This window comes from Triticum urartu, chromosome 5A, assembly GCF_056163025.1.
Source record: "Triticum urartu cultivar PI428250 chromosome 5A, HENAU_Tu73, whole genome shotgun sequence".
Taxonomy (NCBI): Eukaryota; Viridiplantae; Streptophyta; class Magnoliopsida; order Poales; family Poaceae; genus Triticum; species Triticum urartu.
Window position 1 is genome coordinate 319,607,818 of NC_141877.1, and position 72,089 is coordinate 319,679,906.

Consider the following 72,089-nt stretch of genomic DNA (forward strand, 5'->3'; position numbering starts at 1 on the left):
AGGCTTAGGAGGTGCACCTAAGAAACGGACCCATATCTGATATAAAGGTGTTCCCTGTGGCTCCTTTTGTTTCCACTCATCGAACTCCATGATGATGCTAGTACTCGACACTCTACACATACCGAATTTTAGAATATGGTGCCGATCCTCTCTAGTGGGAAACTCCACCATGTAAGTCTGCTCCTCGAGCCTCATAAGGTTCCACTGAAATCTGCCTAGTGCAAGCTCTCTCTGATGTTGCACAATCTGTGCCTCAGACAGGACTCCTTTGTCACCCTCACAATACCGGGAAAAGAACTGTCCGGGGGCTACGTGGTCTGGCCTACATCTGGAGATTCGAAAAACATCAACTCTTGACAACATACTCCATAGATATTAACCACCAGCTTTGGTCCCAGAAGAAGCGGACACTCTCCAGATGTATGCTTTGGCTTAAGACAATTATCACACAGGTCCGAGGTACACTCAGCAGAAAAATGTCCAGGTTCACCACACCGGTAACAAGGCACTTTTTCTTTCTTACGCGCCAATTTGGACGCTCATTCACCCTCGGACTTCTCAGACCCCTTGTCTTCATTAGCATCCCGAGGTTTAGACACCACATGTTTAACCTCGGGAGCAGTCACATTCGCCAAAGCTCGGACCGTGTCCAGCGCAGCCCCTGACAAAGCCGACACCTAAGGAGCAGCCGCTCGCTCAATCACCATCTCGGGCGCCACCATAAGTGGTGCGGCCACCGTGGGTGTGGCATCGGACGGCGTCGCCGGACGCCCCCTCGACGAAGTTACCGGACGGTCCTTGGAAAGCTCGACCGTTCCCACCGTAACCGACCCAAGCATAGCCGCGGCCACTGCTGGTAGACGACGATCCCCGATGATGGTCGGTTCCATAAGCATCATATCCGTCATCCTCCCACTACCGGCGAGGAGGATTCTGGTATCCATCATTTTTGCCGTACTGAGGTCTTCCGAAACCATCATCTTGGCCCTACCCGCCTCCCTGCCATCGCGGTTCCTTGACGGGCCGACCCCCTGCCCTGCAGCCGTGCTTGGGTGTGTGGAAACACTTAAGAAAGCCTTAACTGCTGCACCTATTGTTCACCGACCTGATTGGAACTTGCCTTTTGAAATTATGTGTGATGCTAGTGATTATGATGTTGGTGTTGTCCTAGGACAAAGAGTTGATAAGAAATTAAATGTTATACATTATGCTAGCAAAACTCTAGACAGTGCACAAAGAAATTATGCCACTACTAAAAAATAATTTTTAGCAGTTGTGTTTGCTTGTGATAAATTCATCTCTTCCATTGTTGATTCCAAAGTAATTGTTCACACTGATCATGTTGCTATTAAATATCTTATGGTAAAAAAGATTCTAAACCTAGACTCATTAGGTGGGTTCTCTTGCTACAAGTATTTGACTTACATATCACTGATAGGAAAGAAGTTGATAACCCTGTAGCTGATAACTTGTCTAGGTTAGAAAATATTCTTGATGATCCACTACCTATTGATGATAGTTTTCCTGATGAACAACTAGCTGTGATAAATGCTTCTCATAACACTCCTTGGTATGCTGACTATGCTAATTATATCGTTGCTAAATTTATACCACCTAGTTTCACATACCAACAAAAGAAAAAAAATCTTCTATGACTTAAGGCATTACTTTTGGGATGACCCACATCTTTATAAAGAGGGAGTAGATGGAATTATTAGATGCCGAAGCCTACAGAGGACATCATGTAGGAGATAGAACTGCTCATTAGGTATTACAATCTGATTTTTATTGGCCTACTCTTTTCAAGGATGCCCCTAAGTTTGTCTTGTCCTGTGATGAATGCCAAAGAATAGGTAATATCGGTAAGCGTCAGGAATTGTCACTTGTTGTTGAACCTTTTGATGTTTGGGGCCTTGATTATATGGGACCTTTTCCTTCCTCTAACGGGTATGCACATATTTTGGTTGCTCTTGATTATGTCACGATTTCTAAATCACTGTATATGTTTCTCTTTGTGGGCGCGTACAAATATGTTCATACATGCAGTAGCCACGTATCACATACACCATTACCATTCAGCCCCACTCCGGTTATTGAATGGTAATTAAGGATCTCCACCGTGGAAGCGGCTAACGCGGTCACCATTTATCCCCTATTGCAACAATTCAGAATGAAGGGAGACATGCCCTTTCACTAACCTACCTCTGCAACGATCTTTACGCAAACAACAATAACCTTCCATCCAAAAGAGGCACATGTTCGATGGTTGAATTCACCAATCATGAAGAAGATTATTAAAATAAACATATAAGTATGATGTCAGATGGTAATATCAAACGATCATAAATATGCTAGGGTTCCTCCATATCCCCGAGAACTAGGGAAACTACTCGCACATCGAGGGTACAAACATCACTGGATGAATGAACATGGTGACAACGTAAAAGTAATAAAAAGGTGAATGCACGCCAGCTAATGTATTACAAATAGATGGAGATGGGTGATGATGATGCCCTCTTGATGTGTTGTAGCGGCGGTCGAGTCCTTGGGTTGATTCCCCACTCCCCTCAAAATCCTTCCGGAGGCTAGGGTTCTTTGTTCTGATGTGTTTCTCTATGCGTTCTTCCTCTCCTCCCTGTTCTGATTGCACGGGGGCGAAGTAGTCGAAGGAGGCAACGACGCTTCGTAAACCGGACCACTTTTGTATTTGGCTTTGGAGCCTCCTGCATGAGCTGCTTCTTCTCCCTCGTGTTTAACCTTTTTATGGTAGAGTTCTATCACATTCATTAACATGATATATCACCATAAATTGGCCTTCTTTCCTTAAACTCCAAACAATTCTCGTGCATGGCATTATGGTGAAAGCACATAGAAAGATGTGTGTGAACGCGGTAAAAACAAAGAATCCTAAACTACATAACAAAATAAAAGGTGAAAATTATCACGAAAATTAGACTCATCGTGTTTTCACCCCTGAAAGATTGAGCTTGGCCAGGTAAGGATTACTGGGGTGAATGGGTGTGAGGTGAAGCTCTAATATTTTTTTGATGATTTTACAAACAAAAGAAATGGCCAAATTATCAAACCCTAGAAATGACAATATGGTGTTTGATCTGATTTTGAGCAAGATGGTATACATGTCAATGGAGTGAAATTCACATGAAGCTGTTCAAAATGATCAAAATTAGACTTGGGTAATGTTAGACCAATACGACATTTTTTCCTATTTAAATGTCATTTCTGGCCTTTTCAAAAAGATAACAAATAAAATACTTAAATAGCTTACCACCTAACATTTTGAAGGGAATAGTGGTCTTATATATAATATACCTCATAAATGATTTCTAATAATTTTTTGTTTTTTGGAAAAGCAAATACTTCTAGCTCAAACCTTTATTCTGTGGTTTTGAAAGATAAAATGATTTTAATTTGCTTGTGGTCAAAATATTTTTTTATAAAAAAGTTTCAAGGTTTAATTACATGGTATGATCATTGGGAGGAGTTTGGGGCACATGAATTGAATAGAATAACTATAGAGATTTATTTGAATTAAGAGTAGTCATAGTACAAGCAAAAACTGTGAAACCCAATAAGAGGCAAATCACCACAAAAGTTCTTGTTTGATCTAAATCTGATTTTATTAACTTAAGTGATGTGATGCAAAACACAATGTGTGACAATATGAAGGCAGGTGGACTAGTTTTGAAGCACCCTCGAAAAATACATGCCGATCGAGCGCGGGATAGCGACTCTGCTATTCTGGCTTTGATGACTACAATCACCGTAGCCTACGACGACTCCTCTTTTTCGATACACTTTTATTATCTCAAAATATAGTATCAAATGGATACAAATCATGATAAGTGATACCTAATCTCTGTATAACTAAGATGTACACAATAAAAAAACCTGTCTGACAAAGTATGTAAAAACGGCAATTCGGCAGCAATAAAGCCATATGAGACCAAACTATGTCTATGCCGACGAAGCAGCTGGACCGATCCGGAGATTATGCTGCCACCCATGTTGGATAAAAACCTCGTTGGCCACCTGCTCCAACCGCATACACACCACCTTGAACAACAATTGATACTCCGTTCGATGCAGTGTAGACCACATACGAAGCCAATGCGTACAATGGTAGGTAACATGCATTGGAGAGGAGATTTTGCCATTAAAAACACAATCATTTGTACATAGCCAAAGCGACCGTAGTAAAACAGATGCTTCCATCCAAATTAGCATACTAATTTTATTTGTTATTCTGTCAAGCCAGTAACTATATATATTGGTAGCACTTGTCCACAGCTACAATGAACACTATTTGAACGACGGATCATGTAGAACACGTAAACTTATATTACAAGAAGAGATGTTTGATTGTGTTGTTCTTGAGTACAAAAGTTACACTTATTGCTTCCTTCCAGTTGCGTCTAGCACTTAATCTTCTCACTGCACCAATGGCTAAGCTTAAGGCCTGTTTGGTTTCAATAAATCACTTGACTTATAAGTCAGGTGACTTAAAACCAGTGACTTACAAGTCATGCATGTTTGGTTGTCACCTGACTTATAAGTCAACTGAGCACATATTCCCACCTTGTTCTTTTATGTAAAGGTGGTGGGACCCATGCAAAAAGGGGTGACTTATAAGTTTTAAGTTGGGGTGAAGCAACTTATGCCTTATAAATTGGGGTGACTTATAAGTTAGGTCTGTTCAGCAAAATAAGTCATTTTTTGCACTTTTTGACTTATAAATTGATGACTTATTTGGAACCAAACAGGGCCTTAGGTTATCTTTTGTGACTATGACATAATTTAAGCGAAGTTTGATTTTCCAAAGTAAAGTTTGAATAATCTATCAGGTCCAATTGCCAGCCAACTACCTGTACAGTGACCTGACTGAAGATACCAGAATAAATCCAATCTACTTCTGCTGCGTGCACTGAACGTTGCAAAGCCAACCCACCGAACAGTGTTCCTCAACTGAACGCAGTGCCTTTGTACAGCTTCACGGTACTGTATGTCTTAAAGCCTAACAACCAGTTTCTCACGGCAATATGGTTGACGGAGAAATCCACACCGTTGGAGCATCGGGCGTTGCAAACCTGACTTGTACGCCCGGACGGACGGCCCGATCACTGGCCGGTCATGAATTTTTGCTTTAGTTGGACGTCTTAAATAGGTCTCAAACTCTCGGGTTAACCGATACTTTCATGTCCAGCCCAAATATGAGACGAGTATGGGACGCCCGGGTGTGCGCTGGCGCGTCCATCACGTCGTCTTCAACAGCTCGACCCCATCGCAAATTGCACGAAATCCATCAAATCGACCTACCAGATCCATTTGCTCTCTCCTCTCTTCTTCCTCTTCATCGACGTCCATCTTGCCGCTCCGCCGCCGCGCGTGCCCCGCAACCGTTCCTAGCCTCTGTGCCGCAACCTCCGGCAAAGCAGTCCTCTCTCCCGTCCTAGCCGTCGGCGACGTCGTCGCCGACCCGAATGCCATTACGGTACGTTCGGCAACTCTCTAGCTCCGCCTTGCACTCTATGTGTTTGATACATTGTCTGACCGGAATTTTTATGATTTTCTAGGGAAAACGATGAATTCCAATACTTCGTCGGACGAGGAGTATGGACTGACGGAGCTTGATCAAATGATCCAAAATGAGTTCTTTGATTCCTGAGATTCAAACAAAGAAGTGGACATGATCATGCTCATGAGCATGCAAGAGGAAATGGACCGGCAGGTGGAACATATTCTAAACTTCAAAGGCTCAATCATAGGGAGAAGAGTGATCAATTTGGATAGGGTGTTTGGAGCACGGCTATTGTAGAAGGAATACTTTTCTCCGAACCCAACTTTTCTGGATGATCCATGGCTTGGTCGCCGTTTCCGCATGCGGAAACCATTGTTCTTGCACATTATAGAGGGAGCGCATGCGGAAACAACATGGGATACTATCTTGCCGACGACATCTATCTTCAGTGGGCGGCGTTTGTGAAGATCATATGCGAACCACGGAACGACAAACAAAGCCACTTTGCAACAATGCAGGAAGCACCTAGGAAGAATGTGGAGAGGGCATTTGGAGTGCTTCAAGCTCGTTGAGGAATTATTCGTGGAGCTGCAATGATGTGGGAATCATAAACTTTGCCTTAGCTCATGACGTGTTGTGTTATTTTGCACAATATGATTGTCAAGGATGATGGTCATCGTGTAGCTCAAACCAATGATTTTGAAGCACCTCAAGAACAAGTTTAAATCCCAGAAGATCAAGATGCAGCTCAGCTTATGAACTTTTTGCAGATGCATCAAAATTTTCGAGATCATCAGGTGCACGTGCAACTACTCGATGATCTTATGAATAATACGTGGATCCACAATGAAAACCAAAAAGCTAATGTTTGAGTTGTGCACTTAAATAAATTTTATGTAACAAGATCTATATATTTTCAGTACCAATATCCGTTATTTACGTACAACATTGACGTTTATGATTGACGTGCATGGATTTGCATGGATTTAGGAGTCCGGATTGTGGAAATATGAGCAATTTACCAAATGATTTTATTAACAGAAATACTAGATAAAGCATGACTAATATAGAAGAGATAAAACAAGTCATGCGTTCTGACAGAGAGAAGGTAAATAGCTTCTGCATATATGAACCATAGCCTATCATATCTAAAACAGACAGTATAGAAAGTAGCATATATGAAGTAGAACCTAACAGGTGTAGGACAGGGACTAGAACAAGGAACTGCGGCAGAACTTTTAACAGGAAAGACAAGAACACGTACGGGACAGCAGCAGCAGAAGCGCTGGACTTGGGGTCGGTGTCCTCGCCTGCCATGTCGTCGAGGAGGTCGTGGACGTCGGGGAAGAAGTCGTCGTCGGGGAAGTAGTCGTCGGCGACCGGATCGTCCGTGATGAAGCAGCCAGTAGTCGCGCTGAGTGCTCCCCAAAAACCTTATCACCCTTCTCCCATACAGGACTCAAAAGGTGCGGTTTCGGAGGCCTACTGTCCCGACTTGCGGTGCACGCCGCAAACCGGGATGGGGAAGATCGTAGCAGCAGCGCAGTGCTCAGGAACTTTGTGGCGAGAGGAAGGGGATCTTCTGGTGTGTCTCTCTAGAGAGGAGCGACCTCTCTTATATAGGCACAGGAGAAGGACGCGAAGAGGCTGCGGCGGGAGGTGAAGCAACGAAGGGAGACGAAGCGAACAGGCAGCGGCCGAAGAGACGCGCCGTTCGAAACGTTTCAACTCCCACGTGACCTTTCGTACACCCATCGTGCGTGGCAAAAATTTAGACATCAGCTCGGCTCATTCCCGCAACCCGCAACCCGCGTCGCGTCGCGTCGCGGCGCGTCGTGACGAGGCGAGGCGAGGCGTGGCGAGGCGGGCGGCGGAGGAGGAGCGCGCGTGGATGTCCCTCTTATTCTTATGCTCATACATGTGGGGAAAGAACCTACCTTATAAAGAGGTCCAACTCCCTCTAAACTAGCAATGTGGGACTAAACTTTTGTTCCACCTCTTGCCTTGCACAAAAGGGCTGCGTGGGCCTCTAGAATTTATTAGGAATTTCTGAAACTGCTATTGGGCTAGGCCCAAAATAGACAAAATTCCAGCAATCCCCCACCAGATCCCAGAGGCACACAAAAATTTGCCTTTGATTTCAAAACACTGTTTTATATACCGGTACTGCAGTGGAGACTGTTAAGTTGAATTTCCACCTAGAACTCTATGCTACACTAGTAAGCAACTTGAACAGTGGACTGGGCCTTGAATTGCAAGTTTTCTGCGAATCTAGCTTCACATAAAGCCTTGACCGATACGTGGCTACCGTGGGTCTTCCCTGCGGGTGGAGCTTATGCGTCATACTCAGTGACCTTTCATGAGTTTACTAGAGAGAACCCTACTCTCATAGATTGCGACGTTTGACAAACAAACTCATATAGGTGTGTTCTTCAAAAGATGTTCTGCAGGATAACATCTCTGCTTAAATAAGCCACTTAGAACACATTAAGATATACATCAACCTGCCATGCAGATAAGGAGAGTATTGCATCTTCATGGAGTGGTATTGTGAATAGTAAGGATACTCTCCTCTCAGTTGACCAACGGCTTGTCTTTCACATCTAATTCACGGGATCTCCGATCACAAAGAATAGGTTACCACTGTGAACAACTCATATTGTGGGTCTCATACCCATCTCCCTCGATGCATTATCTATCACATTACGTGATAGACCCTTAGTAAAAGGATCTGCCAGATTTTTAGACGTTTGGATATAATCCAATGCAATAACTCCGGAGTTTTTCATTTTTCTGACAGACTTTAACCTTCTCTGAACGTGTCTTGATGACTCCATGTTATCCTTTGAGCTGCTCACTTTCGTGATCACAGTTTGATTGTCGCAGTTCATAAGGATACCCGATACAGGTTTCTCAACAACCGGTAAGTCATTCAAGAGCCGACGAAGCCAATCTGCTTCGACCGTAGCTGTATCTAGTGCTGTGAGTTCTGCTTCCATTGTTGACCTCGTTAAGATGGTCTGCTTGCAAGACTTCCAAGAAACAGCGCCACCTCCATGAGTGAATACATAACCGCTCGTGGCCTTTATCTCATCAGCATCTGAGATCCAGTTTGAGTCACTATACCCTTCAAGCACCTTTGGATGCCCGGTGTAGTGAATTCCATAATTTGCAGTGCCTTTCAAATAATGCAAAACTCTTTCTAGAGCTTTCCAATGCACATCTCCTGGTTTTGAAACAAACTGACTCAGTTTGCTAACAGCAAAAGAGATGTCAAGTCTTGTAGCACTGGCTAAGTACATAAGCGAGCCAATAATCTGAGAATACTTCAATTGGTCTCTAGCAATTCTTCGACTCTTTCGAAGCAACACACTAGCATCATATGGTGTTGGAGAGGGCTTGCAGTCACTATAGCCAAAGCGACTCAAGATCTTTTCCACATAGTGAGATTGAAGCAATGTAATCCCACCATCATCGTCTCTCAACAACTTGATGTTCAGAATGACATCAGCCACTCCTAAATCCTTCATCTCAAAACAACGAGATAGGAAATCCTTGACCTCCTTAATAACATTCAGATTGGTTCCGAAAATCAGTATGTCATCAACATACAAGCACAGGATAACTCCCTTGCCCCCATCATGGCGATAGTACACACATTTGTCAGCTTCGTTCACAATAAAGCCTCCAGCTGTTAAAGTTCTTTCAAACTTCTCATTCCACTGTTTGGGTGCTTGCTTAAGTCCGTACAAAGACTTCAGCAACTTGCACACTTTCCCTTTCTGACCATCTAGTACAAACCCATCTGATTGTTCCATATAAATTTCCTCGTCCAACTCTTCATTTAGGAAAGCAGTCTTAACATCCATTTGATGAACGAGAAGACCATGTGAGGCAGCTAGTGAAAGTAGAACTCGAATAGTGGTCAGTCGAGCCACAGGTGAGTAAGTATCAAAGAAGTCTTCACCTTCCTTTTGGGTATAACCCTTAGCCACGAGCCGAGCCTTGTACTTTTCAATAGTACCATCAAGCCTAAGCTTCTTCTTGAATACCCATTTGCATCTTATAGGTTTGCACCCATAAGGACGATCAGTTATCTCCCAGGTTTCATTCGCCAAGATGGAATCCATCTCGCTACGAACCGCTTCCTTCCAGTAGTCAGCATCTTCAGATGCATAGGCCTCTGAAATAGAGCTGGGAGTGTCATCTATGAGATACACAAGAAAATCATCACCAAAGGACTTTGCAGTCCTCTGTCTCTTGCTCCCGGTAGGAACTTCATTGTTCTCCTTCACAGGACATTCGAAGTGTTCCATCGAAATGGTAGGTTCGGTAATTGTAACTGGTTCCTAATTCGATGAACTAGGCATCTCCTGATTAGATGAGGTAGCCATATCCTTCATGGGAAAGATATCTTCAAAGAAAGTCGCATCATTCAACTCCATGATCGTACCGACATGCATGTCAGGTACCTCAGATTTTACAACCAAGAATCTATAGCCAATGCTATGAAAAGCATATCCCAGGAAAACACAATCCACAGTCTTTGGTCCAAGCTTCCGCTTCTTTGAAATTGGAGCATTGACTTTCGCCAAACAACCCCATGTTCGCAGATAAGAGAGTTCTAATCTTTTCTTCTCCCATTCCTCGAATGGAGTTATCTCTTTGTTCTTTGTGAGGACTCGGTTCAGGACATGACATGCTGTCAATATCGCCTCCCCCCACCATGCCTCGGAGAGACCCGATGTATCTAACATGGCGTTAACCAAATCAGTTAGAGTACGGTTCTTTGTTTCGGCCACCCCATTTGACTGAGGTGAGTAGGGAGGAGTCCTCTCATGGATTATACCATGTTCCGCACAAAAAGCATCAAACTCATTGGAAAAATACTCTCCACCACGGTCGGACCTAAGCCTCTTGATTTTTCGATCAAGTTGGTTTTCCACTTCAGCTTTGTAGATCTTGAAAAAGTTCAAAGCCTCATCCTTAGATTTCAGAAAATACACATGGCAGTATCTAGTGGAGTCATCAATTAACTTCATGAAATATTTCTTTCCATCTTTTGTCAAGACACCATTCATTTCACATAGATCTGAATGTATGAGCTCTAGTGTGCAAGATTTCTTATTTCCGCAGTCGTTTGAGACTTACGAGGTTGCTTAGCTTGCACACACACTTGACACTTAGATCCCTTGACGGTGGTGAAACTAGGGATTAAGTTCAACTTCGCTAGTCGCGACATGCAACCCAAGTTAACATGACAAAGACGTGAATGCCACACATTGGATTCACTATTGTTGCAAATATGATTAACAACTTTATTGCAAACGTCTGATAAGGATAAACGAAACAAGCCTCCTGACTCATAGCCTTTACCAACAAAGGTTCCATACTTGGATATTACAAATTTATTTGACTCAAAGACAAGCTTGTAGCCATCTCTACACAGAAGAGATCCGCTAACAAGATTTTTATTGACGGAGGGGACATAATGCACGTTCTTCAGCCGCACGATCTTCCCCGAAGTAAACTTCAGATCGACCGTGCCAACACCACGAACAGAAGCACTTGAACCGTTGCCCATCAGCACGGTTGAAGTCCCTGTGGTCTGATAAGACGAAAACATGAAAATATCACCGCATACATGCACATTAGCACCCGTGTCAATCAACCAGTCAGGAGAATGACATACTGAAAGAATAGTGGGAAATATACCATACCCAGCATCCTTCATGTCAGTGTCTCCAATGACAACATTAGCGGTCTTGCCGCCTTTCCCAGGATTACGCTTGTCATAGCGATTAGGGCAACTAGGAGCCTAATGATCAGGATCCCCACACACATGACAAGCACGTTTCTTCTTGCCATTCTTCTTCTTGAAGTTCGTGTGTTGCACAGCCTTATTCTTCCCATCAAACTTTGCTTTACCATCAAACTTGCCCTTGTTCTTGAACTTGTGGGGCTGAAAGTTCTGCTTCTGTACCACATTGGCACTAGATCCTCCCTCAATACCTCGAGCACGTGTGTCCTTTGCTCTCGCCTTTTCTTCCACATCAAGAGTGCCAATGAGATCCGGAACGGAAAACTCCTGCCTATTATGCTTCAGTAAGGTAGCAAAGTTCCTCCACGAAGGAGGAAGCTTAGTGATGATACCTCCGGCAACAAACTTGTCCTGTAACATACAACTGAAGTGCTCAAGTTCTCTAGCAAATGACTGTATCTCATGAGCTTGCTCAACCACGGAGCGCTCTTCAGTCATCCTGTAATCATAGAATTTCTCCATGATGTACAGCTCAGTGCCAGCATCCGAGACCCCAAACTTGGCCTCGAGTGCATCCCATATATCTTTTCCATTATCAATTGATGCATAAGCATCAACTATGTTCTCACCAAGAACACTCAAGAGAGCAGGCTTAAACAGAGTATCCTTTTTTGAAAGGCTTGTGCCTGTTGAGCATCAAGCTCCCCTTCAGGTTTGCCAAGAGTGGCGTCATAGCAACTCATGGTTTGAAACCATAAGACTGCTCTCACGCGCCACCTCTTATAATAGATACCCTCAAACATAGGAGGTCTCATGGAAGCAGCAAAACCACTTGGAGGTCTCATGGAAGCCGTTCGAATTCAGTGTCCACTACAGAAAAATGTTTCAACTCCCACGTGACCTTTCGTATACCCGTCATGCGTGGCAAAAATTTAGACATCGGCTCGGCTCATTCCCGCAACCCGCGGCGCGGGCGAGGCGGGCGGCGGAGGAGGAGCGCATGTGGATGTCCCTCTTGTTCTCATGCTCATACATGTGGGGAAAGAACCTACCTTATAAAGAGGTTCAACTCCCTCTAAACTAGCAATGTGGGACTAAACTTTTGTTCCACCTCTTGCATTGCACAAATGGGCTGCGTGGGCCTTTAGGATTTATTAGGAATTTCTGAAACTGCTATTGGGCTAGGCCCAAAATAGACAAAATTCCAGCACAAATTTGAAATATATGACTATGAGGAGCTAACAAGCGTTGTCCGTGGACTCGCCTGCGGGCATATAAGAGACCGGATTTGTCACGTCCGATTGTAGATGCTCTGGAATGAGACTAAATGGAGTCACCAGTCCAAGCATCCCTTGCCATGTCCGACCGATTGTAGCTGCTCTGGAATGAGTCTAAATGGAGTCATCAGTCGAAGCATCCTCTGCCATGTCCGATTGTAGCTGCTCTGGAATGAGACTAAATGGAGTCACCAGTCCAAGCATCCTCCCAGACTTCGACTATTTCCGACGACCATTCTCCTATCCAGCAGATTTCGGTATTTGAGAAACACCCAAGATTCTCTTCGTGACCAACTCCTGGCAAACCCTAACCCCGAGTCAGATTCCAGTCTCCCTCCACCACAATAACTGAATTTGAATTCGTCCAGAGCGTTTGAGGCTAGTACCTTAATTCATGATGATTGATTGCTACCGGCTGGCAAGAGGAAGGACCAGTGCTTCCATCTCTTACGTCAGGCCCATGACGTAGGACGTGTGGACGTAAGTCTAGACCTGTCCGACCAACAGTCTGGGCCTGGTCCGTACCATCGATACAGTAGTTTGTACCTAGGTTCAATGGAGTTGGACGAACTGGACGTGAGTCTTAACGCCCAAGGTTGACCCAAGACTTGAGCGTCAATGAATTCTTGCCTACTGCTGGTCCGGTCAGTACTTGCTCCTGTCGAGACTTATTACAACCAGAAGTCGGGAAGATGAAGATCCTACCACTTACTTACATGAGATGACAGAGTGAACTGCGCACTAATATGGATCGGTCCCTAATTAATTTGAGGAAATTTTCCGCAAGTAAAAGTTTATTACAGGACGAAATGAGTAGGACGGGCGTATTGGGTGTGGTGTTCAGCTCGCTCGACGTTGACACGCTGCTTTTGCTCTGTGTGGATTTGGGTCGCTCTCCCTCAACTGGCCGCAAATAAATTTATTCATTCATGTACCCATCTGCTGGTGAATGTACACATGATGTTTCCGACATGAAAATGGCTTGTGTGATACAAGTCCATGTGCATCACGCAAGAGGATTTACATACTCCCTCTCTAAATTAGATAACTACTTTTAGTTATCTAAACGCTGTTATATTAATTTACAGAGGGAGTAACTCGGTAGCGGTGTGAGCATTATCTAGTAGCTGATCATATTATCATCCAGTGCAACGATATTCGGGGGCACGATGCGTATGGCCGCATGATCGCGTCAATATTAAAATAGTGCTTTTATGATTGGAGCTTAATTACGGCATGCATGCAGCTTCTGATACAACTTTTAAATGAGAGTGCATATGCCCCATCCATCCCACCTTTTATGTTTTTTTCTTTTGACTTGTAAATTCGAATTTATTATATCTTTTGAATCAAAAATTCAATTTATATCTCATTTGCATATGTGTGTTCCTTGTGATGAGGGCTTTGGAGCATACACACTTCTAAGTATGTTTTGACAAGTTTTAAACACTTCAGCAAGTATCAACTACTAAAACTTGCTAGAGCGAATAATAATTATTTCAACAAGTTTCAGTGACTAGAACTTAAACCTAAGCCCTAAATCCCTAAAAGCAAATGAAACTCGGTAACTTGGTGAAGCTTTGTAAAACTTAATATTATGACTATCAAGTTCTACATGTATTCAATATTGATCTTATTTGAAAGTACTTGTTGCAACGAATACGAATATGCAATGAAACTTAATTTGAACTTTCGGTTCAAAAGATACAATAGATTCAACTTTTAAGATGAAATAAAAAAAGTATGGGAGATGGGGTAGGTGCCCCATGCAACTCTGCCAAAAGATGACATGCATGGACTCACTGAAATGATTAAGGGCTAATGGTATAAAAGAAGGGAGAATATCACATGAAAACCAACATTTAAATAAAACTTCGTGTAAACCACATTTGAAAGTTTTGATCAATCTAGAAAAATTACTGGATGTTAATAGGGTGATGTTGTATTTCCATACGGAAGTCCAAGTTGAAAGACATCACAAGATGTGATCTATGCGAGAAAAAAAACAAATTCAGCAATGAATAGTGATGTTACTTTCGGAACTATTCAACGATGATTTTGTTATTTTCATAACTCACATCTCGTAACGTGTTTGAATTTCAAATTTCACGTGGCAATAGAACATCACCCTTTAACATCACACATTGTGTTTAGATTTTTGGGAAACTTCAAACATCATTTCCGCATGGTTTTCATCGACATTTTTCGAATGTTAGTGGTTGCATGCATGCGTGCTCCTATGAACTTCCGACAATGTTCGATTATGTATAGCTTGTCAAGTTACAAAAACATCCCCAATTATATATCCACACTTGCATGATACAAAAAATAGGGCCATCTATGTATCAGTTACTCGAAAAAAATGCTAGTCGGCTTTTTCAGCCGTTAGATTAAAATGCAATTGCTGCTCCTTCTTCCTCCTTTCGGCCTTCTTCCTTCCTCTTCCCGATCTTTTTCAAGTCTTCCTCTACCCTCTCCTCCACCGATGACAACTGGTCCTATCACTGATGATGTCCTGCCAAACCCTTGTTGACACATTGTTGTCGCGTTTAAGGAAGGGCCTTTTTCACCGTGACTTCCGGTCAGAGTAGGCAACCTCGAGCTTGGCCGCGATGTCCTTGTCTACGTCTCGGGCTCGGGCGCTATGTAATCCGAGCAACGATCAAAATGAAAAGGCCCCCTTTTCCACCCGTGACGGGGCGGCGCCCCTGCCTGAGCGATGTCCTAGCAACAAGCCCTCGGCCGATGATGCCCCGACCGATCGCATTGTCCAGCTCGTACGTTGTCTACTCCGAGCGGCGATGAATAGGACCCCCCCCCCCCCCCCCCACCGCCCTCCCCCTCTCTCCCTCTCCCTCTCCAAGCTTGCCCGCATCGTCCCCGTCTTCGACAAGACTCTAGCTAGCTCAGCCTCGGAGGTGCGCATCACATCGCCTTCTCTCATAGGGAATCGACTGGACATTTGTTTTCTTGATTGAATTGCCTAATGTTTATGCGGGAAAAATAATATCATGCGTATATTGGCGCGTGCATCACGTACATATGGGACAAGAAGAGCTAGCCCTATCATGCATATGCCCCCTTCCTCCCCGCCACGATTTTCGCTCGGGTTGTCCCCACACGCACACTGGGTTGGATCCTCTTCCTCGTCCCCATCAACACGGAAGGACCGCCACGTGGGTGTGTAAAGTCTGTGGGCCCACGTCTCTTGTTGACGTTCGGAGCACCGAGAGATCCTGATCCTCTCTATAAAGGAGCCTCCGCGACTTCCAGAGTCTGAAGCTACCGGAGCAAGCAACCAACACCTTTTCTTTCCACGTCTAGCTTGTCTAATCTGAGCAAGCTTAGCCAGCGTCATACACACACTTGTCTGCGTGCCGCACGTACCGTCGAGCTATCCGAACTGAAATGCAGAGGAGCAGAGGTTGTGCCCCGGGCGGTGAGCACGCCTGGGCAGCGGCTGACGGCGGGATGCAGCTGCAGCGCCGGGAGAGGGAGCTGGTGGCGCAGCTGCACGAGCTGCTGTACCCGTCCACGTCCCCGTCTCGGAGCGGCGCGTCCTCGTGTTCTGGTCTTGCGGCTGACTTGTGTTGGGAGCACGGCAGCTCACAGGTGAAGGCAACGGCGGCGTCGTGCGCCGGAGGCAAACGGCGCGGGGGGCGCAAGAGAGTCCGGGAGGATGAACGGCACGAGGAGGGGCAAGGACACCGCGGCGGTGCTGCGACTGCGACGAAGGCTACTACTCGTTGCAGGAGGAAGAAGCAAGGGGCGACGACGACGACGCTCGTCACGACGGTGCCGGATTTCGACGGCTACCAGTGGAGGAAGTACGGCCAGAAGCAAATCGAAGCGGCCAAGCACCCCAGGTAGTAGCCCTGCCGTACGTACTACTCTTTCTCATCTTCTTCTTCCACTCCGGCAGAGCTGGCCGCCGGGGTAGAGCGAGCCCCTGCCCCCCTGATGTTTTATTTTTGAACCCCCTGCTTCCTGATGTTAGTGTGGCGGTGGTAGCAATTCGAGAGATGGCGGCGGCGGATGGTGTGCTGGCTGCGATTGTAGAGAAGGGCCTCGTTAATAATGGTGGAGGCGGCATAAGATTTTAAGTTGGAAGGAGAGGGTGAGGATTAGGGTTGAAAGAGAAGGAAAATCACAACCATTTATTCTTATAACTAATGAAAGGCTGAAATGACTCATGACCCAATATTTCGCCCATGACAGGTCACCCTTCAATTTAACGACTAAGTATAGTACTCCATCGCATGCATGCATGCTTTAACCAAGAAGATTAAGTACTCAATGGTTTCGCTAAACTTAGAAATGCCGATTTAAGAATTTTTACACTCTATCAAAACGTGGAAAGCCATGCAAAGGAGCCAATCAACCAAACTAGCTAAAATATGCCATTTCCTGACCGCTCGCTGTCCGTATGGATACGTGCACCCATCTCCCGACAGTGATTCATCAGTTGGGACCCCCTTCATGTACCCGTGATACACGATGATACATCTGGCATCGATGGCATCATCATGCGTACGTCCAGCAAGAAGACGTATGATGCTTACGCATGCTCGGGTTAATTAATTAAATTGAAACTATAACAATGACTAAAGCTAAATCGCTCTTCCATCAATGGCAATTTGCAGGAATTACTACCGGTGCACCAACAGCACGAACCAGGGCTGCCCGGCCAAACGAACGGTGCAGCGCAATGACGATGACGGCAGCGACGATGGACGGCCGAAGTATACGGTGGTGTACATCTCGGAGCACAGCTGCAAGGCGACCGAGTCGGCGGCCGTGCCGGTGATCCTCGAGACCACCGTCCGCACCGACACCGCAGCAGCTCCAGACGTCGCCGTCGTTCCCGGTAGCAGCTCTGGAGCTATCAGTTCTGAGACTCAATCGCCGGCAAGCTCCTCGGATATCACATGGAGCAGCGGCGGCAGCGACGGCGGTGCCAATGTGCCGCCGAGAGAGCGCGACGATTACTCGCGTCTGTTCGCTATCGAGGATGACTGCTGGGGGTGGAACGCGTCGCCGCCGGCACCCGCTGCTGCTGCTGCGTTGCTCCAGAAGATGGACTTCGACGGGCCTATCAGGTCGCCGGTGCACGTCGCGGCAGCGGATGGAAGTTGGATTAACGACTTGTTCGTGAACGAACCACCATTTGTTCTCAACAGCTGCCATTTGTTTGGCCTCTAGATCTTTAGATCTTTGTAGATGTTCATTATTGTCTATCCTTTTTTTCTCTCTATTTAATCACTCCAAGTTGAATTTCCTATTTTTTGTTTTGATGCAGTGAAATAAAAAGGGACTTGTATAATGGTACACAACTTGTGCCTACATGCATCTATATCACAAGCCACCTTAACTAGGGTTCCGCCGCGCCACTTTCTATCTTACTAGAGCATAGACCTCACTGACGCCTGATGGCACCACCTCATCCTCGTGATCTCCTCTTGAGCAGAATGTTGCCACCATTTTCCGCTGCAACCCTAAGGAGCAAGGTCTCTACCCGCCTCGTGGTTCTTATTCCTGAGCCAGCAGATGGTAGGACTTCGATTTAACATGTTACTACGGTTACCGCTCCTCAACTTTGCCGCCGTTACTATATCAGTACTAATTTCTCAGTTTGTGATCTCATACACAGGAACAAAGTGTCCAAAGACTGGGATTTAAATCAAATACTAAAGAGAAACAACTAAAGACGGTGACCATCATCATCCCATGCATACGAGTGGAACTCGTATGAGCTCACAACAACGCGTTGGCCCAGTTCATCAGCACTGAGGCATGGCTCTAAAGGACCTTGACCTTCACTCTCGCAACCGCATACATATCCACCGAGGGCGTATAAATTCACACCTGGATCGAGACAGATCGACGGGTTGCCCCATCAAAGCATTGACTTAAACCCCAAGACTCTTGCTCGACAATCCAAGCTTTGAGAGTAGGTGTGGGAGCATGTCCTTGGGCAAGCCCGCTACCGTGTGGCTCAATCATGATTGGGCATATAAATACTTTTGATAATGGTGGTAACCGACAGGCACACAGATACTCAGGATTCACCGAAGCGCCGCATCCCATCGCTCAACAACCATTCCCTGCTCTAGTGAACTCTGACTTTGAGAACACATATCATACACAGGTTGCGATGACATGCGTAAACAGATTGAATATCACAACACAAACTCGGATTTAAGGATGCACATGACACATCTCTTATACAAAAGAAGGTAGATAAGTAAAAACTAACGGCTCGAAGGCTGGTCATAACATGACAGTGGATAAAAGAATAAACATGGGATGGTGACCCCACCATCCCACCCAAAAGTAACATGAGAAACGAGCTAGCACTAGTGCAGAATCGGGCAATTGCTCCGGTTCATAAGACCCTTTAGTGCCGGTTCTGGAAACCCCCCGCTTAGTCCCGGCTCAACACGAACTGAGAGCAAAGGCCCACCACGTGGCATGAGCCTGCGTGTAACGTCCCAGACACACCCGCTGGTGGTCGTTACTCCTGGCGGGATCTAGACTGCCCCACAGATCAATACTAGTCTTTTCTGCGCATTTTGTCCTTACTCGTGCACATCTGGGAGCAACTTTCCGGTCGGTCACCCATCCTAAAATTACTCCAAGCTAAGCACACTTAACTTTGGAGTTCTGTCCGAATGGGCTTCCGAAAAGAAGGAATTCCTTATTGATATGAGTAGTCTATCATCCCTATCAAGCCATGCTATCACATACACCCTCACTCAGAGAAACCGACGTCTCGTCGGGCCACAAGAACGTTCCCTCTTGGCACATACGTCTGTGCTTCCAATCCGGCACATGTGACATGCCGCGTGCCACGGCGGGTCACAAACGTCAGGCACAACATGTCCGCGCACCTGTCCGCAAACATCTGTGTAACCGCGAGGGTCGGCTCTGATACCAACTTGTAATGCCCCAGACACACTCGCCGGTGGTCGTTACTCCTGGCGGGATCTAGACTGGCCTCATAGTTCAATACTAGTCTTTTCTGCGCACTTTATCCTCACTCGTGCGCACCCGGGAGCAACTTCCCAGTCGATCACCCATCATGAAATTACTCTAAGTTGAGCACGCTTAATTTTGGAGTTCTGTCCGAATGAGCTTTCGAAAAAGAAGGAATTCCTTATTGATATAAGTAGTCTAACATCCCTATTAAGCCAGACTATCACACCGCGCCGGGAGGCTGGGGGCCTTTAGTCCCGGTTGGTTACACGAACCGGGACTAAAAGTTTTAGGGGTGTAGGGGTTTTTGGTTTTAATTTTCCTTTTAATTTTGTGTTTTCCATTTAATTCTTTTTCATTTCAAATATATCTTACGCTACTACATAATGTACACGTTATGCATATATGTACATATATATATCGAATTTCTCATTGAACCGATCATATATATATATATGATCTGCAAATTGTGTGTGTGTATATATATATATGTATATATATATTATACATGTGTTATATGTAAGGATAATGTACACATAATGTACATATATATATATATATATATTGAATTTCTCGTAGAACCGATCATATATGTATATATCGTTGAATTTCTGGCACGACCATCACATATAACACATGTATAATATATATATATATATATATATATATATATATATATATATATATATATATATATAGACACACACACACAATTTCTCCTACAATTTGCAGATCATTACATGGAGGCATTACAGCGGATAATGGTATTCTCCTTTGGGATCTATGACCTGGTCGAGCAAAAATTCCGCTATTTCCTCTTGAATTACTCGTACGCGATTCTCTCATAGGAGCTTATCCCGCATCTCCTTTCATGTTTAAAGAAGGAGATCAATATGCATGTATTAGTTGTGTGTATATATATTAGATAATGATGTAAAATTGTGAATAGTGTTCTCGCAAACGTACGCATTGCTCTCTATCAGTTCTGCTCCTTTCGGACGTTATCATGCGAATGTTCTCGCAAACATAGTATGCAGATAAATAAGTCCTCGGCGTCTGCTTCAGGGCCTTCACGAGAATAGAATTCAATCAGATAATAATTAATCAAGCATGATAATGGTATTGAAACTAGAATTAAAGAGATGCACGGACATAGCTAGCTAGTACTACTTAATTACCTTGGGTCGCACCCATTTCAGCTGTTGTTTCCATGGGTCGTCAACCTGTTTGATGAACTTTTCCCAAGCCTTGCCCATCGGGAAAGAAAATGAATAAAGGAGTTATTAATTAGTTGATATCAGGAAATGAACTAAAGAGGCCGACATAGCTAGTGCGATAATGATTGAAATTACCTATCAATCATCTCCTTCACGATTGACTATTCATTAGTATCTTTAAATAGTGAGTCTAGTACTTGAACTTTTCCCTCATCAACTTCAATGATTAACAAGATCCAGTGGAAATTGCATCCGCACACGTTTGCATGTATAATTAAGCGGGCATGTGCATAACTCATCAACTACACTTATTAACATCTACTCCCTTCACCCGGAAATACTTGTTGAAGAAATGAATACAAATGGATGTATCTAGAACTAAAATACATTTAGATACATCTAATTCTGGGACAAGTATTTCCGAACGGAGGGAGTAGTATGCAAAAACAGAATTTGTAGTATAAGATAGTGTGACTCACCCGAAGTTTTAAGGAAGTAGTATTTCTGGTTGGGTATTTAGTCGCACCAAGAACTCTAGCAAGATTTTCTATGTGTCTTTTCGGTCCCATTGACGCGTCGATGTCTCTTGATTAATGGTATTGGGTCAATGAACCCAATGCCATAGCGTCCAGCTTTTTTTATTTTATACATCTTCATTCAGCATAATACCACAGAAAAGAATATAGTGAGGATAATTACAGGTAATTGTTAATGAGCACTATAGCTAGGTAAAGACTTAAATTATAGAAAGAAACCACTTACAGACAATAGCAACTGACGATAGATTTGTCGAGTGCGTCTTGATTGAATAACTGAAACATTTCTTGAAACTCCACCCACAGATCTTCTGCATGGTAGTAATGCTCTTCCTTGATTGTCACCATGAGGAACTCTCGATCGGTAGTCTTTACTTCTCTCATGTACCATTGAGAAATTCATACATTCTCGCTAATAGACACGGGATCTCCCTCGGGCTTGACCATAGGTTCGCCGCGGACATATTTCCGTTTTAGTTCCCCCTCTTTAAACGTTTCCATGGGCTCGATCTCTAGGAGTTGATAAACAGTGACACCGACATCTTCAGCCATCCTTCTATGATCGTCGGTTATTACCAGCTGATTGGCGCCGGTACTCACATGTGTTGGTACAATGAGAGGGGGGGGGGTCGATTGCACTGCCTGTTCTCCCGGTTGGGGAACAGTTTTCCCACTTTTTTTGGTAGCTTCTTGGCTCGAGCTCGAGCTCAACCCCTTCTTTTGTTGTGCTTGATATGACTTCTTGATTTGACGCTCATAGTCTGAGTCCCTATGCTTGGGAGCTGGTGGTTCAGCCATATGAATAAAGTGGTCAGTGACATGCTTAGGTACTTTCTCCTCTGGCGGCGGGGGCGGTTTCGGTCCAAAATGGGCCTTCACTTGGGCCCTCACTTCGGCTTCGTTTTCCACTTCGGTCTGGTGATAAGGCAACCTCGGAAGAGGCTTGAGGCTTGGACCAAATTTTTGTTTCTTACCCGCTGTTGTAGTGCTAGCCGCCGTAGCTGCGGCGCCTCTCTTCCGTTGTTGCTTAGGAGGCGGAGACGGCTGACGCGGTGCCTGACCTGGAGGAGGAATCGGCTGACGCGGTGCCCTACTTGGAGGAGGAGTCGGCTGACACGGTGCCGGACTTGGAGGAGGAGGAGGAGTCGGCTGACGCGGTGGCAGAATTGGAGGAGCAGGAGTCTACTGAGGCGGCGACTGACTTGGAGGAGCGGGAGTCTGCTGACGCGGTGGCGGACTTGGAGGAGGAGCCGGCTGACGCGGTGTCGGTGGCCTTGCAAAGACAATGCAATCCTTTCTCCGTAGAATGATACAATGTATGGCCTCTCCTAGTGTGCGCTTGTCGTCACCTCCAGGAATGTCAAGCTTTAGCCCCGAATATTGTGCCACCACTTCATCAACCACGACACGAGCATAGCCAGCTGGAATCGGATTGCAATGGAAGGTTGCTTCAGGGGGATTTGTATAAGCAACGCCGTCCGCCACCTTCATGGATATGTTCTTAATTTTAAAGTGTAGCTGACAAGTTGTCGTATTTGTGATATCATCCACAAGGTATCTATCCAGCAGTGCATCATCGCCCGGGGCGGAAGCCACACTGCTTCTCGGCATTGATGGGACGGTGCTATCCAGTGCTGGATCCGCTAGCTGCTACTGCTGAGACCCCCTTTCCTGGCTAAGTGAGTCGATCTGCTACTGCTGCCACTGGAAGGCGAGTGCCAACTCTGCGTGCCTTGATTCTAGGCCTTGAAGGCGGTCTGCTTCCTGCTTCCTACTTCCTCTGCTCCTCCTCCAGCTTCCTCTTCTTCTCCTTCTACTGCTTCTTTCTCGCACGGCTTCTGTAGTCGACGTTCCAGTCCACAAACCCCTCACACCACGGAACAACGCCTTTGACTCATGTTCTTCCCGGGTGTTTAGGATTCTTCAGGGCGCGTGTAAGGTTGTGGGGCCTGAACACCCCCGTTTGAGCCTCTTCTATTGCAACAAGTAAATTGAGGTCAGCTCCTTTAAGACTTGCCCGCTCCAAAACCTCGCCTGTCTTTGGGTCCAACGTCCCCCATGCGCATAGAACGAAGTCCTTGACCTGGGGGGCCAGCTCAATGTAACTGGAGTGACCCCTGCATCCACCATCTGTTGCTCAGCGAGATCCCACTTAGGCCGGGCCACCTCCTAGCCTCCTGGCCCCAGCTTATGCTGCCACTACTTTTTCGCGGCATTGATCTTGTTTATTCTCGACCGTTTCGTAGCTACTTCCAATTCCTTGAATTTCACGAAAGCGTACTAGTGATCTCTTGCCGTCTCCAGTGTTCCCTTGAATTCTAGAGTCTTCTTTCCCCCTTCGACGTACATGATACGTCTCCAACGTATCTATAATTTTTGATTGCTCCATGCTATATTATCTACTATTTTGGACTATATTGGGCTTTATTTTCCACTTTTATATTATTTTTGGGACTAATCTATTAACCGGAGGCCCAGCCCAGAATTGTTGTTTTTTTTGCCTATTTCAGTGTTTCAGATAAACGGAATATCAAACGGAGTCCAAACGGAATAAAATCTTCGGGAACGTGATTTTCTCACCGAACGTGATCCAGGAGACTTGGACCCTGCTCCAAGGAACAAAAGAGGCGGTCACGAGGGTGGGGGACGCCCCCCCTAGGGCGCGCCCCCTACATCGTGGGCCCCTTGTTGCTCCTCCGGCGTACTTCTTCCTCCTATATATACACACGTACCCCCAAACGATTAGAACAGGAGCCAAAAACCTAATTCCACCGCCGCAACTTTCTGTATCCACGAGATCCCATCTTGGGGCCTGTTCCGGAGCTCCGCCGAAAGAGGGCCGTCATCACGGAGGGCTTCTACATCATCCTAGCCCCTCCGATGAAGTGTGAGTAGTTTACCTCAGACCTTCGGGTCCATAGTTAGTAGCTAGATGGCTTCTTCTCTCTCTTTGAATCTCAATACAAAGTTCTCCCCCTCTCTTGTGGAGATCTATTCGATGTAATCTTCTTTTTGCGGTGTGTTTGTTGAGATCGATGAATTGTGGGTTTATGATCAAGTCTATCTATGAATAATATTTGATTCTTCTCTGAATTCTTTTATGTATGATTGGTTATCTTTGCAAGTCTCTTCGAATTATCCGTTTGGTTTGGCCAACTAGATTGGTAGTCCTTGCCATGGGAGAAGTGCTTAGCTTTGGGTTCGATCTTGCGGTGTCCTTACCCAATGATAGAAGGGGCAGCAAGGCACGTATTGTATCATTGCCATCGAGGATAACAAGGTGGGGTTTATTTCATATTGCATGAATTTATCTCTCTACATCATGTCATCTTGCTTAAGGCGTTACTCTGTTTTTAACTTAATACTCTAGATGCATGCTGGATAGCGTTCGATGAGTGGAGTAATAGTAGTAGATGCAGAATCGTTTCGATCTACTTTTCACGGACGTGATGCCTATATACATGATCATGCCCAGATATTCTCATAACCATGCTCAATTCTGTCAATTGCTCAACAGTAATTTGTTCACCCACCGTAGAATACTTATGCTCTTGAGAGAAGCCACTAGTGAAACCTATGCCCCCGGATCTATTCTCATCATATTAATCTCCATCACTTTAATCTTGCTTTGCTTTTTTACTTTGCTCTTACTTTTTTACTTTGCATCTTTATACCAAAAATACCAAAAATATTATATCTATCAGATCTCACTCTCGTAAGTGACCGTGAAGGGATTGACAACCACTAATCGCGTTGGTTGCGAGTAGCTATCGCTTTGTGCAGGTACGAGGGACTTGAGCGTGGGCTCCTACTGGATTGATACCTTGGTTTTCAAAAACTGAGGGAAGTACTTACGCTACTCTGCTGCATCATCCCTTCCTCTTCGGGGAAAATCAACGCAAGCTCAAGACGTAGCAAGAAGGATTTCTGGCGCCGTTGCTGGGGAGTCTACGCAAAAAGTCAACATACCAAGTACCCATCACAATCCCTATCTCTCGCATTACATTATTTGCCATTTGCCTCTCGTTTTCCTCTCCCCCAATTCACCCTTGCCGTTTTATTCGCCCTCTCTCTCTCTATCCTCCCTCTCTATTTGCCTCTTGTTTGCTCGCTTGTCGTTATGTCTGAAATTGGGGAATTTATTGTCAATATGGAGGATAGCAATATCATGGAAAATTCTGATGCTCCTACTAAAGAACCTACCATCTTTCATACAAAAAAGTTCCGTGTTGGTAGTGGTAATATTATTGGAAAAGGAGTTATTCAAGATTTCTTTACTTGTGCCGGTGCTTTACCTTCTATGGGTAGTTCTATCCTTCATAGAACTAGTAGTCTTGCAGATGCTATTGCCATGCTTATAGTTGAACTTGAAAGACAATTCATGCACATGCATCCTTCCATACAAAGGATTTTTCTGGATTTTTCTAATATTGAGCATTCTTCTATTAAGCGTGCCGCTACTATCATTTTGGCTCATGAGTTTAGATTCATAATAAGAGAAGCCAAAGAAATCTTTGCGCATTATAGGGTGGACGCTTGCCGTCCTCCCATAGAAACTATCCTCTTTGATCAAGAAGAAATAATGCATTTTCAATCTCTAGATTATGTTGCTTTCAATGAAAATCTTATAAGAAGGGTTCCTACCAATGTTTTAGTTGATAGAATTTCTGAACTTAATTATGATTTGGCTATTCGAAATAATGAGCTAGGATATTCTCTTGAATATAGGCTTACAAAGTTCTGTCAAAAAAATGCTTATAATGATGAATTGGTTGTGCCTTGCGAAGGACCAAAGGAGGAACCTATACCTCCCAAGGTTGATCTTGGGGACTTTTGTCCCGTTAAATTTAGTCCTTTTGATTACTTTTGCTTGCCTCAAAGAAAGCTTGCTGCCGAACATAGAGAATATGAAATAAGTTTCAATAATCTATCTTACTATTATGGCAATACCTAGATCTATCCTCGCTTTTATGCCTAGCTAGGGGCGTTAAACGATAGCGCTTCTTGGGAGTCAACCCAATTTTATTTTTATTCCTTGCCTTTTTCTCCTGCTTAGTAATAAATAAATTATTTAGCCTCTGTTTTGATTGTGTTTTTTGTGTTTAATTAGTGTTTGTGCCAAGTAGAACCGTTGGGAAGACTTGGGGAAAGTCTTGTTGAACTTGCTGTAAAAAACAGAAACTTTAGCGCTCACGAAAACTGCGTTCATTTTTATTTGAAGAGTGCTATTTAGTTAATTATTTTTGCATATGATTAATAGATAAATTCCTCACGTGCAGAAATTTATTTTAGAATTTTTGGGGTTCCATATCTTGTGCTAGCTAGAGATTACTACAGACTTCTGTTTTTGATAGATTCTGTTTTTCGTGTGTTATTTGCTTATTTTGATGAATCTATGGCTAGTAAAATAGTTTATAATCCATAGAGAAGTTGGAATACAGTAGGTTTAACACCAATATAAATAAAGAATGAGTTCATTACAGTACCTTGAAGTGGTCTTTTGTTTTTTTCGCTAACGGAGCTCACGAGTTTTCTATTTTGAGTTTTGTGTTGTGAAGTTTTCAAGTTTTGGGTGAATTCTTTTGATGGATCATGGAACAAGGAGTGGCAAAAGCCTAAGCTTGGGGATACCCGTGGCACCCCCAAGATAATCCAAGGACACCAAAAAGTCAAAGCTTGGGGATGCCCCTGAAGGCATCCCCTCTTTCGTCCACTTCCATCGGTAATTTACTTGGAGCTATATTTTTATTCACCAATGTGATATGTGTTTTGCTTGGAGCGTCTTGTATTATTTGTGTCTTTGTGTCTTAGTATGCCACAATAATCCTTGTTGTAAACACCTTTTGAGAGAGCCATACATGAATTAAATTTTGATAGAATACTCTATGTGCTTCACTTATATCTTTTGAGCTAGATAATTTTGCTCTATGTGCTTCACTTATATCTTTTGAGCTAAGTAGTTTTGCTCTATGTGCTTCACTTATATCTTTTGAGTGTTATAATTTTGCTCTATGTGCTTCACTTAGATCTTTTAGAGCACGGTGGTGGATTTGTTTTAAAGAAACTATTGATCTCTCATGCTTCACTTAAATTATTTTGAGAGTCTCTTAATAGCATGGTAATTTGCTTAATAATAATATGCTTGGTATTCAAGATTTGTGAAACTTTCTTTTGAGTCTGTTGAATACTAAGAAAAGATTGAAGCATGATAATTGTTTTGAGATATGGAGGTGATAATATTAAAGTCATGCTAGTTGAGTAGTTGTGAATTTAAAGAATACTTGTGTTAAGGTTTGTGATTCCCGTAGCATGCACGTATGGTGAACCGTTATGTAACGAAGTCGGAGCATGATTTATTTATTGATTGTCTTCCTTATGAGTGGCGGTCGGGGACAAGCGATGGTCTTTTCCTACCAATCTATCCCCCTAGGAGCATGCGCGTAATACTTTGCTTTGATAACTTCTAGATTTTTGCAATAAGTATATGAGTTCTTGATGACTAATGTTGAGTCCATGGATTATACACACTCTCACCCTTCCACCTTTGCTAGCCTCTCTAATACCGCGCACCTTTCGCCGGTATCATACACCTATCATATACCTTCCTCAAAACAACCACCATACCTACCTATTATGGCATTTCCATAGCCATTCCGAGATATATTGCCATGCAAATTTCCACTAACGAGTTCATCATGACACATTCATAATTGTCATATTGCTTAGCATGATCATGTAGTTGACATAGTATTTGTGGCAAAGCCACCGTTCATAATTTCTTCATACTTGTCACTCTTGATTCATTGCATATCCCGGTACACTGCCGGAGGCATCCATATAGAGTCATACTTTGTTTTAGAATCGAGTTGTAATCATTGAGTTGTAAATAAATAAAAGTGTGATGATCATCATTCAATAGAGCATTGTCGCAATAAAAAAAGAGCAAGGACAAAAAAAGAAGGCCCAAAAAAAGAGAAAATAAATAAAAAGGGGCAATGCTACTATCCTTTTACCACACTTGTGCTTCAAAGTAGCACCGTGATATAGCGAGTCTCATATATTGTGTTTCAAAGTAGCACCATGTTCTTCATATAGAGAGTCTAATATGTTGTCACTTTCATATACTAGTGGGAATTTTACATTATAGAACTTAGCTTGTATATTCCAATAATGGGCTTCCTCAAATTGCCCTAGGTCTTCGTGAGCAAGCAACTTGGATGCACACCCACTAGTTTCTTTTGTTGAGCTTTCATACATTTATAGCTCTAGTGCATCCGTTGCATGGCAATCCCTACTCACTCACATTGATATCTATTGATGGGCATCTCCATAGCCCGTTGATACGCCTAGTTGATGTGAGACCATCTTCCCCTCCTTTTTGTCTTCTCCACAACCACCATTCTATTCCACCTATAGTGCTATATCCATGGCTCACGCTCATGTATTGCGTGAAGATTGAAAAAGTTCTGAAAAAGTTAGAGTATGAAACAATTGCTTGGCTTGTCATCGGGGTTGTGCATGATTTGAATACTTTGTTTGGTAAAGATGGAGCATAGCCAGACTATATGATTTTGTAGGGATAACTTTCTTTGGCCATGTTATTTTGAGAAGACATAATTGCTTTATTAGTATGCTTGAAGTATTATTATTTTTTATGTCAATATAAACTTTTGTCTTGAATCTTTCTAATCTGAATATTCATACCACAATTAAGAAGATTTGCATTGAAATTATGCCAAGTAGCACTCCGCATCAAGAATTCTCTTTTTATCATTTACCTACTCGAGGACGAGCAGGAATTAAGCTTGGGGATGCCTGATACGTCTCCAACGTATCTATAATTTTTGATTGCTCCATGCTATATTATCTACTGTTTTGGACTATATTGGGCTTTATTTTCCACTTTTATATTATTTTTGGGACTAACCTATTAACCGGAGGCCCAGCCCAGAATTGCTGTTTTTTGCCTATTTCAGTGTTTCAGATAAACGGAATATCAAACGGAGTCCAAACGGAATAAAATCTTCGGGAACGTGATTTTCTCACCGAACGTGATCCAGGAGACTTGGACCCTGCTCCAAGGAACAAAAGAGGCTGTCACGAGGGTGGGGGCGCCCCCCTAGGGTGCGCCCCCTGCTTCGTGGGCCCCTCGTTGCTCCTCTGGCGTACTTCTTCCTCCTATATATACACACGTACCCCCAAACGATCAGAACAGGAGCCAAAAACCTAATTCCACCGCCGCAACTTCCTGTATCCACGAGATCCCATCTTGGGGCCTGTTCCGGAGCTCCGCCGGAAGAGGGCCGTCATCACGGAGGGCTTCTACATCATCCTAGCCCCTCCGATGAAGTGTGAGTAGTTTACCTCAGACCTTCGGGTCCATAGTTAGTAGCTAGATGGCTTCTTCTCTCTCTTTGAATCTCAATACAAAGTTCTCCCCCTCTCTTGTGGAGATCTATTCGATGTAATCTTGTATTTGCGGTGTGTTTGTTGAGACCGATGAATTGTGGGTTTATGATAAAGTCTATCTATGAATAATATTTGATTCTTCTCTGAATTCTTTTATGTATGATTGGTTATCTTTGCAAGTCTCTTTGAATTATCCGTTTGGTTTGGCCAACTAGATCGGTAGTTCTTGCCATGGGAGAAGTGCTTAGCTTTGGGTTCGATCTTGCGGTGTCCTTACCCAGTGACAGAAGGGGCAGCAAGGCACGTATTGTATCATTGCCATCGAGGATAACAAGATGGGGTTTATTTCATATTGCATGAATTTATCTCTCTACATCATGTCATCTTACTTAAGGCGTTACTCTGTTTTTAACTTAATACTCTAGATGCATGCTGGATAGCGGTCGATGAGTGGAGTAATAGTAGTAGATGCAGAATCGTTTCGATCTACTTGTCATGGACGTGATGCCTATATACATGATCATGCCTAGATATTCTCATAACTATGCTCAATTCTGTCAATTGCTCAACAGTAATTTGTTCACCCACCGTAGAATACTTATGCTCTTGAGAGAAGCCACTAGTGAAACCTATGCCCCCCGGGTCTATTCTCATCATATCAATCTCCATCACTTTAATCTTGCTTTGCTTTTTTACTTTGCTTTTACTTTTTACTTTGAATCTTTATACCAAAAATACCAAAAATATTATATCTATCAGATCTCACTCTCATAAGTGACCGTGAAGGGATTGACAACCCCTAATCGCGTTGGTTGCGAGTAGCTATCGCTTTGTGCAGGTACGAGGGACTTGAGCGTGGGATCCTACTGGATTGATACCTTGGTTCTCAAAAACTGAGGGAAATACTTACGCTACTCTGCTGCATCATCCCTTCCTCTTTGGGAAAACCAACGCAAGCTCAAGACATAGCAGTACATGACCCATATACTTTTCTTGTGGTTGTTGAATGTTATCGCCATCTTCCTAAGAGCAGCGTTCTTGACTTTCTCCACATCTGCATCTGTGAAATGATCTAGTAGGGTGAAATGTGACATGAGAGATTCCCAAAGCCGATCTTTTGCTCTTTGTCGACAAAAGTAACATCTGGATGTCCCTTTGCTGCTTTTTTCCATTCTTGAATGGAGATCGGGATTTGGTTCCTGATAATAACTCCGCATTGACAAATGAATGTGCTCGCATTCTTCTTAGGTTCGCACGGTTCGCCTTTAGGTTTGATGGAATCGATGTTGAACTTTACGCCATCCTTCAATTTTTTGGTCGGGCCTCGAACTGTCATGCTGCTTGTAGAAGATTTGCTCGATCCGGAGGGCTGAAAGAAGAAAGATCGATTCATTAATATATATATATATACATATACAAATCAATTAAAACATGTGATGATCACCAGATGCCTGCTTATATAAATATACCTCGCCGGTCTTTGTTATTTCAAGAACAACATTTCCTTCGTCATCATAGTTCTCCACTTCATCTATTCGTTCGTCTTCATCAAATATCATACCCTCACCGGTAGGGTTCAGATATTGCTAGCCGTCATCTTCTTCAATCTCATCTGGGCGAGGGGAGCGTATGATCTCGAACAGGGCCTCTTCTCCTTCTCTGTCGGTATTCTCTATAGCTTTTATTTAACTAATCCAGAAGAAAGATAAAACAATTTAGTATTCAAATTAGAATGCATGCATGTAATCAATAAGGAAAGAGTGAATCATAGTAGATAATATGCATCTCAAATAATCCAGATAATTGATATGCATCATCGAATATAATCTCGAATACATCATCTCGAATATTATCGAATAATATAATCTCGAATACATCATCTCGAATACATCACTAGCTAATACAGATCGAATACTATCAAATAATCTAGTTCACTCGCGGTGGACACCCATAAAGACGGAACCACCACAGGATCATAGCTCGGGTGAGATCCCTAAAGAACCCGCCAGGTATTGGAGAACATGGCGTCCAACGCAACCATGTAGCGACGCACGTTCTCGTCGTCCTCCCTGACACGGTGATGTACCACCTCCGCGGGGGAGGCCAGCTGCTACCTCTTGAGCACTACGTTGGATTTCCTTGAAGAGGAAAGGATGATGCAGCAAAGTAGCGTAAGTATTTCCCTCAGTTTTTGAGAACCAAGGTATCAATCCAGTAGGAGGTTGCACGCAAGTCCCTAGTACCTGCACAAAACAAATAACTCCTCGCAACCAACGTGATAAGGGGTTGTCAATCCCTTCAGGTCACTTACGAGAGTGAGATCTAATAGATATGATAAGATAATATTTTTGGTATTTTTGTGATAAAGATGCAAAGTAAAATAAAAGCAAAGTAAAAAAGCAAAGGAAATAACTAAGTATTGGAAGATTAATATGACGAACATAGACCTGGGACCATAGGTTTCACTAGTGGCTTCTCTCAAGAGCATAAGTATTTTACGGTGGGTGAACGAATTACTGTTGAGCAATTGACAGAAATGAGCATAGTTATGAGAATATCTAGGTATGATCATGTATATAGGCATCACGTCCGAGACAAGTAGACCGACTCCTGCCTGCATCTACTACTATTACTCCACTCATCGACCGCTATCCAGCATGCATCTAGAGTATTAAGTTCATGAAAACAGAGTAACGCCTTAAGCAAGATGACATGATGTACAGGGATAAATTCATGCAATATGGTAAAAAAAAACCATCTTGTTATCCTCGATGGCAACAATACAATACGTGCCTTGCTGCCCCTACTGTCACTGGGAAAGGACACCGCAAGATTGAACCCAAAGCTAAGCACTTCTCCCATTGCAAGAAATATCAATCTAGTAGGCCAAACCAAACTGATAATTCGAAGAGACTTGCAAAGATAACCAATAATACATAAAAGAATTCAGAGAAGATTCAAATATTGTTCATAGATAATCTTGATCATAAACCCAGAATTCATCGGCCTCAGCAAACACACCGCAAAAAGAAGATTACATCGAATAGATCTCCACAAGAGAGGGGGAGAACATTGTATTGAGATCCAAAAAGAGAGAAGAAGCCATATAGCTAATAACTATGGACATGAAGGTCCGAGGTAAACCACTCATACTTCATTGGAGAGGCTATGGTGTTGATGTAGAAGCCCTTCGTGATGGGTGCCCCCTCCGGCGGAGCTCCGGAACAGGCCCCAAGATGGGATGCCATGGATACAGAAGGTTGCGGCGGTGGAATTAGGTTTTTGGCTCCGTATTTGATCGTTTGGGGTACGTAGGTATATATAGGAGGAAGGAGTACGTCGGTGGGGCAACAGGGGGCCCACGAGGGTGGAGGGCGCGCCTTGGGGTGGGGGGGTAGGCGCACCCCTACCTCGTGGCTTCCTCCTTTGTTTCTTGACGTAAGGTCCAAGTTTCCTGGATCATGTTCGGTGAGAAAATCACGTTCCCGAAGGTTTCATTCCGTTTGGACTCCGTTTGACATTCCTTTTCTTCAAAACCCTAAAATAGGCAAAAAAAACATCAATTCTGGGCTGGGCCTCCGGTTAATAGGTTAGTCCCAAAAATAATATAAAAGTGGATAATAAAGCCCAATAATGTCCAAAACAGTAGATAATATAGCATGGAGCAATCAAAAATTATAGATACGTTGGAGACGTATCAAGCATCCCCAAGCTTAATTCCCGCTCGTCCTCGAGTAGGTAAATGATAAAAATAGAATTTTTGATGTGGAATGCTACTTGGCATAATTTTAATGTAATTCTTCTTAATTGTGGTATGAATATTCAGATCCGAAAGATTCAAGATAAAAGTTTAATATTGACATAAAAATAATAATACTTCAAGCATACTAACAAAGCAATCATGTCTTCTCAAAATAACATGGCCAAAGAAAGTTATCCCTACAAAATCATATAGTCTGGCTATGCTCTATCTTTCACCACACAAAGTATTTAAATCTTGCACAACCCCGATGACAAGCCAAGCAATTGTTTCATACTTTTGACATTCTCAAACTTTTTCAATCTTCACGCAATACATGAGGGTGAGCCATGGATATAGCACTATAGGTGGAATAGAATTGTGGTTGTGGAGAAGACAAAAAGGGAGAAGATAGTCTCACATCAACTAGGCGTATCAACGGGCTATGGAGATGCCCATTAATAGATATCAATGTGAGTCAGTAGGGATTGCCATGCAATGGATGCATTAGAGCTATAAGTATGTGAAAGCTCAACAGAAGAAACTAAGTGGGTGTGCATCCAACTTGCTTGCTCATGAAGACCTAGGGCATTTTGAGGAAGCCCATCATTGGAATATACAAGCCAAGTTCCATAATGAAAAATTCCCACTAGTATATGAAAGTGACAAAATGAGAGACTCTCTATCATGAATATCATGGTGCTACTTCGAAGCACAAGTGTGGTAAAAGGATAGTAGCATTGTCCCTTCTCTCTTTTTCTCTCATTTTTTTATTTGGGCCTTTTCTCCTTTTTTGGCCTCTTTTCTTTCTCCTTTTTTTATTGTTCGTCCGGAGTCTCATCCCGACTTGTGGGGGAATCATAGTCTCCATCATCCTTTCCTCACTTGCGATAATGCTCTAATAATAATGATGATTATCACACTTTTATTTTCTTACAACTCAAGAAATACAACTCGATACTTAGAACAAAATATGACTCTATATGAATGCCTCCGGCGGTGTACCGGGATATGCAATGAATCGAGAGTGACATGTATGAAAGAATTATGAATGGTGGCTTTGCCACAAATACGGTGTCAACTACATGATCATGCTAAGCAATATGACAATGATGGAGTGTGTCATAATAAATGGAAAGTGGAAAGTTGCATGGAAATATATCTCGGAATGGCTATGGAAATGCCATAATAGGTAGGTATGGTGGCTGTTTTGAGGAAGGTATATGGTGGGTGTATGATACCGGTGAAAGATGCGCGGTATTAGAGAGGATAGCAATGGTGGAAGGAAGAAAAGTGCGTATAATCCATGGACTCAACATTAGTCATAAAGAACTCATATACTTATTGCAAAAATCTACGAGTTATCAAAGCAAAGTATTACACGCATACTCCTAGGGGGATAGATTGGTAGGAAAATACCATCGCTCGTCCCCGACCGCCACTCATAAGGAAGACAATCAATAAATAAATCATGCTCCGACTTCATCACATAACGGTTCACCATACGTGCATGCTACGGGAATCACAAACTTTAACACAAGTATTTCTCAAATTCACAACTACTCAACTAGCACAACTTTAATATCACCATCATATCTCAAAACAATTATCAATCATCAAACTTCTCATAGCATTCAACACACTCATAAGAGAATTTTATTATTAATCTTGTATACCTAGCATATAAGGATTTTTTAAGAAAATTACCATGCTATTTAAGACTCTCAAAATAATCTAAGTGAAGCATGAGAGATCAATAGTTTATATAAAACAATTCTGCCACCGTGCTCTAAAAATATAAGTGAAGTACTAGAGCAAAACTATATAACTCAAAAGATATAAGTGAAGCACATAGAGTATTCTAACAAATTCCAAATCATGTATGGCTCTCTCAAAAGGTGTGTACAGCAAGGATGATTGTGGTAAACTAAAAAATAAAGACTCAAATCATACAAGATGCTCCAAGCAAAACACATATCATGTGGTGAATAAAAATATAGCTCCAAGTAAAGTTACCGATAGAAGTAGACGAAAGAGGGGATGCCTTCCGGGGCATCCCCAAGCTTTGGCTTTTAGGTGTCCTTAGATTATCTTGGGGGTGCCATGGGAATCCCCAAGCTTAGTCTCTTGCCACTCCTTGTTCCATAATCCATCAAATCTTTACCCAAAACTTGAAAACTTCACAACACAAAACTTAAAGAAGAAAATCTCGTGAGCTCCATTAGCGAAAGAAAACAAAAGACCACTTCAAGGTACTGTAATGAACTCATTATTTATTTATATTGGTGTTAAAGCTACTATATTCCAACTTCTCTATGGTTTATAAACTATTTTACTAACCATTGATTCATCAAAATAAGCAAACAACACACGAAAAACAGAATCTGTCAAAAATAGAACAGTCTGTAGTAATCTATAGCTAGCGCAAGATCTGGAACCCCAAAAATTCTAAAATAAATTTTTGGACGTGAGGAATTTATCTATTATCTTCAAAAATAATTAACTAAATAGCACTTTCCAAATAAGAATGGCAGCACTTCTCATGAGCGCTAAAGTTTCTGTTTTTTACAGCAAGATATCAAGACTTTCCCCAAGTCTTCCCAACGGTTCTACTTGGCACAAACACTAATTAAACACAAAAACACAACCAAAACAGAGGCTAGGTAAATTATTTATTACTAAACAGGAGCTAAAAGCAAGGAATAAAAATAAAATTGGGTTGCCTCACAACAAGCGCTATCGTTTAACGCCCCTAGCTAGGCATAAAAAGCAAGGATATATCTAAGTATTGCCATCTTTGGTAGGCAATCCATAAGTGGCTCTCATAATAGATTCATAAGGTAATTTAATTTTCTTTCTAGGAAGGTGTTCCATGCCTTTCCTTAACGGAATTTGGAATCTAATATTTCCTTCCTTCATTTCAATAATTGCACCAATCGTTCTAAGGAAAGGTCTACCAAGGATAATAGGACATGAAGGATTGCAATCTATGTCAAGAACGATAAAATCTATGGGCACATAATTCCTATTTGCAACAATAAGAACATCATTAATTCTTCCCATAGGTTTCTTAATAGTGGAATCCGCAAGGTGCAAGTTTAAAGAGCAATCATCAAAATCACGGAAACCTAACAAATCACACAAAGTCTTTGGAATCGTGGAAACACTAGCACCCAAATCACATAAAGCATAGAACTCATGATATTTAATCTTAATTTTAATAGTTGGTTCCCACTCATCATAAAGTTTTCTAGGGATAGAAACTTCCAACTCAAGTTTTTCTTCATAAGATTGCATCAAGGCATCAACGATATGTTTAGTAAACACTTTATTTTGACTATAAGCATGAGGAGAATTTAGCACGGATTGCAACAAGGAAATACAATCAATCAAATAGCAATTTTCATAATTAAATTCCTTGAAATCCAAAATAGCGGGTTTAGCAACATCTAGGGTTTTAATTTCTTCAATCCCACTTTCATCAAATTTAGCATCAAGATCTAAAAAATCCGAATTTTTGGAACGCCTTCTAGGTAAAGGTGGATCATATTCAGTCCCGTCATTATCAAGATTCATATTGCAAAACAAAGATTTAATAAGGGACACATCAATAACTTTTAGATCTTTATCTTTATTTTCATAGGAAATAGAAGAACACGCTCTTATAAAGGCATCTTTCTTAGCACACATCCTAACGGTTCGTTCTTTGCACTCATCAATGGAAATTCTCATGGCTTTGAGAGACTCATTGATATAATGATTAAGAGGAATAGATCTAAGCTTTAAAGAATCAACATCAAGAGAAATTCTATCGACGTTCCTAGCCAACTCATCAATCTTAAGCAATTTTTCTTCAATCAAAGCATTGAAATTCTTTTGCGAAGTAATAAATTCTTTAATATTAGATTCAAAATCAGAGGGCATCTTATTATAATTTCCATAAGAATTGTTGTAGGAATTACCATAATTATTAGAGGGGTTACTAGGGTAAGGCCTAGGATTAAAATTTCCTCTATACGCGTTGTTACCAAAATTATTCCTACCAACAAAATTCACATCCATAGATTCATTATTATTCTCAATCAAAGTAGACAAGGGCATATCATTAGGATCAGAAGAAACACTCTTACTAGCAAATAATTTCATAAGTTCATCCATCTTTCCACTCAAAACATTAATTTCTTCTATCGCATGCACCTTTTTATTAGTAGATCTCTCAGTATGCCATTGAGAATAATTAACCATAATATTATCTAAGAGTTTAGTAGCTTCTCCTAAAGTGATTTCCATAAAAGTGCCTCCCACGGCCGAATCTAAAAGATTTCTAGAAGCAAAATTCAATCCGGCATAAAAAATTTGTATAATCATCCACAAATTCAAACCATGAGTAGGGCAATTACGTATCATTAATTTCATCCTCTCCCAAGCTTGTGCAACATGTTCATGATCAAGTTGCTTAAAATTCATAATATCGTTTCTAAGGGAGATGATCTTAGCGGGAGGAAAATACTTAGAGATAAAAAGCATCTTTGCACTTGTTCCAAGAATCAATACTATTTTTAGGCAAAGACGAAAACCAAGCTTTAGCACGAACTCTAAGCGAAAAAGGAAATAGCTTCAATTTAACAATATCATTATCCACATCTTTCTTCTTTTGCATATCACACAAATCAACGAAGCTATTTAGATGGGTAGCGGCATCTTCACTAGGAAGGCCGGAGAACGGATCTTTCATGACAAGATTCAGCAAAGCGGCATTAATTTCACAAGATTCAGCATCAGTAAGAGGAGCAATCGGCGTGCTAATAAAATCATTGTTGTTGGTATTCGTAAAGTCACACAATTTAGTGTTATCTTGAGCCATGTGACAACCAAGCAATCCAACACAAAAGAAACAAAAAGCAAGCGGGCAAAAAGAGGCAAATAGAGAAAGAGAGAGAGGGTGAATAAAACGGCAAGGGTGAAGTGGGGGAGAGGAAAATGAGAGGCAAATGGAAAATAATGTAATGCGGGAGATAAGGGTTGTGATAGACTCCCCGACAACGGCGCCGGAAATGGCTCGTTGTCGGGAGTCAAATCTTGACTTGCGTAACCTCCCCGGCAAGGGCGCCAGAAATTCTTCTTGCTACCTCTTGAGCACTGCGTTGGATTTCCTTGAAGAGGAAAGGATGATGCAGCAAAGTAGCGTAAGTATTTCCCTCAGTTTTTGAGAACCAAGGTGTCAATCCAGTAGGAGGATGCACGCAAGTCCCTAGTACCTGCACAAAACAAATAACTCCTCGCAACCAATGCGATAAGGGGTTCGCAATCCCTTCACGATCACTTACGAGAGTGAGATCTGATAGATATGATAAGATAATATTTTTGGTATTTTTGTGATAAAGATGCAAAGTAAAATAAAAGAGAAGTAAAAAGGCAAAGGAAATAATTAAGTATTGGAAGATTAATATGATGAAGATAGACCCGGGGACCATAGGTTTCACTAGTGGCTTCTCTCAAGAGCATAAGTATTTTACGGTGGGTGAACGAATTACTGTTGAGCAATTGACAGAATTGAGCATAATTATGAGAATATATAGGTATGATCATGTATATAGGCATCACGTCCGAGAAAAGTAGACCGACTCCTGCCTGCATCTACTACTATTACTCCACTCATCGACCGCTATCCAGCATGCATCTAGAGTATTAAGTTCATGAAAACAGAGTAACACCTTAAGCAAGATGACATGATGTAGAGGGATAAATTCATGCAATATGGTAAAAAAACCATCTTGTTATCCTCGATGGCAACAATACAATACGTGCCTTGCTGCCCCTACTGTCACTGGGAAAGGACACCGCAAGATTGAACCCAAAGCTAAGCACTTCTCCCATTGCAAGAAAGATCAATCTAGTAGGACAAACCAAACTGATAATTCGAAGAGACTTGCAAAGATAACCAATCATACATAAAAGAATTCAGAGAAGATTCAAATATTGTTCATAGATAATCTTGATCATAAACCCAGAATTCATCGGCCTCAACAAACACACCGCAAAAAGAAGATTACATCGAATAGATCTCCACAAAAGAGGGGGAGAACATTGTATTGAGATCCAAAAAGAGAGAAGAAGCCATCTATCTAATAACTATGGACCCGAAGGTCTGAGGTAAACTACTCACACTTCATCGGAGAGGCTATGGTGTTGATGTAGAAGCCCTTCGTGATGGGTGCCCCCTCCGGCGGAGCTCTGGAACAGGCCCCAAGATGGGATGTCGTGGATACAGAAGGTTGCGGCGGTGGAATTAGGTTTTTGGCTCCGTATCTGATCGTTTGGGGGTACGTAGGTTGATGTCTACTACACAACCTTCTTCTTGTAGGCGTTGTTGGGCCTCCAAGTGCATAGGTTTGTAGGACAGTAGCAAATTTCCCTCAAGTGGATGACCTAAGGTTTATCAATCCGTATGAGGCATAGGATGAACATGGTCTCTCTCAAGCAACCCTGCAACCAAATAACAAAGAGTCTCTTGTGTCCCCAACACACCCAATACAATGGTAAATTGTATAGGTGCACTAGTTCGGCGAAGAGATGGTGATACAAGTGGTATATGGATAGTAGATAAAGGTTTTTGTAATCTGAAAATATAAAAACAGCAAGGTAACTAATGATAAAAGTGAGCGCAAACGGTATTGCAATGCGTTTAAACAAGGCCTAGGGTTCATACTTTCACTAGTGCAAGTTCCCTCAACAATAATAACATAATTGGATCACATAACTATCCCTCAACATGCAACAAAGAGTCACTCCAAAGTCACTAATAGCGGAGAATGAACGAAGAGATTATGGTAGGGTACGAAACCGCCTCAAAGTTATTCTTTCCAATCAATCCGTTGGGCTATTCCTATAAGTGTCACAAACAGCCCTAGAGTTCATACTAGAATAACACCTTAAGACACAAATCAACCAAAACCCTGATGTCACCTAGATACTCCAATGTCACCTCAAGTATCCGTGGGTATGATTATACGATATGCATCACACAATCTCAGATTCATCTATTCAACCAACACATAGAACCTCAAAGAGTGCCCCAAAGTTTCTGCCAGAGAATCACGACAAAAACATACATCAAGTGAATCACGTGGTATCGCATTGTCACCACAGATAGGCACGGGAAGACATACATCAAGTGTTCTCAAATCTTTAAAGACTCAATCCGATAAGATAACTTCAAAGGCGAAACTCAATTCATTACAAGAAGTGGAGGGGGGAGAAAACATCATAAGATCCCATTATAATAGCAAAGCTCGTGATATATCAAGATCGTACCACCTGAAGAACACGAGAGAGAGAGAGAGAGAGATCAAACACATAGCTACTGGTACATACCCTCAGCCCCGAGGGAGAACTACTCCCTCCTCGTCATGGAGAGAACCAGGATGATGAAGATGGACACCGGAGAGGGATTCCCCCTCCGGCAGGGTGCCAGAACGGGTCTAGATTGGTTTTCGGTGGCTACGGAGGCTTTGTCACGACCGGTTTTCCGGACATAAATTTCCAGAAAATGGCCGTTGTGCTCACCAGCCCCAGGATTACTGTTAGCTGATGAGGCACCAACTTGTTACAGAAATTCCAAGCAAAAGTACAAAATGTGTAGTACAAGACCATTGTGGCCTATGAGTACATCAAATGGTTTTCTAGTGGTCGATGGCGGAAGCGGTTTGTGAATCATCAGTGTATGGGACTCCATTTCCCACGGGAACAGCTGACCAGGTTAACTCCTATCTTCGCGAGGCTACTATCACCGTTGCTTAGTTTCCGGGGTTGTCACCGCAACGCTCCTCTCCATGCAGAAATCTGGCCAAGACAATAGCCAGGGACAAGCCAGTGAGTACTTTGAATGTACTCGCAAACATTATGAACACTGGGATAATATAATTGATAATCATGCACTCAAATATTCTATGATCACATTGTCAGTCACAAATAAAATATCTTTTATGCATGCAAGCAGGTTATTTATATGCAACATGAATAAGCAATAATGGAGTGGGAAATAAAATGCCGCAGTCGGGCGTCTGTGCGACACCACATAAAGGGCTTACAAAGTAAATAAATAATAAGCAATGCCATAGTCGGGCGTCTGAGCGACACCACATAAAGGGCTTAAAAAGAAATGCCACAGTCGGGCGTCTAAGCGACACCACATAAAGGGCTTAAAAGAAATGCCACAGTCGGGCGTCTGAGCGACACCACATAAAGGGCTTAAAAAGAAATGCCACAGTCGGGCGTCTAAGCGACACCACATAAAGGGCTTAAAAGAAATGCCACAGTCGGGCGTCTGAGCGACACCACATAAAGGGCTTAAAAAGAAATGCCACAGTCGGGCGTCTAAGCGACACCACATAAAGGGCTTAAAAGAAATGCCACAGTCGGGCGTCTGAGCGACACCACATAAAGGGCTTAAAAAGAAATGCCACAGTCGGGCGTCTAAGCGACACCACATAAAGGGCTTAAAAAGAAATGCCACAGTCGGGCGTCTAAGCGACGCCACATAAAAGGGCTTAAAAGAAATGCCACAGTCGGGCGTCTGAACGACACCACATAAAGGGCTTAAAAAGAAATGCCACAGTCGGGCGTCTGAGCGACACCACATAAAAGGGCTTGAGAATAAATAATCACAATGAATATCCAGGAGGTAGAACCATCCCAGGGATACTCGATAATACAATAATGCAACGGGTTAGTCCATCATAAAATAAAATCATGGTGCTCACAAGTCACCAGTCGATATCCAAGTTTGGTTTAACAATTTCACCTCCGAAGACCGACATTAAGACCAACACTTGACCCATCCCAGACTGTAATCCTTAACCATGGACACGGCTATTCGAATAGGTTTAATCTCTACAGAGGGTGTACTCTTTACCCACGAGTAACGGATTCCTTTAGTCCATCGGGACTAATTCCGTCTACGGCCTTTTAGTTGAAAACACGCCTAACTTGCACACACCAGCTTAACTCATCGGTGTCTGGAATCACCCACAACACTTGTTAAGCAAAACTCTAAGTGGGGAGGCTACAACCTCGCGTAGCATGGGATCAAATTTATATCGCGCGCTCTAAGGGGTGGCCTCCCCTCTCGGTCCCAACCGGAAACACCCATGCCCCCTGACCAGGTAGCATGCCTACCGGCTACAACCGATATCTTCCACCATGGCCTCTCTGTACGGTGTGTGCTGGAAAGGGGTTGACGACTTACTGAACCGTACCCTACCTGCGGCAGGGACGAGTGGTAGTACGAGGCAAGTATGGGGGTTACTGGAACAAGACTCGATCTGCGGCCGACTCAGGAGGTTTATAAGTTCCCTGCATGACATGTATATCAAATATATTTCAACCGAAGAAATCACCACTCAATGTACCTTACCATGCCATACCAGACATAACAGTCCCGACGGGGACTGGCGACAAGCTCACGCCTACCCAAGGCCGAGGCTTTCCCAGATTCCTTTCCGGCATGCATGCAAGGCACATGAGGATGATTACCATCACAATAATATTCATTTCCAACAGCAAGGAAATCACTGATATGCTTCCATGCAAATGATCATGTCACATGAAATAACAAGTCCTCCGAAGTAAGGTGGTGTTATAAACGTGTCAAATAACACACCAAAAACATTATGCCAGGGTTCAGAATGCTTGCCTTTAAGTTGTGGAGGGGTGAGGTGCTCTCCAAAACTTTTGGAAGTTTCTTCTCTCTCTCCAAAATCCTATTTTAAAATATATTTGAATTAACACACATTTCGAAAACAGTACAAAAAAGTTGTTTGGAAAATTTTCAAATAAATCTTAAAATAAACTAGACCAAATTTGAGGAAGGTAGGAAAAAGAATCAACTCATTTAGAGTTATAATTAAAAAGTTATAGCCAGTCAAATTCTGATCAAATTTGTTTTTAAATTAAATGTATAAAAGAAAACGCTTCAGATAGAATACGCTTTCGGTGCAGGGTAAACGTACTCGCGAGTTTTACGCTTCCACTTATCCAGCGTGGACGGCGCGCGTCTCACTGACAGTGGGCCCGCCTGGCCCACTGGTCAGGTTTGACTGGTCTATTTCTCCCTCCTCTTCCTTTGGCCGAACGGAGGCGGGGCAACGGCGGTCGTCGCCGGCGAACGGTGGCTCCCCGCGGGTTCCAGAGGGTCTGGATGGATCCGCGACTCCAGCGCGGTCCTCCAGGTGGTCGCCAGGTCGGTGGGGACGGAGGGAGCTGCCGGCGGGAGCTTCGCGGTGGAGGAGGCTTCGGGTGGATAGTGAGTTTGGGGCTGCGGTGGTCTCTGACCAAAATCGAGCGTGGGGTTGTACTCACGAGAGGGAGGGAGAGCTCTTGGTGGATAGAATGGAGAGGGGGAGGCACTGGTGGCGACGGCATCGGCCGGAACTTGGCGGCGGCCGAACCGGCCGGACTCGGGGAAGAAGGCCTTCCCTGGTCGATTGGCTACCACTGGGGGCTTCCTGGAGACCGCTTGAGGCTACCTTCGTGCGGAGACGAGCTTGGGGCTCCTTAAATAGGCGAGGCAAGGCGGTTCCGCGGCGGCCGTGGATAAGCTCTCCGGCGAACCGCCTCTCTGTAGCTAGGGCGACGAGGGCTAGCAGACACGCTTGCGGATGAGCTCGCACTGCTCCAGGGGCCAGGTGGCGAGCGGGAGAGGCTTGGGCGGCGCTGCCTGTGGCAGAGGCGCACTGCCGACGCCGGCGTGCCGCCAAAAGTGCTCTGGCGGTGGCGCTGTAGGGCGCCAGGGCGGGCTGTCGTGTTGTGGCGAGGCGGGGAGTGCGTGGCGAGGTCCTGCCGTGTGGGCCAAGACAGGGGCGCGACGCGGCGGCTCGTGTGCGCGGCTGCAATTTGCGCGCTCTGGGTGCGCCCGGCGCACGCCCACCAGATGCTCGGCGAAATGCCATGGCATGCTAGGTGGCTCGGTTGGATCTGGGGGTTAGCAGGTCTAGGTTTGGGCTTGCAAGGGGATCAGTGGACAAGCTGGTTTGGTCAGGAGATCAGGTTCACAGTGCAAACCAAAAATTCATGCCAAAACAGATCATGCCCATAAGGTGTTTGACAAAATGCCAAGGGCACTTAGGCAAGTCTTGGAGTGGTCAAAAACTCCAGATCAGTGTCTCCTTAGATGCAAGAGAGAGTGGTAGGGTTAGTTTGGCAAAAGGAGAAACTTGTTAGTGCAAGTTTTACAAAACTTTAATTCTGGACAGGAAATAAATGGCATCATTTCATGAACCAAAAATGACCCAAAGGGTGCATGCTCCTGGACTTAAGGGTTTAACATGGAGGACTATAAGTAGGAGAAAGAATTAAGGGCTAAAGAGCAAGCAAAAATATGGTTTCTGTACAATCCATCATGTTGGACCAGAATGAAGATGAGGTTGAATCACTTAAAATTTGCAAAGAACAACACCAGGTTTTTGCATAAAGTGGAATCATAGGCTATTACCATCATCCCATAATTTTGGTGGAGGCTAGAAAGAATTATTTAAATGAGTTGTAGTGCAAAATTGCCCACTGGACCAGAGAACAAAATTGGTTGTAGAGCTCAAAATATTTCATAAAATAAAGATGTTTTTGCACAAAAGTTATTGAATAACATCACATGACATCTCCAAATTTTTGTGGGAATTTTAAGTGAATCTATCAAATGGTTGTAGTTCAAATATGGCCATTTAACCTTGAAAAACCATTTTCAAGAAAGTAAAGATCAAGCAACTTAATTATTTAATTAGTTATATTAAATAAGGGAAAGTTTCTCTTGAGAGATTAAATATGTCCAATGACATATTTGAAAAGTTTTCTCTTTGGGAAAAACTCATCATAACAGGGAAGGAAATGATTTAAAAATCAAAATGGAGCTCAGAAATTCAAAGTTTTAATTCCTGGCAAAAAAATTTAATTCATTAAAACAAGGCCAAATTTTTGGGGTGTCACAACACTACCCCCCTTGAGAAAAATCTCGTCCTCGAGATTTGTTAAAAGCTGTGTTAAGAAAATATTACGCAATAAAGATGTGGCTATAGTGAGAGGGCAATAAGTGGTGAAAAACCACAGTGTGAATACTGGTGCTGCGTGGAAAAATCTACGGTTCGGGACAAAAACGTGGGATTCTACGCTAGATATAAATTTAGAATAATTTCTAAATTTAAATATACGCTGGTCGTACCCGAGAGCACAGTGCTCTCTCTGGCTGACAGGTGGACCCGGGGCCCACAGTCAGCCTCTTCTTCTCCCTCTGGCTCTTTCTTCTCCCTCTCTCCCGCGCTTTCTCTACCGGCGACGCCTAGCGCGTAGGGCATTTAGGCCGTACCGCGGTAGTGCGCGGCGTGCTAGCTGCCGGGGCAGTGTGCACTCACCTCGCGGGCCAGCGTGATGTCGGCACTGCTCGCGGATTCGACTCCGAACACCGGCGATCGGGCGACGAGCGGCGTTGGTGGACTTCGCCCACCGTACACCGAGCTCGAGCTATAAAAACGGTCGAGGTGTCCCTCTCTTCTTCCTCACACCTGGCCTCACTTCTCCTCCTCCTTCTTTCTCCATTACTGCTTACAGAAGCTCGGGTGAGGCTCTAATGGCGGAGGCGATGCCGGACTGGTTTGTGATCCTGATATTTGGAGGGCTGGCGACACTACTGGGGCTCTCTGTGCTCCTGTGCACGATGATCCTCGACGATTGTTGCGACGCTGCTGCTCGGGTGTTGGCTCTCCGCGGTGGTGGTGATCATGAGGAGTAGATGGGGTGTGCCGGGTGCTAACTGTTGTTAGGAGGGGTGATTAGCTGGATGTAACACCGTTGCAAAGTTTTGCAAACAGTGTATGTGTTCGAATGGTAATGGTTGTGAGTCTGCTGCGTGGTGCTGTGTGAAATTAAATAATCCACGTCGTGAGAAGGGGCAGATGTAGCAACTCAGGGAAAAGAAATCTCACTCCAGGATTTTGCGAGGGAAAAACAGTTAATTTAAAGGAGCATAAACCACAACAAAAACTACGCACATTAGTAGAAGCCAATTAATTGACTTGTCGTACAAACTCAGGGTATCACGCATAAATCACACACATAAATAAATGTCGCAATAATGAACACCGCAGCAACGTCTAAAATGGAAACGGTAACTGGATGGGGTCCCTAGAAAACGTCTCTGGTACTGGGATACACTCCTCTTCTATCGGGGAAAGTGGATTGACCAGTCGATGCACGTGTCTCTCCTGGTCGGGCCTTAGTGCTCTGCCGATGGCGATCTGAGGATTTAAATCTGCGAGGCTCTGGAGATAACCCATCACACGTTGGGTTAAACGCTCTTGAGCGATGACGTACTGGACAAGGTTGGCCAGGACCGGGTCTCTCTCAATTCGTCCATCGGGAAAAGATGTCACTCCTCCGGGCGCTGCACGGCTCGGGAAGTAATAATACCCTCGTTCGCTGGCATAGGGTACCGCGAATCGAAGGCGAGCAAGCGCTTCGTATGCAACAGCTTCTATGGCCATCTGTGAGGTTGGCATAGATTTCCCCACGAAGGAGACCTCTGTTGGGTCTTGGTTTGAGTTTACGGGAGGGATGTGCACTGCTGCCCAATATCTTGAGGTGGAAGAGGTGATCCTCGATTTGAACAGCTCGTACTGGGGTGGCTGGGTAGCGCCCATGGTACTGCAGGTAAAATCCCGCAATATCTTGACGAAACTTCCTGGGGTTGCATCTGGGGTTCTCAGATAAATGCTAGGGCTCGGCATGGCTAGGAAATGGTTGTGAGGGTGGTGCACAAGGTGAGAGGTGCTTGGCAAGGTCACGCGGTGGCCTTTTATGGCACTGGAGCTGGGTCATTTTTACCGTGGTGAATGGTAAAGAAAATTTTCAGCTCTGTTCCAAGGGTCGAGGTCAAGCCACAGATTCACACATTTCACTATAGTGATGTGTTACTGTGGGGGTTGTCGAGGAGGTTTTTGGTAACTGTGCCTGGGATAGAAATCTTATACTGCATACTGGCGCATCCAGGCAAGGCTACTATTAAAACAGAGGCACGACAACAGGCGGCGCTTACTTACAAGGTCACACGATAACAAAGTGAGGGTACACTGGGACTCGACACTACTCGAGTGACTTAGTCTACCTCGTTTATATCCAAGCGGGCGTGCCTTGTGGATGTCGAGGCTTCTCTTCGGGTCTCGTCGTCTGAATTAGCTGGAGTGGGTTGAGGGGCTGCAGGCTCGGGGTAGCGATGAGGACCATCTCGGGGATTGTTGGCCACAATCCCGTTGGAGTGTGCTCCCAATATGCGACGAAGCACCTCTGGGGTTATCGCAGCACCTTGGCCTATGGCTGGGGCAGGCCTCAGGGACTCGATCGGGTGTCCAAACAGCACGACTGGGTTGTCGGCGTTGGGCTCGTTTTCTTCTCTCGCCGGGGCTCGACGAACCAGCTCTCCACGAGCGGCGATTAGATCAATAGTGATTTGATCGCATAGTTCCTCTAGTGCACTTACATAGCGCACTAGGTGCAACAATGCAGGATCCGTCTCGTGATCTCCGTTGGCAACTTGGGGTGGCCTACCATACCCTTCACGTCTGGGGTAGTAGTGGAACGAGCGACAGTTAACTCTGGGCGACAAGTGCCGGAGATGAACTATAGCCTCTCGAGCAGCTAGTTGGATGGTTTGAAGCTCAAATGAAGTTGTTCTTCCGGTGAACCTCTAGGGGCGCTCGGGCTCTAGACCCCTACCGTAGAGGTGTACAGTGGCCCAGAATTGGCGGTTCTCACCGCTCATGGTTCCTTGGTACACAACATATTCTGGGGGCTCTTCTAACGCATAGGCACGACGGGTGAGGTTTGCGAGTATGGTCACAAGCCTCCAAGGTTGGTTGCTGTGGTCTCATTGTGTACGACAGGTCCAGGCATTGTGGCTCGGTTTGGGGTAGAGGCTGTGCTGTGCTGTGTTGGGGCTAGCGTGCCCCTTTTTATAGGAAAAAGGGGACGGAGTCTTCCTTCGCACGCTTGCGAGAAAGGACTATTTAGGATTCGATCACTAGCGCATGAGTGACAGGTTAGGTTGATAGGTTGGGCACCGACTGACAAAAAGTGTTGGGTCACTGTGTGGCTATCTTGCACGAGAAGCTTGGCTGGGGTTTGGTTATGGTTTGGTGGGTTGGTTTGCCTAGGTTTATAGACCCGGCTAAGATAGGATTAGCCAATGGTTAGCCTGGCTCTGATACCAAGTCTGTCACGACCGGTTTTACGGACATAAATTTCCAAAAAATGGCCGTTGTGCTCACCAGCCCCAGGATTACTGTTAGCTGATGAGGCACCAACTTGTTACAGAAATTCCAAGCAAAAGTACAAAATGTGTAGTACAAGATCATTGTGGCCTATGAGTACATCAAATGGTTTTCTAGTGGTCGATGGCGGAAGCGGTTTGTGAATCATCAGTGTATGGGACTCCATTTCCCACGGGAACAGCTGACCAGGTTAACTCCTATCTTCGCGAGGCTGCTATCACCGTTGCTTAGTTTCCGGGGCTGTCACCACAACGCTCCTCTCCATGCAGAAATCTGGCCAAGACAATAGCCAGGGACAAGCCAGTGAGTACTTTGAATGTACTCGCAAACATTATGAACACTGGGATAATATAATTGATAATCATGCACTGAAATATTCTATGATCACATTGTCAGTCACAAATAAAATATCTTTTATGCATGCAAGCAGGTTATTTATATGCAACATGAATAAGCAATAATGGAGTGGGAAATAAAATGCCGCAGTCGGGCGTCTGTGCGACACCACATAAAGGGCTTACAAAGTAAATAAATAACAAGCAATGCCATAGTCGGGCGTCTGAGCGACACCACATAAAGGGCTTAAAAAGAAATGCCACAGTCGGGCGTCTAAGCGACACCACATAAAGGGCTGAAAAGAAATGCCACAGTCGGGCGTCTGAGCGACACCACATAAAGGGCTTAAAAAGAAATGCCACAGTCGGGCGTCTAAGCGACACCACATAAAGGGCTTAAAAGAAATGCCACAGTCGGGCGTCCGAGCGACACCACATAAAGGGCTTAAAAAGAAATGCCACAGTCGGGCGTCTAAGCGACACCACATAAAGGGCTTAAAAAGAAATGCCACAGTCGGGCGTCTAAGCGACGCCACATAAAAGGGCTTAAAAGAAATGCCACAGTCGGGCGTCTGAACGACACCACATAAAGGGCTTAAAAAGAAATGCCACAGTCGGGCATCTGAGCGACACCACATAAAAGGGCTTGAGAATAAATAATCACAATGAATATCCAGGAGGTAGAACCATCCCAGGGATACTCGATAATACAATAATGCAACGGGTTAGTCCATCATAAAATAAAATCATGGTTCTCACAAGTCACCAGTCGGTATCCAAGTTTGGTTTAACAATTTCACCTCCGAAGACCGACATTAAGACCAACACTTGACCCATCCCAGACTGTAATCCTTAACCATGGACACGGCTATTCGAATAGGTTTAATCTCTACAGAGGGTGTACTCTTTACCCACGAGTAACGGATTCCTTTAGTCCATCGGGACTAATTCCGTCTACGGCCTTTTAGTTGAAAACACGCCTAACTTGCACACACCAGCTTAACTCATCGGTGTCTGGAATCACCCACGACACTTGTTAAGCAAAACTCTAAGTGGGGAGGCTACAACCTCGTGTAGCATGGGATCAAATTTATATCGCGCGCTCTAAGGGGTGGCCTCCCCTCTCGGTCCCAACCGGAAACACCCATGCCCCCTGACCAGGTAGCATGCCTACCGGCTACAACCGATATCTTCCACCATGGCCTCTCTGTACGGTGTGTGCTGGAAAGGGGTTGACGACTTACTGAACCGTACCCTACCTGCGGCAGGGACGAGTGGTAGTACGAGGCAAGTATGGGGGTTACTGGAACAAGACTCGATCTGCGGCCGACTCAGGAGGTTTATAAGTTCCCTGCATGACATGTATATCAAATATATTTCAACCGAAGAAATCACCACTGAATGTACCTTACCATGCCATACCGGACATAACCATCCTGACGGGGACCGGCGACAAGCTCACGCCTACCCAAGGCTGAGGCTTTCCCAGATTCCTTTCCGGCATGCATGCAAGGCACATGAGGATGATTACCATCACAATAATATTCATTTCCAACAGCAAGGAAATCACTGATATGCTTCCATGCAAATGATCATGTCACATGAAATAACAAGTCCTCCGAAGTAAGGTGGTGTTATAAACGTGTCAAATAACACACCAAAAACATTATGCCAGGGTTCAGAATGCTTGCCTTTAAGTTGTGGAGGGGTGAGGTGCTCTCCAAAACTTTTGGAAGTTTCTTCTCTCTCTCCAAAATCCTATTTTAAAATATATTTGAATTAACACACATTTCAAAAACAGTACAAAGAAGTTGTTTGGAAAATTTTCAAATAAATCTTAAAATAAACTAGACCAAATTTGAGGAAGGTAGGAAAAAGAATCAACTCATTTGGAGTTATAATTAAAAAGTTATAGCCAGTCAAAGTTCTGGTCAAATCTGTTTTTAAATTAAATGTATAAAAGAAAACGCTTCAGATAGAATACGCTTTCGGTGCACGGTAAACGTACTCGCGAGTTTTACGCTTCCACTTATCCAGCGTGGACGGCGCGCGTCTCACTGATAGTGGGCCTGCCTGGCCCACTGGTCAGGTTTGACTGGTCTATTTCTCCCTCCTCTTCCTTTGGCCGAACGGAGGCGGGGCAACGGCGGTCGTCGCCGGCGAACGGTGGCTCCCCGCGGGTTCCAGAGGGTCTGGATGGATCCGCGACTCCAGCGCGGTCCTCCAGGTGGTCGCCAGGCCGGTGGGGACGGAGGGAGCTGCCGGCGGCGAGCTTCACGGCGGAGGAGGCTTCGGGTGGATAGTGAGTTTGGGGCTGCGGTGGTCTCTGACCAAAATCGAGCATGGGGTTGTACTCACGAGAGGGAGGGAGAGCTCTTGGTGGATAGAATGGAGAGGGGGAGGCACTGGTGGCGACGGAATCGGCCGGAACTTGGCGGCGGCCGAACCGGCCGGACTCGGGGAAGAAGGCCTTCCCTGGTCGATTGGCTGCCACTGGGGGCTTCCTGGAGACCGCTTGAGGCTACCTTCGTGCGGAGACGAGCTCGGGGCTCCTTAAATAGGCGAGGCAAGGCGGTTCCGCGGCGGCCGTGGATAAGCTCTCCGGCGAACCGCCTCTCTGTAGCTAGGGCGACGTGGCGGCGACGAGGGCTAGCAGACACGCTTGCGGATGAGCTCGCACTGCTCCAGGGGCCAGGTGGCGAGCGGGAGAGGCTTGGGCGGCGCTGCCCGTGGCAGAGGCGCATTGCCGACGCCGGCGTGCCGCCAAAAGTGCTCTGGCGGTGGCGCTGTAGGGCGCCAGGGCGGGCTGTCGTGTTGTGGCGAGGCGGGGAGTGTGTGGCGAGGTCCTACCGTGTGGGCCAAGACAGGGGCGCGACATGGCGGCTCGTGTGCGCGGCTGCAATTTGCGCGCTCTGGGCGCGCCCAGCGCACGCCCACCAGATGCTCGGCGAAATGCCATGGCATGCTAGGTGGCTCGGTTGGATCTGGGGGTTAGCAGGTCTAGGTTTGGGCTTGCAAGGGGATCAGTGGACAAGCTGGTTTGGTCAGGAGATCAGGTTCACAGTGCAAACCAAAAATTCATGCCAAAACAGATCATGCCCATAAGGTGTTTGACAAAATGCCAAGGGCACTTAGGCAAGTCTTGGAGTGGTCAAAAACTCCAGATCAGTGTCTCCTTAGATGCAAGAGAGAGTGGTAGGGTTAGTTTGGCAAAAGGAGAAACTTGTTAGTGCAAGTTTTACAAAACTTCAATTCTGGACAGGAAATAAATGGCATCATTTCATGAACCAAAAATGACCCAAAGGGTGCATGCTCCTGGACTTAAGGGTTTAACATGGAGGACTATAAGTAGGAGAAAGAATTAAGGGCTAAAGAGCAAGCAAAAATATGGTTTCTGTACAATCCATCATGTTGGACCAGAATGAAGATGAGGTTGAATCACTTAAAATTTGCAAAGAACAACACCAGGTTTTTACATAAAGTGGAATCATAGGCTATTACCATCATCCCATAATTTTGGTGGAGGCTAGAAAGAATTATTTAAATGAGTTGTAGTGCAAAATTGCCCACTGGACCAGAGAACAAAATTGGTTGTAGAGCTCAAAATATTTCATAAAATAAAGATGTTTTTGCACAAAAGTTATTGAATAACATCACATGACATCTCCAAATTTTTGTGGGAATTTTAAGTGAATCTATCAAATGGTTGTAGTTCAAATATGGCCATTTAACCTTGAAAAACCATTTTCAAGAAAGTAAAGATCAAGCAACTTAATTATTTAATTAGTTATATTAAATAAGGGAAAGTTTCTCTTGAGAGATTAAATATGTCCAATGACATATTTGAAAAGTTTTCTCTTTGGGAAAAACTCATCATAACAGGGAAGGAAATGATTTAAAAATCAAAATGGAGCTCAGAAATTCAAAGTTTTAATTCCTGGCAAAAAAATTTAATTCATTAAAACAAGGCCAAATTTTTGGGGTGTCACAGGCTTCTGGCGGCGGAACTCCCGATCCATTGTGCTCTCGGATGTTTTTAGGGTATATGTGATACGTCCATTTTGCATCATGCTTTCATATCAATATTTATTGCATTATGGGTTGTTATTACACATTATGTCACAATACTTATGCCTATTCTCTCTTATTTTACAAGGTTTAGATAAAGAGGGAGAATGCCGGCAGCTGGGATTCTGGGCTAGAAAAGGAGCAAATATTAGAGACCTATTCTGTACAACTCCAAAAGTCCTGAAACTTCACGGAAGATGTTTTCCAAATATATAAAAAATATTGAGAGCAAGAACTTCACCAGGGGGGCCACACCCTGCCCACGAGGGTGGGGGGCGCGCCCTACCCCCCTAGGCGTGCGCCCCTACCTCGTGGGCCCCCTGGTGGCCCTCCGGTGGCCATCTTCTGCTATATGGAGTCTTTCGATGGGAAAAAATCATAAGCCATCTTCTCGGACGAAACTCCGCCGCCACGAGGCGGAACCTTGGCGGAACCAATCTAGGGCTCTGGCGGAGCTGTTCTGCCGGGGAAACTTCCCTCACGGAGGGGGAAATCATCGCCATCGTCATCACCAACGCTCCTCTCATCAGGAGAGGGAAATCTCCATCAACATCTTCATCAGCACCATCTCATCTCAAAACCCTAGTTCATCTCTTGTGTCCAATTCTTGTCTCCATGTCCGGGATTGGTGCTAGTAGGTTGCTAGTAGTGTTAATTACTCCTTGTAGTTGATGCTAGTTGGTTCAATTGGTGGAAGATCATATGTTCAGATCCTATATGCATATTAATACCCCTCTGATTATGAACATGTTTATGCTTCATGAGTAGTTACTTTTGTTCCTGAGGACATGGGAGAAGTCTTGCTATTAGTAGTCATGTGAATTTGGTATTCGTTCGATATTTTGATGAGATGTATGTTGTCTCTCCTCTAGTGGTGTTATGTGAACGTCGACTACATGACACTTCACCATTATTTGGGCCTAGAGGAAGGCATTGGGAAGTAATAAGTAGATGATGGGTTGCTAGAGTGACAGAAGCTTAAACCCTAGTTTATGCGTTGCTTCGTAAGGGGATGATTTGGATCCTATGTTTCATGCTATGGTTAGGTTTACCTTAATACTTTTGTTGTAGTTGCGGATGCTTGCAATAGAGGTTAATAATAATTGGGATGCTTGTCCAAGTAAGGGCAGTACCCAAGCACCGGTCCACACACATACCAAATTATCAAAGTACTGAACGCGAATCATATGAACGTGATGAAAACTAGCTTGACAATATTCCCATGTGTCCTCGGGAGCGCTTTACATCATATAAGAGTTTGTTCAGGCTTGTCCTTTGCTACAAAAAGGATTGGGCCACCTTGCTGCACCTTATTTACTTTTGTTACTTGTTGCTCGTTACAAATTATCTTATCACAAAACTATCTGTTACCACTTATTTCAGTACTTGCAGAGAATACCTTGCTGGAAACCGCTTATCATTTCCTTCCGCTCCTCGTTGGGTTCGACACTCTTACTTATCGAAAGGACTACGATAGATCCCCTATACTTGTGGGTCATCAAGAATCTTTTCTGGCGCCATTGCCGGGGAGTGAAGCGCCTTTGGTAGGTGGAATTTGGTAAGGAAAAATTTATATAGTGTGCTGAAATTTACTGTCACTTGTTACCATGGAAAGTAATCCTCTGAGGGGCTTGTTCGGGGTATCTTCACCCCGACCAGTAGAGCAAAGAGTTGCTCCTCAACCTACTGAACCTACTGAAAATGAAAATGCTTGCTTTGAAGTTCCTTCGAGTATGATAGAAAAACTGCTAGCTAATCCTTTTTTAGGAGATGTAACAAAACATCCTGATGAACATGTGATATATGTGGATGCATTTATGGATTATTTAAGCTTGCAGGTGTACCCGGAGATGTTGTTAAGAAGAAGGTATTCCCTTTATCTTTGAGGGGAGATGCATCGACATAGTATAGGCTATGTGATGATATGAGGTCTTGGAATTACAAACGATTGAAATTGGAATTTCATCAGAAGTTTTATCCTATGCATCTTGTTCATCGTGATCGCAATTACATATATAATTTTTGGCCTCGCGAAGGAGAAAGCATCGCTCAAGCTTGGGGGAGGCTTAAATCAATGTTATATTCATGCCCCAATCATGAGCTCTCAAGAGAAATGATTATTCAAAATTTTTATGCTCGGCTTTCTGGTAACAATCGCACCATGCTTGATACTTCTTGTGCTGGCTCTTTTATAATGAAGACTATTGAATTCAAATGGGATTTATTGGAAAGAATTAAATGCAACTCTGAAGATTGGGACCTCGACAATGGTAAGGAGTCAGGTATGACACCTAGTTTTGATTGTGTTAAATCTTTTATGGATACCAATATTTTTCGTAAATTTAGCACTAAATATGGACTTGACTCTGAGATAGTAGCTTCTTTCTGTGAATCTTTTGCTGCTTATGTTGATCTCCCCAAGGAGAAGTGGTTTAAATATCACCATCCCATAGAAGTAAAAGTAGCTGCACCTATTAAAGTTGAAGAAAAGACTATCACTTATAATGATCCTATTGTTCCTACTTCTTATGTTGAGAAACCACCTTTCCCTGTTATGATAAAGGATCATGCTAAAGCTTCAACTGTGGTTCGTAAAAGCAATATTAAAACATATACACCTCCTGAGAAAGTTAAAGTTGAACCTAATATTGCTATTGTTAAAGATCTCTTGTCTGATAATATAGATGGGCATGTTATTTATTTCTATGATGAAACTGCTAGAATTGCTAAACCCCGTGATAAAGATAAACCTAGCCCTGTGGTAGGCATGCCTGTTATTTCTGTTAAAATAGGAGATCATTGTTATCATGGCTTATGTGATATGGGTGCCAGTGCTAGTGCAATACCTATTAGTCTTTATAGAGAAATTATGCATGATATTGCACCTGTTGAGTTAGAAGATATTGATGTTACAATTAAACTTGCCAATAGAGATACTATTTCACCAATGGGAATTGTTAGAGATGTTGAAGTCTTGTGTGGGAAAACTAAATATCCGGCTGATTTTCTTGTTCTTGGTTCCCCACAAGATAGATTTTGTCCCATTATATTTGGTAGACCCTTCTTAAATACTATTAATGCTACCATAGATTGCAAAAGGGATGTTGAATTTAATTTTTCTAAATTTAGTAGACAACACCGTGAAGAAGAATTACCTAGTAAGGATGAAATTATTGGTCTTGCTTCTATTGTCGTACCTCCTAATGATCCTTTAGAACAATACTTGCTAGACCATGAAAATGACATGTTTATGAATGAAAGAAGGGAATTAGATGAAGTATTCTTTAAACAGGAACCTATTCTGAAAAACAATTTACCTGTTGAAATCCTAGGGGATCCTCCTCCACCCAAGGGTGATCCCGTATTTGAGCTTAAACCGTTACCTGATACTCTTAAATATGCTTATCTTGATGAGAAAAAGATATATCCTGTTATTATTAGTGGTAACCTTTCAGAGCATGAGGAAGAGAGATTATTGAAAACTCTGAAGAAGCACCGCGCTGCTATTGGGTATACTCTTGATGATCTTAAGGGCATTAGTCCCACTCTATGTCAACATAAAATTAATTTGGAAGAAGATGCTAAACCAGTTCGTGATCATTAACGCCGGCTGAATCCTAAAATGAAAGAAGTGGTAAGAAAGGAGATACTAAAGCTCCTTGAGGCAGGTATAATTTATCCCGTTGCTGATAGTCAGTGGGTAAGCCCTGTCCATTGTGTCCCTAAGAAGGGAGGTATTACTGTTGTTCCTAATGATAAAGATGAATTGGTCCCTCAAAGAATTATTACAGGTTATAGGATGGTAATTGATTTCCTCAAATTAAATAAGGCTACTAAAAAGGATCATTACCCCTTACCTTTTATTGATCAAATGCTAGAAAGATTGTCCAAACATACACATTTTTACTTTCTAGATGGTTATTCTAGTTTCTCTCAAATACCTGTGTCAGCCAAAGATCAATCAAAGACTACTTTTACATGCCCTTTTGGTACTTTTGCTTATAGGCGTATGCCTTTTGGTTTATGTAATGCACCTGCTACCTTTCAAAGATGCATGATGGCTATATTCTCTGACTTTTGTGAAAAGATTTGTGAGGTTTTCATGGACGACTTTTCTGTCTATGGATCTTCTTTTGATGATTGCTTGAGCAACCTTGATCGAGTTTTGTAGAGATGTGAAGAAACTAATCTTGTCTTGAATTGGGAAAAGTGCCACTTTATGGTTAATGAAGGTATTGTCTTGGGGCATAAAGTTTCTGAAAGAGGTATTGAAGTTGATAAAGCCAAGGTTGATGCTATTGAAAAGATGCCATGTCCCAAGGACATCAAAGGTATAAGAAGTTTCCTTGGTCATGCCGGTTTTTATAGGAGGTTCATTAAGGACTTCTCAAAAATTTCTCGGCCTCTCACTAATTTATTACGAAAAGATATACCATTTGTCTTTGATGATGGTTGTGTAGAAGCATTTGAAATACTTAAGAAAGCATTAATTTGTGCACCTATTGTTCAGCCACCTGATTGGAATTTACCCTTTGAAATTATGTGTGATGCTAGTGATTATGCTTTAGGTGCTGTTCTAGGACAAAGAGTTGATAAGAAACTAAATGTTATTCAATATGCTAGTAAAACTCTAGACAATGCTCAAAGAAATTATGCTACCACTGAAAAAGAATTCTTAGCAGTTGTATTTGCTTGTGATAAGTTTAGACCTTATATTGTTGCTTCTAAAGTAACTATTCACACTGATCATGCTACTATTAAATATCTTATGGAAAAGAAAGATGCTAAACCTAGACTTATTAGATGGGTTCTCTTGCTACAAGAATTTGATTTGCATATTGTTGATAGAAAAGGAGCTGAGAACCCCGTTGCAGACAACTTGTCTAGGTTAGAAAATGTGCTTGATGACCCACTACCTATTGATGATAGCTTTCCTGATGAGCAATTAAATGTCATAAATGCTTCTCATACTGCTCCATGGTATGTTGATTATGCTAATTACATTGTTGCTAAGTTTATACCACCTAGTTTTACATATCAGCAAAAGAAAAAGTTCTTCTATCATTTGAGGCATTACTTTTGGGATGACCCACATCTTTATAAAGAAGGAGTAGATGGTGTTATTAGACATTGTGTACCTGAGCATGAACAGGAACAGATCCTATGCAAGTGTCATTCCGAAGCTTATGGAGGACACCATGCTGGAGATAGAACTGCACATAAGGTACTGCAATCTGGTTTTTATTGGCCTACTCTCTTCAAGGATGCCCGTAAGTTTGTCTTATCTTGTGATGAATGTCAAAGAATTGGTAATATTAGTAGACGTCAAGAAATGCCTATGAATTATTCACTTGTTATTGAACCATTTGATGTTTGGGGCTTTGACTATATGGGACCTTTTCCTTCCTCTAATGGTTATACACATATTTTAGTTGATGTTGATTACATTACTAAGTGGGTAGAAGCTATTCCAACTAGTAGTGCTGATCATAACACTTCTATTAAAATGCTTAAAGAAGTTATTTTTCCAAGATTTGGAGTCCCTAGATATTTAATGACTGATGGTGGTTCACATTTTATTCATGGTGCTTTCCGTAAAATGCTTGCTAAATATGATGTTAATCATAGAATTGCATCTCCTTATCACCCTCAGTCTAGTGGTCAAGTAGAATTGAGTAATAGAGAACTCAAATTAATTTTGCAAAAGACTATTAATAGGTCTAGAAAGAATTGGTCCAAGAAACTAGATGATGCATTATGGGCCTATAGAACTGCATACAAAAATCCTATGGGTATGTCTCCGTATAAAATGGTCTATAGAAAAGCATGTCACTTACCTATCGAACTAGAACACAGGGCTTATTGGGCTATTAAAGAACTTAATTATGATTTTAAACTTGCCGGTGAGAAGAGTTTATTCGATATTAGCTCACTTGATGAATGGAGAACCCAAGCCTACGAAAATGCCAAGTTGTTTAAATAAAAAGTTAAAAGATGGCATGACAAAAGGATACAAAAGCGTGAGTTTAATGTAGGTGATTATGTATTGTTGTACGACTCTCGTTTAAGATTTTTTGCAGGAAAACTTCTCTCTAAATGGGAAGGTCCTTACGTTATCGAGGAGGTCTACCGTTCCGGTGTCATAAAAATCAACAACTTCGAAGGCACCAATCCGAAGGTGGTGAACGGTCAAAGAATCAAACACTATATCTCAGGTAATCCCATAAATGTTGAAACCCATGTTATTGAAACCGTAACCCCGGAGGAATACATAAGGGACACATTCTGGAATGTTTCAGACTCCAAAAAGGAATAGGTATGTGGTACGGTAAGTAAACTGACTCCAAAACAGTTTTTAAGGCAATATTTCTCCGTTTTGGAATATTTAGAAAAATAGAAAAATAAGAAGCAGTCCGGGAAGGACAGGAGGGCTCCACGAGGGTGGAGGGCGCACCATACCCCCTGGGCGCGCCCACTACCTCGTGGGCACCTCGTGCGCTCTCCGGACTCCGTTTGCTTACACAACACATATTTTGGTCGGTAAAAATTCATTATATAATCTCCCGGAGGTTTTGACTCCCGTATCACGCAAAAATCTCCTGTTTTTGTTTCGAGCTATTTTCCTGACAGATCCAGGTTGTCATGTCGTCTTCAAGCACCCCCAAGGACCAGTTCTTCGAGAAGGTCATCAACCCCTACCTCGCAGAAGTGCTGCAACACCCTCAAACCATTGAGATGCATGAGGGGTTGTTGCACATCCGCGATGTTGAGGGACCAAGGAAGACCGGAAGCATGGAGGCAAGGCTCGAGGCCTTGGAGCAAGAAGTTTTCAAGTGTCAGGAGATGGTGGAGCGTGGACTCAATTCCAATCACATCATGATCATGGAGTTCACCAACAACCACAAGTTGGACGTCAAGGACATTGGGGAGGCGATCTTCAAGCTTCATGAGAAAAACGAGCACCTCCAAGCCCAGATCTATGACCTGCAAAATCAAAACTGTGAGTATGAATATAGATTCAAGAGGATGAGTTTGGCTGCAGATTTGAGGTTCCAGGAGACTCGGTCATCCTTCTACGATGGTGAGCCTATGCCTTAGAAGAAGGACGACAAGCCTATGTCATCAACAAAATCACCACCGTCTCCACCAATAAAGAAGAATTGAGTATCTGGTATGGGCACTCCCCTTGGCAACTGCCAAGCTTGGGGGAGTGCCCCGGCATCGTATCACCATCACTTTTATCTTTACCGTTTTTCTTAGTTCGATCCTTTTGGTAATATCTTGATCTAGTAGAATAAAGGTTCTTAGTGTGATCTAGTTGTGAGTTTTACTTTATTATCCTTCTATGTAATCGAGTCCATGAGATATATAATAAAGATTAGTGTTGAGTCAAGGGCTTGATTGTTTTTCCATGATCCTAAGGGAATAAAAGAAAAGATAAAGAAATAAAAAGAAACAAAGAGATCATGTGAGTCTTATGGAGAGTAATGAGCTCACATAGAAAAAGTATGAAGAATAAAAGTTGTTGAGGTTGACAAACATAGTTTTGGTCATCGTTGCAATTAATAGGAAGTAATAAAGAAAGAGAGGTCTTCACATATAAATATACTATCTTTGACATCTTTTATGATTGTGAGCGCTCATTAAAATATGACATGCTAAAGAGTTGACATTGGACAAGAAAGACAACGTAATGGGTTATGTTTTCTTACATCTGAGATGAATTATATTGTCTTGGATCTTCCAACATGATGAGCTTGCCTTTCCCCCTCATGCTAGCCAAATTCATTGCACCAAGTAGAGATACTACTTGTGCTTCCAAATACCCTCAAACCAGTCTTGCCATAAGAGTGCACCATATCTACCTATGGATTGAGTAAGATCCATCAAGTAAGTTGTCATCGGTGCAAGCAATAAAAATTGCTCTCTAAATATGTATGATTGATTGGTGCGGAGGAAATAAGCTTTATACGGTTGTGTGATATGGAAGTAATAAAAGCGACAGACTGCATAATAAAGGTCCATATCACAAGTGGCAATATAAAGTGACATTCTTTCGCATTAAGATTTTGTGCATCCAACCATAAAAGCGCATGACAACCTCTGCTTCCCTTTGCGAAGGGCCTATCTTTTACTTTTATCTCCTACATTGCATAAGAGTCATGGTGATTTTCACCCTTCCTTTTTACACTTTATCCTTTGGCAAGCACAATATGTTGGAAAGATCCTGGTATATATGGCTAATTGGATGTGAGTTTTCATGAACTATTACTGTTGACATTACCCTTGAGGTAAAACGTTGGGAGGCAAAACTATAAGCCCCTATCTTTCTCTGTGTCCGATTAAAAGTCCATACCCATAAGTATTGTGTGAGTGTTGATACGTCCATTTTGCATCATGCTTTTATATCGATATTTATTGCATTATGGGTTGTTATTTCACATTAAGTCACAATACTTATGGCTATTCTCTCTTATTTTACAAGGTTTACATAAGGAGGGAGAATGCGGGCAGCTGGAATTCTGGGCTAGAAAAGGAGCAAATATTAGAGACCTATTCTGCACAACTCCAAAAGTCCTGAAACTCCACGGAATACCTTATAATAAATAATGAAAAATCCTCGCCAAAGATGAAGACCAGGGGTCCCACACCCTTTCCACGAGGGTGGGGGGTGACCCCCTAGGGCGCGCCCTCCTACCTCATGGGCCACCTGGTGGCTCTCCGATGACCATCTTCTGCTATATGAAGTCTTTCGTCGACAAAAAAAATTAGAAGCAACCTTTCGGGACGAAACTACGCCGCCACGAGGCGGAACCTTGGCGGATCCAATCTAGAGCTCCGGCAGAGCTGTTCTGCCGGGGAAACTTCTCTCCAGGAGGGGGAAATCATCGCCATCGTCATCACCAACGCTCCTCTCATCGGGAGGGGGCAATCTCCATCAACATCTTCATCAGCACCATCTCATCTCAAAACCCTAGTTCATCTCTTGTATCCAATTCTTGTCTCCAAGTCCGGGATTGGTGCTAGTAGGTTGCTAGTAGTGTTAATTACTCCTTGTAGTTGATGCTAGTTGGCTTAATTGGTTGAAGATCATATGTTCAGACCCTTTATGCATATTATTACCCCTCTGATTATGAACATGAATATGCTTTGTGAGTAGTTACGTTTGTTCCTGAGGACAAGGGAGAAGTCTTGCTATTAGTAGTCATGTGAATTTGGTATCTGTTCGATATTTTGATGAAATGTATGTTGTCTAGGCTCTAGTGGTGTTATGTGAACGTCGACTACATAACACTTCACCATTATTTGGGCCTAGAGGAAGGCATTGGAAAGTAATAAGTAGATGATGGGTTGCTAGAGTGATAGAATCTTAAACCCTAGTTTATGCGTTGCTTCGTAAGGGGCTGATTTGGATCCATATGTTTCATGCTATGGTTAGGTTTACCTTAATACTTTTGTTGTAGTTGCGGATGCTTGCAATAGAGGTTAATCATAAGTGGGATTCTTGTTCGAGTAAGAACAGCACCCAAGCACCGGTCCACCCACATGTCAAATTATCAAAATACCGAACACGAATCATATGAACGTGATGAAAACTAGCTTGACGATATTCCCATGTGTCCTCGTGAGCGCTTTTCCTTATATAAGAGTTTGTCCAGGCTTGTCCTTTGCTACAAAAAGGATTGGGCCACCTTGCTGCACTTTATTTACTTTTGTTACTTATTGCTCGTTACAAATTAACTTATCACAAAACTATCTGTTACTACTAATTTCAGTACTTGCAGAGAATACCTTGCTGAAAACCGCTTATAATTTCCTTCTGCTCCTCGTTGGGTCCGACACTCTTACTTATCGAAAGGACTACGATAGATCCCCTATACTTGTGGGTCATCAAGACTCTTTTCTGGCGCCGTTGCCGGGGAGTGAAGCGCCTTTGGTAGGTGGAATTTGGTAAGGAAAAATTTATATAGTGTGCTGAAATTTACTATCACTTGTTACTATGGAAAGTAATTCTATGAGGGGCTTGTTCGGGGTATCTTCACCCCGACCAGTAGAGCAAAGAGTTTGTAGCGACCAGACCTCAAACGGTCCAATCTCTGTGCTCAGGTGTCATCCCTGGATCAGTAATGCTGACACCACACAGTACTTGAAGGATTTATAACAAAGTAGCAATCAAACACTTATTACATCGAGTGTCTCAAAAGAGAACTTATTACAATAAATATGGCTTAAGGCCATCTAATAACGATAACAGCGGAAGGCTTGGAAGATAAGTGAGTCCATCAACTCCAACGACATCACTGAGTATAGAACCACGACCTAAAAGCACCTTAATTGTCGTCTGAAAAGTCTGCAACATTAACATGGAATATGCTGGCAAAGTAACACATAGAGAGTAATGGAATGAATAGGCTATTCTATATGCATATTTGGCTGGTGGAAAGCTCTATGGTTACAGTTTTGCGTAAAGCCAATCTTTCCCTACTGCAAAGGAATAAATTTTATTTAACTATCATGGTAGTTGTTAAACATTGAGAATGGTTGACAGCATTCTCAATCCCAATTAAGCATCATCATTAAACAAAACCCAACAAATTTAATTTTAGAGTAACATGATGAGATTCACATGATAATCCAAGTACTAGATACTCAAGATGTCCATAACCGGGGACACGGCTAACCATGATTAGTTTATACACTCTACAGAGGTTTGCGCACTTTTCCCCACAAGAGTCGATCGCCTCCGTTTGATTTCTCGCACTACATGGTGTTTGAGAAATGGATGACCGAGACATAGTCTTTCAGAAGCGCTAGCACCTTACGATCGGGTAGACCGTTACACCTACTTTCCCCTACATCTGCTAGTCTACCACTGTAAGAGTTCGCACAACTTAATCAACTATGCTAGAGCCCATAGTAGCTTGTGGCTGCACACGGAAATTCTAGCATGAATAATCTCATGATCCCTTTGAGCCTGGGTGGCGGTCCATAAAAAAACAGGCAATCACTAGAATACCCAGGTGCCTCAATCCACCCAGATGTGTATTTAAGTTGCCACCTTAGATAAACCATTAATTTAACAATCTCACATCTGTCATGGATACACTCACCCAATCCACGTCTACTAGCATAGCATGGCATAGTAAGCAAACGTAGCAGTAACTCCCAAAGGTTTGATAATAACAGGTAATAGGTACTACCTCAACTACTTCCCAAACCCACAATTTAATTAGATCCTAATCATGCAATGTGTGAGGATTGATCTAATGCAATAAAAACTGGGTAATTGGAAGTATGATCAAAGTGTTACTTGCCTTGCTGATGATCCGCAAAACCTAGCGATTCGAAGTAGCAAGCGGTGCACTCCGGGTACTCTATCGCAAACAAACAAGCATAAAATAAGTACTCAACTAATGCACAAGTAAAACTCGAATAAAAGATCTAACCAGAAAGTTCAACTTAAGAACTCCGGTTGCCAAAAAGAATCAAATCGAACGAAGCAACGAAAGACAAACGGCAAAAGAAACAGGCTTCGTTTACTATTCTGGATCTAGGGCAATTTTTACAGTGGCAAAAACTTGTTTGAGTTGGTTAAACGGAAATAGGTTTTCAAGACGAAACTCCAGGCGCTTGAATCGCCTGATTCCGATAAACGAGCGAAAAGTTAGACTAAAACGAAAATCGGATCAGAAATCGCGATCAGAAAAATCGCGGATTTAATCCGAGAAAAGAAAAAATGATGAACGTTCATTAAAACAAACGAACAGACGAACGCTCGCTAATTAAATAAACCGGAAAAACCGATCTATTTAAAAAAACCGAAACTAAAAAAACCGAACAAAACCGACGGAAAACCGATCGGTTTTCTAAAAAAACGGCGGCGAGAAAAGCTACCTTTGGCGGCGGCGGATCCGTTGGTCCGGCGAGGCGGCGCGGCGGCGGTCCGGCGGCGGCGGCGAGCGGCGGCGGCGGCGCGGGGCGGCGGCGCGGGCTAGGGGCGGTGGCGGCACGGGGCGGCGGCGGCGGCGCGGCGCGGGCTAGGGTTTTGGTGGGGTGGCGGCTGGGCCTCCTGGCTATATAAAGCCGGCCGGGCCGGGAGTCCAGGTCAGACACGGCCCGGTAAGGCGGTTCAGATTTTTTTAAAATAATTACGCTCAGAGAAAAAAACAAAAGGAATACTAAACAGACTCCAAAAATCCCGAAATAAATTTTCCCCGGCTTCTAAAATCAAGCCGCACAGGATGAACATTTATTTGGGGCCTAAATGCAATTTTGAAAAGCGCGCATTTTCCCCTAATTCAAATAAAATAGCAAATAAAACCAAAATAAAATCTTATTTGATTTTTATTAAATCCTCAATATTTCTTTATTTTGGGAAAGTCATTTTATTCCTTCTCTCATTTTTTTGTAATAGAAATAATTGAAGATAAAATAAATAAAATCAAATGATCCCATTTTCAAAATTTGAGAGAACTCAAATATGAAAATAACAAATCCCCAACTCTCTCCGAGGGTGCTTGAGTTGCGTAGAATTTCTAGGATCAACCAAAATGCAATAAAATATGATATGCAATGATGATCCAGTGTATAACATTCCAAATTGAAAATTTGGGATGTTACAAACCTACCCCCCTTAAGATGAATCTCGCCCTCGAGATTCGGGTTGGCTAGAAAATAGGTGAGGGTGGTCCTTCAGTAAATCTTCCTCTCGTTCCCAGGTGGCTTCATCCTCCGTGTGGTGGCTCCACTGAACTTTGCAAAACTTGATAACCTTGCTGCGGGTGACTCGACTGGCATACTCTAGAATTTTGACTGGTTTCTCCTCATAGGTCAAATCACTGTCCAATTGAATTGCTTCTAGTGGCACTGTATCTCTCAGCGGTATATCAGCCATCTCTGCGTGGCACTTCTTCAACTGAGAAACGTGGAACACGTCGTGAACTCCTGACAATCCTTCGGGCAATTCCAACTTATAAGCTACTTCTCCCATACGCTCCAAAACTTTGTATGGGCCTACAAAATGTGGCGCTAACTTTCCTTTAACTCCAAAGCGCTTAACTCCTCAAAGTGGAGATACTCGAAGACAAACTCGGTCTCCGACTTTGTAAACTTTCTCTTTGCGTTTAGAATCTGCATAACTCCTCTGCCTGGATTGAGCTACCTTGAGCCTATCGCGAATCAATTTCACTTTCTGTTCAGACTCCTTTATCAGATCCGGTCCAAACAACTGGCGGTCTCCAACTTCATCCCAAGACAATGGGGTCCTGCACCTCCTTCCATACAAGGCTTCGAAAGGGGCCATCTTCAAACTGGATTGATAACTGTTGTTGTAAGAGAACTCTGCATATGGCAAATTCTCGTCCCAACTAGATCCGTAATCTAGCGCACAAGCTCTCAGCATATCCTCCAAAATCTGATTGACTCTCTCGGTCTGTCCATGTGTCTGCGGGTGGAAAGTTGTACTAAACTCCAGTCTGGTACCCAAAGTTTCATGCAACTGATTCCAGAACTTTGAGGTAAATTGGGTTCCTCTATCTGATACTATGCTCCTTGGAACTCCATGCAGACATACGATTCTGGTCATGTATATCTTTGCCAACTTTGCACTGGTATAGGTAGTCTTCACTGGAATGAAATGAGCTACCTTTGTCAAACGATCGACTACAACCCATATCGAGTCATAGCCTGAACGTGTTCTGGGCAATCCTGTAATAAAATCCATGCCTAACTTATCCCACTTCCATTCGGGTATCGGCAACGGCTGTAGCAATCCTGCTGGCTTCTGATGCTCTGCCTTTACTCTCTGACATACATCACAAACTGCTACATACTCCGCAATATCCTTCTTCATTCCGGTCCACCAGAAGGTGTCCTTCAAATCCAAATACATTTTGGTATTTCCTGGGTGAATCAAATATGGTGAATCATGGGCCTCTTGCAGAATTAACTTCCTGATCTCTGAATCATTTGGTAGATAAACACGGTCTTCAAACCATAAGGTATCGTCCTCATCCTCACGAAATCCCTTAGCTTTTCCTTTCCTCATTTTCTCTTTTATAGAGGCAATCTCCTTGTCGGTCTTTTGAGCTTCTCTAATCTTATCCATCAAAGTAGACTGAATCTCCAATGCTGCTACATAGCCTCTTGGAACTATTTCCAAACATAGCTCTCGAATATTTTCGGCTAACTCCCTTGGTAAATCTCCCGTCATTAGTGTGTTGATGTGGCTTTTACGGCTCAACGCGTCAGCTACTACATTAGCCTTTCCGGGGTGATAATGCAATTTCATATCATAATCCTTGATGAGCTCCAACCATCTCCTTTGCCTGAGGTTCAATTCCTTCTGCGTGAAAATATACTTCAAACTCTTGTGATCCGTGTATACCTCACAATGGTTTCCAATGAGGAAATGTCTCCAGGTTTTCAATGCATGCACTACGGCTGCTAACTCCAAATCATGCGTAGCATAATTTAACTCATGAGGCTTAAGCTGTCGTGAGGCATAGGAAACAACTATTCCTTCCTGCATAAGCACTGCTCCAAGTCCTCGACGTGAAGCGTCGCAATACACCTCATAATCCTTGGTCTGATCTGGCAAAATCAACACAGGTGATGTAACCAAACGTTTCTTTAACTCCTGGAAACTAGCCTCACATTCCTCAGTCCATATGAACTTGGTATCCTTTTTCAACAACTCCGTCATAGGCTTCACAATCTTTGAGAAATTCTCAATGAATCTCCGGTAGTATCCTGCGAGTCCAAGAAAACTCCGGATCTCTCCAACTGTTGTTGGGGCTTCCCAATTTGTCACGGTATCAACCTTAGTGGGATCTACTTCTATACCTTCTCCGGATATAACGTGTCCAAGAAATCCAACTTCTTTCAACCAAAACTCACATTTGCTAACTTGGCATATAACTGATGTTCTCTAAGCTTACCAAGTACCAAACGCAAATGCTCCTTATGCTCCTCTTCATTCTTAGAGTAAACAAGGACATCATCAATGAACACTACGACGAACTTATCCAAAAACTCCATAAACACTTTGTTCATCATGTTCATAAAATATGCAGGTGCGTTAGTCAGACCAAATGACATAACGGTATACTCGTACAGCCCATACCTGGTGGTAAAAGCCGTATTAGGTATATCATGTTCTCGAATCTTCAACTGGTGGTATCCTGATCGCAGATCGATCTTGGAAAATACCTTAGCTTCTTGCAATCGATCAAACAGATCATTGATCATCGGTAGTGGGTATTTGTTCTTGATGGTTACTTCATTTAATCCTTGTTAATCAACAGCCATCCTTAACGATCCATCCTTCTTATCCACTAGAAGTACTGGCGATCCCCAAGGCGAAGAACTTGGGCGAATATATCCTTTATCCAGTAACTCCTTAATCTGCTTCTTAATCTCCACCAAATCCTTTGCGGGCATCCTATATGGTCTCTTTGATATTGGTCCTGTGCCCGGCAAAAGCTCAATCAAAAACTCAATATCTCTATCCAGTGGCATGCCTGGCAACTCTTCTGGAAATACATCAAGGAAATCCTTCACTACTGGTACTTCGTCCTACACAACTCCTGTTAGACAATTTACTTGAGTCCTCTTCGGCACATGCCGGGATACATACTTGATCCTTCTCCCTTCTGGGGTGGTAAGCAAGATCGACTTACTGGCGCTGTCGAGCAATCGATGTTTCCTCCATACATCGACAGCCAATCCATCCCCAGAATTACATCCAATCCTTGTGATTCCAAAATGATTAAATCCGAGGGAAACACATGCCTACCTATACTCAATGGCACTTGAAAACATCCATGGCTAGCCATATACTCCGCTCCTGGTGAGCTTACTAACATAGGTGTTCTAAGAACTTTGGTGGGCAGACTATACTTATCCACAAATCCCCTTGATATGTATGAATACAATGCACCAGTATCGAAAAGAACAAGTGTAGTAAATGACTTAACCAAAAACTTACCGATTACTGCATCCGGCTGCTCTTCCACCTCCTCCATGTTAACGTGGTTCACCTGTCCCCTGTTGAAAGGGTTCGGCTTCTTTCTAGAGCTTCCATTGCCATTTCCATTCTGGGATTCAGGTCATTCATTGGCATAATGTCCGGTCTTCTGGCACTTAAAACAAGTGACTTGGCTCAGGTCTCTCTTGGCTGGGGTCGAGGGGTTGGTGCGGTTCTGGCCATTGCTTCCTCCATTCCCATTACCATTCTTGGTGCCATTGTGATTGTGCGAGCTACCTCCTCCATGGGTATGCTGAAAATGTCCTCCCGGTCTAGGGGTAAAACGTGGCTTCTGCTGAGCTCCTGAATTGTACTTCCCTTGTCCATACTTCCTCTTGCGATTCTCAATCTGCTGCTGCTTCCTTTCAATCACGAGAGCACGATCTACCAACTCCTGGTAGTTGTTGAAGGTTGCTACCATCAAATGCATGCTCAACTCATCATTCAGTCCTTCCAGAAACTTCTCCTGCTTAGCTGCATCTGTAGCAACGTCATCTGGGGCATAACGTGCTAGCTTACTAAAGTCCTCCACAAACTGGCCAACTGTCCGTCCTCCTTGGCGCAAGTTGCAAAACTCTCACTTCTTCATGGCCATAGCTCCTGCTGAAACATGGGCAGTACGAAAAGCTTGCTGAAACTGGTCCCACATGAAAGTGTCGACAGGGAAAGTGGTTGTGAAATTCTCCCACCATGATGTTGCGGGTCCTTCAAGCTGATGTGCGGCAAACTTCACCTTTTCCGCATCTGTGCATCCTGCGGTGGTCAACTCCCTTGTTGTCTTACGAAGCCAATCATCTGCTACTATCGGCTCGGTGCTACTGGAAAGCACCGGCAGATTCAGCCTAAGAAAACGGGCTAAATGATCAACAGGTGGTGGTGGTGGTGGGTTGTTGTTGTTCCCCTGATTCTGGTTCTGGACTAGCAACTGCATCAATGTGTTCTGCTGCTGGATCAACTGAGTGAGCTCCGGTGGGAAGGTAAATCCGGGGTCACGTCTTGGAGGCATCTGAGGGTTTAGAAAAGATGAGATTTAAGAACAGAGAGGGGTCTAGAGAGAAAACACTACCCATATGCACATGAGGCAAAAGCAAACAATTCACTTCATTCAATCAATCAAACAAGGGCATACAATTGATCTAACTATCGCAAAAGTGCTCGGACTACTATATTTACATGGTGGAATACTACTACTGATTTGGTGGTCTACTAGAAATATTCTTCGGTTGCAGACTCCATGATATCTGCTCCAGCTTCATCAACATAGTCACCATCGCTATCATCTGGATCCGAGTCGGTGTCCTCGATGATGATGTAGTCTTCCGGGCGAATCTCCTTGGGTTCCTCGTCTTCTTCTACTGGTGTAGGGCCTCCCATGAATATTCCAATCTTCTTGATCAAATCGTCATTTTTCTCCACTAATACTTCGATTTCCTCTTCATAATCTTCACGTGTAGCCTTGAGTTCTTCCTCCAATTCCTTGATTCTTGTCTTTGCCTTCTTCAGATCTATCATGTCGGCGCACATCTGGTTCTCCTGACGTCGAATGTGCTGGTTTAACTCCTGGATAAAAGCTGCAATTGATCTATCCTTCCTGGTGCTGATCATCTCCCAGTGCTCATCTTGGTGCCCACAAATCTGGTAGATAGTATCCTTGAGATCATTGCGGTAAACTTCTCCAATGCGTCCCATGGCGATGTGTGCTGCCATGCTCTTTCCTAGATCCCAAGTTGGTGCATCAAAAGAAAACTCTATGGGCTCAGTGACTGGCATGAACGTCCTTCCTGGAACTTGAACTTGAATCATACAGCGCTCTTCTTCCGGTAAAGTGGCATTGTAGGTCCCGGTGAAACTTGGTACTCCTATGTTCAGGTATCTAGTGACTTCCTTCAAGTGACGTCCAAAGGGTGTATCTCCATCCGGTTGCGTGAACTTGTTCATTGCATCTGCCATCCTAAAAGAGTAGAAAAGATGAGAAGTCAGAAAGAGAAGAGAGTGAGTAGTGATCTAGGTCTTTTAGCTTAGTGGTCGTGTCCTACAGTCAGCGTGTGCTCTGATACCATCTTGTAGCGACCAGACCTCAAACGGTCCAATCTCTGTGCTCAGGTGTCATCCCTGGATCAGTAATGCTGACACCACACAGTACTTGAAGGATTTATAACAGAGTAGCAATCACACACTTATTACATCGAGTGTCTCAAAAGAGAACTTATTACAATAAATATGGCTTAAGGCCATCTAATAACGATAACAGTGGAAGGCTTGGAAGATAAGTGAGTCCATCCACTCCAACGGCATCACTGAGTATAGAACCACGACCTAAAAGCACCTTAATCGTCGTCTAAAAAGTCTGCAACATTAACATTGCAGCCTGAAACGGGTCAGCACATGGAATATGCTGGCAAAGTAACACATAGAGAGTAATGGAATGAATAGGCTATTCTATATGCATATTTGGCTGGTGGAAAGCTCTATGGTTACAGTTTTGCGTAAAGCCAATTTTTCCCTACTGCAAAGGAATAAATTTTATTTAACTATCATGGTAGTTGTTAAACATTGAGAATGGTTGACAGCATTCTCAATCCCAATTAAGCATCATCATTAAACAAAACCCAACAAATTTAATTTTAGAGTAACATGATGAGATTCACATGATAATCCAAGTACTAGATACTCAAGATGTCCATAACCGGGGACACGGCTAACCATGATTAGTTTATACACTCTGCAGAGGTTTGCGCACTTTTCCCCACAAGAGTCGATCGCCTCCGTTTGATTTCTCGCACTACATGGTGTTTGAGAAATGGATGACCGAGACATAGTCTTTCAGAAGCGCTAGCACCTTACGATCGGGTAGACCGTTACACCTACTTTCCCCTACATCTGCTAGTCTACCACTGT

The 72,089-nt window shown here is 43.4% G+C and overlaps 1 protein-coding gene across 1 annotated transcript; it reads left to right on the top strand.

Moving 5' to 3' along the window:
- The first annotated feature begins 15,557 nt into the window (after window positions 1-15,557).
- On the top strand, window positions 15,558-17,907 carry LOC125508742 (uncharacterized). The gene is made up of 2 exons (XM_048673530.2): window positions 15,558-16,440; window positions 17,218-17,907. The coding sequence occupies exons 1-2, from the start codon at window positions 15,983-15,985 to the stop codon at window positions 17,774-17,776; spliced, it is 1,017 nt and encodes a 338-aa protein (XP_048529487.1). The 5' UTR covers window positions 15,558-15,982; the 3' UTR covers window positions 17,777-17,907.
- Window positions 17,908-72,089: the final 54,182 nt, after the last annotated feature.

What these genes read in the sequence shown, in the direction of transcription:
- LOC125508742 (XM_048673530.2), top strand. Translation starts at nt 15,983, where the DNA reads ATGCAGAGGAGCAGAGGTTGTGCCCCGGGCGGTGAGCACGCCTGGGCA. An exon ending in GAAGCGGCCAAGCACCCCAG is followed by an intron (nt 16,441 to 17,217) that starts GTAGTAGCCCTG and finishes GGCAATTTGCAG; the next exon opens with GAATTACTACCGGTGCACCA.